This window comes from Canis lupus, chromosome 1, assembly GCF_003254725.2.
Source record: "Canis lupus dingo isolate Sandy chromosome 1, ASM325472v2, whole genome shotgun sequence".
NCBI classification, from domain to species: domain Eukaryota; kingdom Metazoa; phylum Chordata; class Mammalia; order Carnivora; family Canidae; genus Canis; species Canis lupus.
In genome coordinates, this window is record NC_064243.1 from 80301851 (window position 1) to 80373939 (window position 72089).

The window sequence follows — 72089 nt, forward strand, 5'->3', positions numbered from 1 at the left end:
CCTGCAGTAATATGTTTTTATTTTCTTTCTTTCTTTCTTTTTTCTTTCTTTTTTCTTTCTTTTTTTCTTTCTTTCTTTCTTTCTTTCTTTCTTTCTTTCTTTCTTTCTTTCTTTCTCTTTTTCTTCTTTTTATTTCTTTTTTTTCTTTCCAAACAGTTTTCATCATCATTTCCTGCTTGTTTTTCTCAAAGATTAAAAGTGTATCCTGACAGCAGACAGTTCTGTGTTTACTGCAGTAATGGGGCTATGCCAAAAGCATTTTATCAATTTGAATTTAATCCAGGACCAAGAAGCAGGGAGATACAGGGAATGAAGGTGAAGTAACAGGGCCCCTGGTGTGAACAGTGTTCCACTCATGAAGACTTAGAATAATTAGGGAAGTGATGTTTTCCCCCCTGAAGGCAACTGTTTGGCTAAACTGGAGCTTGCAAGAAGGGGTGGATATTCCTTCTGTTTATTTAGCTTCCCATTTTCCAATTCTTTAAGCCACCATTGACTTATACATGGTGTTTGGTTCCTTTTTGGTTTGAAAAGTTGGACACCATCTTAGCACTACTCTGAATTTTTTTCTCTCTGCCAAACCAAAAGAAACCAGGAAAAAAAAAAAAAAAGCAAAAACAAAACACAAAAACCCACAAACCTAGGGCTTGCCAAAGGGAAATGCCTCTGGAGTCAAAATAATGCTTTATTTTCTGACATTAGTTATAACCCAAATGTCAGCTGCCTCGATTTGCTTGAACTTTCAGGAGTCACCTTATTTTTTAAGGTTTTAGCAGGACTGACTTCAGTTTCCATTGTCTAGACTACGGGGAACCCACCATCCCCTGAAGGCCTCAGGAGTTTGGGGTGGAGGTGAGAGAAGGCTGGCATTAATCCTTCTCTGCTCTTGGTTTCCCCTTCTGCTCAGTGTTATATACTACCCCCTTCTAGATGCAGCCAACTCCTCCTGCTGGCCCTCTGCAGTGCTAGGCTGCCCAGCAAACACTGGTCCCCAGTCTCTTGTGGACACAAGTTGTAAGCAGCAACCCTTTTCTACAAATGAAGAAACAGAAGAAGGAAAGAAGAATGACTTGTCCAATGGGGCCATTTATTCAAACATGTATCAGCCACTTGTTATGCTCTAGTTATCACTCCACTAGATTTAGGGTCTTATGTAAGTAACATGAAAGTAGTATAGGCTCCATACCCAAGAATGTACCAAATACTAAGGAATGAGGATCCCTGGGTGGCTCAGTGGTATAGCACCTGCCTTCAACCCAGGGCATGATCCTGGAGTCCCGGGATCAAGTTCCACATCAGGCTTCCTGCAAGGAGCCTGCCTCTCTCTCTGCCTCTGTCTCTGCTTCTCTCTCTCTGTGTCTCTCATGAATAAATAAATAAAATCTTTTTTAAAAAAATACTAAGGAATGGATTGCTCATTAAATTCATACTGCAAAGACTTTGCAAAGGCAAAGACTACTCCTAGCCTTTTTTATTTTTTAGGGTTAAATCACCATAGATTTTTTTTTTTAATTTTTGTGCTTAAATTCAATTTGCCAACATAGAACATCCAGTGCTCATCCCATCAAATGCCCTCCTTGTATTCCCAGCCTTCTAAAGAAATTCTCCAAGCCTTAGATTTAGGGTTCCTGATAACCTGAATTCCCCCTTACAGCTCAGATCTCAGATTGAAGACAATACAGCAAAGGTCCTTGGAGGACAAAAGAGCCTGTCCTAAGAACAGGCAAAGGAGGATGGTATGTAAGGCATTCCTTCCACCAACAGAAGCAAAACTGTCTGTGACCAAAGTGCAGGGAGAAAGAGCTGTCCAGATTAAATAAAGAAGTTGTTGCTTCCCTGGCTGGAGGATTTTTGTTCTCCCGGGGAGCTTTTAGCCACACATGGAAGGGCCTAGCACTGCCGGCCATGGTGGCTGCCTCCCCGAGATGGTGCACTCCAGATTAACATCAGGACAAAAATTCCACATTTCAGCACCCAAAAGAAATAAGAAACTCCTATCTGACTGCTTATGAGCACATGTACACTTTTCAAGGCTCCAAGTTCTCTCCTGATAAAGAGCAAAGAGCAGATGCTCTTAGGACGACCTAGCCGGGCTTCTGCTTACACTCAAAGCCCATTACATCTGAGATGAGTCACCTGCTTTCAGTGAAGAGCAAAATAAAGTAAACGAAAGCACAAGCCAGTAACAAAATAGCCACACACTATTTCTAAAACAAATACTTTCTATGACAAATACACATTAAATCATCTAACCTATACAAAAAGCCTGAGAGAAAGAAAAACCATGTGCTATTTCAAAGATTACTACAAGGAAGGATTAAGACCCAAGATGTGATTTCACAACTGAAAAACTCTCATTTGGAGTGAGAACCCCTTACTGCATCGAATATTTGGAATGACACTGAAAAACAGAATATGGGTAAGGGCAGAAAATATAGAAAAGCCGATAGAAGCATCACAAGAATAGTATCTTGGATGAAGTTCGCAGTCCTCTGAATCAGACCAACAAAGTTCCAATCCTAGTTCCATCACTAGCTCTGTGGGACTGTGGACTAGTTACCTAAGCTCTGTAAGCCTCAGTTCTCCCATCTTTAAGATGAGTAACATCTACTTCTAGATTTTGCAAGATTTTAAATAAGCTAATATGGCAAGCGCCCAGCTTAGAACAGATTTTTCTTTTGAAGCCCTAAGACCCTGTCCCAGACAACACAACTTTACAGATGTTCAACATATGATTTAAAGACAGGTTTACCTTTCCTCTGATATTTGTTCTAGTATAGTCACAAGTTAATCCTGTTTTTATTGACATTTTGAGTTTTCTAATCTGCGACTGCATTTTTCATAACCCTTAAGAATAATTTTCAAGTCACTCTCCAATATTTATTATTTTATTTCCTCCCCTGCCCACATTTTTCCAAGGGGTGTATTTGGTCAGATTTTACTTTTCAACATCATCGAGGTAATGGGTTCAAGGAGGGCCTTTCATTCCCTGCCCCAGAGGGGGATGTTGCTCTTACAGATGATCTCTGAGCAGGACTCTGAAGCAGGTTCAGCCTTATGGCTCCAGGAAGGACTTCTGGGCAGCACTCTGTCATAGCCTATGCAGGAATAACCCAGCCAGTGTGCTAACAACAATTGTGGCTACCTGGTCTATTTATCCCCCTCCCATTTCACTGAACAAAGGAGAATTTGGTTCCTGTTCCTTTTGGTTTGGGACTTTTTGGTGTCATGTGCGGTAAAGGTCTATGTAGCAGCTTGTTCAATGCCCCTTCACTGCCTTTCTCTCTCATCCACATCACTCATAAAGCCAGACTCTGCACTCCTCCTTCCTCCCATCCTTCTTTGCTTTTTCCCCTCCCTTCTTTCTTTTTTTCCTTCTGTCTTTCGAATAGAAAGAGAGTAGCTATTAGGTCTAAGAATCAAGACATACTAGAGTCATCACAGGTAACCACTTTGCATGTAAAGTGGGTTTGTACCAGTAGATGAAAATCCCAGTTCCCACATTCAATTCAACAGACAATTATTAAATGCTTATTGTGTGCCAGGCCCCATGCTATGCGCTGGGAATACAAAGATAATTTGAGACATGGTCCCTGTCCCCATGGAGTTGTACAGATAAGTGGAAAAGTCAATAATGTAGCAAACTATAGCACTCTGTTACAATAATATAATATTATAATACCATAATAGTACTCCATGATGCAGGATATAATAGGGCTATGTTTTTGATGGAGTAGGGGTTAATTTTTGGTGGAAAGTCATCCGGGAAAGCTATCTTTCACTCAGGATTTTATTATCTCATGAAGAAAATTTGTGGAAACTTCCTAAGCCTCCTCCAGATATTTTCTCAACCTACTCTAATAATCCTCCATGGTATCACCAGAATTTTCTTTGTCAACACAATTTAAGCCATGCCCTTCTTGAAATCATTTAAGGGCACCCCTCAGGACCAACCCCCAACACCTTGGCCAGCTGGCTTTCATGATGCATGCTCCTCCATCCCACACTTCAGAGTCCCATCTCCATTGTCCACAACTATTGCTAAACTACCACCATGCTCCCTCACATTTCCATAGTTTTGTTGTACATGTTAATTACTCCTGCTAGAAGATTCTACATCTTATATCGCCTCCATCTCCCATCCTTCCTCTACCCAATGAAAGAAATCCTACCTATTTTTTGAAATTCACTTCAGCCCCTCTGTGAACCCTCTCCATCACCCTTCCCACCTCCCACCCCCACTTATTCCCCCACCCAAGGCATTAGGTCCCTCTGACATACAGTGCTGGTTGGCTAGAGAAACACCCATTCCCAACCACTACTATTATATCAACCAGGAGACACACAGGAAATAGACGGTATACTCAGATCAGGTAACTTGAAAAGGGACTATTACAAAGGAGTGGCAGTAAAGAGAACCTAATGAATACTGCAGTACATACTTGGGGAGGGATTTAGGGGAGGGCCTGCCAATAGTAGGGCATCTCTAAGCCTAAAAGGATAAGAAGAGCTGGCTGTTGCCAACCAAGTAGAGGACAGCCCGACAGAAGCTCCAAAATGCAGCCAGCCTGCTGCAGCCACACAAGATCAAAGTCAAGGGAAAAGTCATCCCAACCAAGATCCCATTCCTCCCTTCCTCTTTCCTGTGCTGTCTATTCACTAAGCTATTGATGGCTGATCTGTTGGGCTCCTAGTGAAACAGCAAGGCTTGGAAGACAGGTCAAGAAAAGCTAAGTTCTCATTTTCTCTGTTCCCCTTGCAGCTGATAGGAGGTAAGGAGTGACATATGACACAAGTTGTGCCTAAAAGAAGTCAGTAGACTCTCCCTCAGGGCTGAGTGAAGGGGTTTCCATGATGAACAAGGTAACCATCACTGGCATCTCTTCTCCTCCACCCCAAAGAACTATGGCTTCCATCTTAAAATACTGAGGGTACCATAGAGATAGATACTAGCCCTTATGTCATTGGGGTGTTAAGCCCATACAGCAGCTGCCTACTTTCAGACTTCTTATATGAGAAATATAAAACCCTAAGCCACTGTCAACACTAGTTTCTGTCCTTAGTAAAAGAAAATATTCCTGATATGGCTTCCTTGTGTCCACTCCTATCATAGCATGTCCTATTGGAACTCTGAGTAGGTATCTGCCTGCTTCCCTTAGAATATGAGTTTGTGGGGTCAGGGCTGACCCCTGGCTGACACCTGCCTGCTGCTTGTGAAGTGAGTCAATGAATCAACATGCCAATCACTGCGGGAATACAAGTAGGACTAGGTACCATCCTAGTGCTTCTTCCAAGCTCTGTTTCTTTCCTTTGCCTTATTTTACCATAAGGAGTTCCCACAATGCCTTGCTCCCTGTGTTTTCACATCTTCCCTCTGCCCTTCTATGTCCATCATATATCAGGCAATCTTGAATTGCACAAATTGTTTGCCTTCTGTTTAATACCCATTTTTAAAAATGATTCCCACTCTAAGAGAGATGGGCTGATTAATGTACTCAAAATACCCTGCACTACATAACCAATTCCTTTATCCTTGTTCTATTCATAATGTATAGCCCTTCTTTCTTCAAATGTGCATAAAGGAGCCGTTCCCCACCAGCATTATTTGTAACTGCAGAGCTTGAGGTGGTACTAGATGTCAAAAATGAAAAATTGCTAAATTCAAAATTGCTTCTCCCTTTGTTTTAAAGGTGACCTGCAAGTAGCTTTTATTTTTTTTTTAATGAACTAATTGTAGCATTATATGCTGAATGCCCCAAATGCAGACAGTGAGAGAAGAACACTCAGCACATACCTGCTACAAAATACCTGGTATTGTTTCAGAGTCTCCGCAAGACCAGACTGCTGACACCCACATTCCCCACAGCTCTACCAAGGAGACTGATTCAGATGAAGCTCTGCTTTTGAACCAGGACAATGGAGGCATATAGGACAATGGTGAACTGGGTTAGGAACTAGGAGGCAGTCTAGCTACTTGCTGAATGACCATGGCCAAGCTGTCTTCTCAGCCAGCAGCTCAACTTCCCCCCTCTGCCAAAAGGGAACCAACACTTTCCTTCTCTCCCCCCTGAAGAAGATCTGATGGTTATGACTTTGTGTTTATCATGTGCCTTCCACAAAAAGAGGCTGTCAGAGCTGCAAATTATTTTCTAGACTCATCGAACCCATACACTATTCTGTTTGATTGGAAAAAAAATCTGAATACACAGTGAACCTGTTCAGATTTCCCACTGCTGCAGTCTCCTCCCTTGGGGACCCAACAAAACCCAGGACCAGGCTAAAATGAGGAAGATCTCCATTCTTGTTCTACAATGAGATGTAAAGACACTCCTTTGGAGTGCCTCAGACACTTGAGGGATCAATGACATTGGTCAGACCATCTATGATTCTATCCAGGAATGAAATTATACCGAAGAAGGTGAGGGACTTCACTATGTGATGTGGTACGAGGGAAATCATGGAGATGTCCCCCTCTTGACTCAAGACAGTACCCTGCAATCAACCTGAAATTCCACCATTAATATGAATCTATTCTTATTATTTATTCTGTCTCCAGTTACCTGTCACCTGTTAAAATGTGCATAACCCTTCCAAGGTAGCACATTAAATTATTCATTATCTACTATTATACCTTAGGGAGAATGAGTTGTTCAGATTACATTCCAATGAGACAACTACTTCAGCAGGGAAATTTTGCTACAGAGGTGAAAGAAGCATGGAAACCAGGGTGAGTTGCATTGCAAAAGGAGGGCACCCAGTGTGATGGATTCCCAGCACCAATCCATTTATGGGTGCCTTTGTTCATTGAATATTTAGTGCTTACACCGCCAGAGACTATGCTAAGACCAGGTGATATACTATGAAGTGAGTTTCTAATCACAGAGAAGACAACACTCAAAACCAACCTGGCCCACTTCAAAGCCAGCATCCCTTAATTATACCTCTCTGGGAGGAGGAAATCCCCATTTCCTATGTCTTGGGGATTGCAAGCCACTCAGGCTGGCCTCCTAAGAAACAGGCAACACTCTGACCAACTGAATGCAACTCCTCTCTTCTCACATCTCCCAATCTACTTGTTGCCATGAGACTGTAAAAGACTCCAAGCATCCCTTTCATCAAGCAGTGTTTGTGTTCTTTGCCTGCTGGTCTGGAAGCAGTATGGACCTGGCAAAGACACTAAAGAGAATGTGTTGCTGAACAGGGAAAAGTATGAGGGCTAAATCATTATCTGGGCCATGGAGTGAGTTTATCAGCCCTCCCCACAGGCAAAAGAACAAATAATCAGGGGTACCATGCAAAATGGTCCTGTGGAGACCCCACCTTCATCCTCTGAAATCTCTGAGACCTTGAGACAGACCCCCTAGGAACTGAATCCCATCCTGTGCCCTCCACAATCTGTCTCCTGTAGCTTGCTATACCCAGGGCTCTTTCAGACTCTATTTTGTTCAAGTGTTAAACCTCCCACCCAGAAAGGTTAGTGTTGGGGGTGAGAGAGGGGGATATTGTTTATTTTGTTTTTGTTTTCCTCAGAGTAACAGCAATAAAAGCCCAGGTCTAGCCCTCTTGAGAAACCATTTGGGTCTTGTCATGCATACACAGGAAACCAGCCACCTTCAGAGGTGAGACCATCAGGAAGTTAGGCCTCTGGATTTGAAAATGCCAAGCAGCTATCATTATGTCAAATGGAAATAGCACGCTGAACTCTATGCCTTGGGAGCTTAAGACAAATTAAGTTACTGCTGAGGTCCTACCTGGTCATAATCCACCCGCAAAATGAACTACAAGTGCAAGCCATCCACGATCAGGTAATTCCCATCCCAAACCTAATGAGAAAATAACTCAGAAGCCACCAATGGCTTTTGCCCAAAGAGATGAATGATGTGGAGAACCCTTGGCTGCAAGAAGAACAGAAGAAATTAATTGCTGAAGCCTTCACAGCATGATGAAAGCCAAGAATTATCCCCTGGATCCGCACTTATAATTTACAACAGCTGCCTACTTCAGACAGGCCAAAGTGACTCTCAGCAGAGCACAGAGCGCAGCTGATCTCAGCGATGAACCTGGAGCTGGGTCAACACTCAGCCACAGCTAGGATGCTCCTCGCTGGGCAATCAGCCGCACCCAGCCTGCAGCCTGACCAGAGTCCTCGCTCGCCAGGGCAGGCACGTACCCTGCAACAATACATTGCCCTGCTTACTATACTATTGTCATAATAACTCTTTTAAAATTCTACTGGGAGATGGCTGAAGCACAGTCTGTCTATTGATATTTTCCAGCCACTAGAAACTGAATTGCCACCAGTGCATCATGGGAAGAGCATTTTATGCCCTTTTGTGAACTCTCCGCTGGATGGCAATGGGAGGGACAGAGCATCAGGAGATTCCCTCGGGGTCAATGCCTACAAGTCAAGGCATTTAAAAAAGAATTCAGGCACAAAAGTAAACCTACAGTAAGTGGGATATGGGCCATGAGGAGAAAGAAGAACCAAAAAAGACTGAGAACTGATATGCTAAAGATGTATTAAAAATAAATAGTTGTTGTAAGGGACCCCTGGATGTCTGTGTTGAGCTTCTGCCTTTGGCTCAGGTGGTGATCTCAGGGTCCTGGGATTGAGTCCCACATCGGGCTCCCCGCAGGGAGCCTGCTTCTCCCACTGCCTGTGTCTCTGCCTCTCTCTCTCTCTCTCTCTCTGTGTGTGTCTCTCATGAATAAATAAATGAATAAATCTTTAAAATAAATAGCTGTTGTAAGGGAGAGGAGAAACTTATGCAAGCAAAGACTTAGAAAGGCATGATTTCTTTTAAAAACAAGTAGAGCCTTTATGTAAAGGAAATCATAAACTCTTGTGACACAGATTTGACAACCTTTTTTGCTTGCTTGTACTTAAAACTAACATTTCTATGTGGAGGACAGAGTTTAAAAACTATCCCTAAAGTCAACTTGTCTACCAAACCATTTCTATTCACCTAATTTATAATCTCAAATGCTGAAAATCCTATTTGGGAAAGGATGAAAATTTAGTGAGAGCAAGATTTAACTCATAGAAATGTGTGCGCTGAATGGCAAAACATTTTTAATTATTTTAAAGACTTGCAGCCAGTCTTCATAGTAACAGTTCAGAAGAACTGAGCTACAGATTTGGTTGTAGGATCTTGGCAGAGAGCAATTGAAGATGTTGTTACAGAAAGACCCAATTCTTGAGTGGAGCACCCTTGAGGAGGTTAATCTATCACGATGATTTAATGTCTACCTGAAAGTCTGAAGTTAATCACATTATTTTTCTTAAAGGGGCAGCCACTCTTAAAGTTGATGCTCCTGAAATAGGAAAGGTTCTAAGTTTTATCAGTTACTTACACGTTTCTGTGAATTTCTTTATTAAGTTCTTTTCCAGAAAAAAAGCAGCAGTAACAGGAAAAAGTCTGTGTGGTCAGTGGATTCATGACATTGTGGATAAGCAGGTAGGTGTCAGGGTGAAAGGGGTTGCCCTTGTCATTTCATGGGTTGCTAACTTGACCTTGTCTTTCAGGAAGTGGAAAAGAAGGATTTTTCTATAAATTTGAGGGAGATAATATCACCTTCCCACTCAATACTGGAGCCCCTGCCAGTTTTATCAACAATGGTAAGTCCAGCCTCTCCCTCTCCTGTGATTTGGTGCAGGGTCCTCTGTCCTTCCTCGGGTTATCATACTAACAAAGACTGAGACATTTTAGCATTTATGTCGCACTTTAGTGGTCATTTAATTCATCAAAACCAAGGGGGTAGGGGATAGGATGACCAGCTTTCCCAGCTCCAGTGGCCTTATATCCCAGATAACTTTCCAATTCACTCCTGTATTGATTACATTTTAGCCTCACAGATAGGGAGAGGGTTTTAACTGCGTGGAACAACAGGAGCTTAGGTGTGTGTGTGTGTGTGTGTGTGTGTGTGTGTGTGTCTAAACTGCCTGTATGATCCTGGTGAATAATTCAAAGATACATCAAACCTGACCCCATGGATAATTTATGGGCAGTTTCTGCTGTTGTCAATATTTATTCCTCCTACAGTTGTCTCCTTATCAAATGTACTAGTGATGAAATCACATCCCTCCTTAACCCCCTCAGCTCTATCTCTTTTCCCTTTCACCCAATAAAGAGTGCAACCCACACACCATAGGCCAACAACCTCCGCCACAGTAGTTGTTAGATATGGGGATGAGACAGGGCCCTAGAGACCATCTCCAGGGCCTGATGGACAAGTAAACTGGGGATTGAGCAGGACTCAACCCCAACAGTGACACCATGTGGCAGCCTGGAAAACAGCAATGAAAGGCTAGCAGTTTCCTGTCGGGGGAGGGTAGTATCAAATGAGGCCCTAACCAGACCACATGCCCCACTCTCAAGAGCCTTCCACTGAGCCAGCACCTGTGGCTCCTGCACCAAATCACAGGAGAGGGAGAGTGGGAATTCCCATTGTTGATAAAACAGACAGGGGCTCCAGCATTAATTGGGAAGGTGATTATTATCAACCTCAAATTTATAGAAAAATCCTTCTTTTCCATTTCCTGAAAGAGAAGATCAAATTAGCAACCCATGAAATGACAAACATTTCAAGTAGCAAAACCAAACCAAACCAAACCAAACCCAAAATAGCACCTTCTGCATCCTCTGTCAAGATATCCCTCCTGCCCAGGCTGCACCCTCCCTCCCCTCCTTTGAGGCACCTTTCCCAGCACCACCACCACCCTCACTACCCACCTTGTCCTGCCTTCCCTTCTCACACATCATCAGCTACTCCTGTTAGAATATTAACTGCTAATTAAGGTGTCAACTGATGGTAATGACTTTACAGAAACATATCTGGGAATATTAACGTTTGTAAAAATTACTTAGAAAGACACAGGCCTCCCTTCTGTGGACACCATCTCTCAGGGCACTGTCCTGGGAACAGCCCCACCCCTTCTTTCATTCATCCTCACAGAGGGTACAGTGAGTAAGGGCCTGGCGTTCTACCTCTGAACAATGCCATCCTTTGCAGTAAATGACTCTGGCCTCAGCATGCCTCATGTTGCATTGTGTCGAAGTCTGGCAAATGCAAATTGTTCAGGATCATGATTTTTCACTTAGCTGTCACAGTATCTCTGATGTATAAGCCTTGTAGGTGTATAAAATGAGTCTCCAGTCAGTGGGTCAGAATTGCCTGGGATAGCTCAGAGGCTTCCATGGAGGGGCTCCATGTCAGTGTCTAGAATCAAGATTCCCAACTCTCACTCTGTGATTTGCTAGAATTCTCAGAAGGGAGGCAACTACTCATAGCAGCAAAACCTCCACCTTCCTCTGAAAACTTTTGAGTCCCCCAGCTTAGGATAATGTGAAATTTCAAAGCAATTAGGAGCAGTTCCTCCACTTGAAAACATCCCAAAGTTTTTCCTTAATGTCCAGCACTTCACTAAAATGTTTACATGAGTCTCACTCCATCTACCTGAGGCTCCGAGGGATGGAATCTGACTTGTCTTTGCTCCTTGGTTAAGGATTCATTAAATGTTTGTTGAGTGACTATATAAATGACAAGTAACTGAAAAAAATGAATGCCTGTTGCTTCTGATACAAGCAGAAGAAAAAGAAAGGTGTTCATCAATTAATCTTCATGGGTACTTGGCTGGCTCAGTTGGTAGACCTTGCAACTCTTGATCTCAGGGTGTAAGTTTGAGGCACACATTGGGTGTAGAGATGACTTAAAAAGAAAATCTTTTTAAAAAATTAAAAAATAAACTTAATCTTCAAAATTCATGCATAGTATGGAAAATTTGCAGGATTCCCTGTAATAAGGGCTTGTGAGCTTGGTTAAGAGATTACAGTCATGAAGCACTGTGGTAAGAAAGATAATGGCAAAATTTGAGAATGAATTGTTATTATGTACATACTTACAGAGGCATAAATAACAAATTTCTATACACAGTATTTTAGGAGGCTATGGATTATATAATTGAGCATTGCACAAATCAATGTACTGAGTGTGCTTTGCCTGAAAGCTGAAGGGGAACTGGTCAGTCCTTTCACCCACAGATAAAGTACCCACAATGGGTTTGTTCCCAAATTAGATATAATGGCTTGAACTGTGTTCCAACAGAATTCATACTCTGAGATCCTTATCCCCAATACCTCAGAATATGACTTTTATGGAAATGGAAATAGGATCATTTCAGGTGTAATTGGTTAAAATGATGTGATACTGGTATGAGTGAGCCTCTCATCTAATAAGACTGATGTCCTTATAAAAAAGGAAAATTTGGACACAGACATATACACAGGGAGGATGCCATATGAAGTGGCAGATTGGAGAGTACAGGAGAAGCCAAGGAACACCAAAAATAATCAACAATTGCCAGAAGCTAGATGAAGAGTCTGGAAAGTTCTCTCAAAGCCCTGAACAGGAACCAACCTAGCTGACACTTTGATCTCAGACTTACAACCTTCAGAACTGTGAGAACATAAATTTCTGTTGTTTTAAGCCACCCAATTTACTGTAGTTTGTTATAGCAGCTCCAGAAAACTAATATGTTGTGCCCCCCTTGCCCTATGCTTCTCTTTTCTCAATTCCCTGACCCTCAATTAAATCCCCAGAGACACAAGCGTAGTTTCTCAAAGTGTCAGCCTGAGTACCTTAGTTAATAATGGCCATAACAGGGATGCCTGGGTGGCTCATTGGTTGAGCATCTGCCTTTGGCTTAGGTTGTGATCCCCAGGTCCCAGGATCCAGTTCCCTATCAGGCCCCCCCAGAGAGCCTGCTTCTCCCTCTGACTATGTCTCTGTCTCTCTGTATGTCTCTCATGAATAAATAAATTAAATCTTTAAAAAATAATAATAATGGCCATAACAAAATCTACCTCCAATCTTCTGAGTAGGGCAAAACATCCACCATGTTGTATTTCCCATGGGCTCCTTTAAGGATGCCCAAATATTCACCACATTCACCCTTGCTTCAAAGCTCTATCCTGTCAATGCCAAGTTTGATCAACTGGGCATCCTCAATACAAGCACCAGCACAGCATCTCTCTGTCTATAGAGGTAGTATCATTTTATCATTTTACCATTTTCCAACTTGGATAACCAAGAATCCTTCAGGAAAGCAGTTTATAATGCATCCAAATCTGCATGCCTCCTGAAGAACCAGAGAAGAGGGAAGCTTCCCTGTGGCAGAGGAGTACACCAACAGAGGATATCCACAGAGTGGAGACATGAGAAAACTAAGCAGTTAGGGTGGACCATTGCCCATATCTGAGCCTATACCACCATTCCAGCCACAGGTTCAATGGATCATGCAAATCTTCTTATCTAGGACCAAACATCCCAATGAAATGACCTAGCCTTCTATCAAACCTCCCCCTTCACAAATCCCCAATAAACAAGAAACTACCAGAGAAAGGTCCCTTCTACCACTTGCCAACTTACTTGCACAAGATTATCAGTCAGCCAGAAAAATCCATTCAACATTTTGAAGGATCTGTGTGTGCCAGCCATGGTTCTTTTTTTTTTTTTTTTTCCAGCCATGGTTCTAAGACTACAGCTATGAATGAAAAACTCTGCTCCTCATGGAACTTATTATTCTAATGAGGACACACTGAATAAGCAAGGTATATAAATTATAGAGTATACTAGTGGTGTGTGCTTAAAATGGGAGAGAGTAATGGGAACGTTTAGTAGAAGTTGTTTTGAAGTGTTCTGTTTGTTCATTGTACAATGGAGTGACTGGAGGAAGTCTTTACCGCAAAGGTGACATTGAAATAAAGGACTAGAAAATGTAAGCGGGGAGCCACAAAGATAATCTAGGGGAAGAACCCTTCAGGCAAAAGTCCTGGTAGATGTGAAAAGTCTAACACATTATGTCAATGCAAACTCATAGTGTTACTAGAGAAGGAGGTAAAAATCTATATCCAGTGAACTCCTTCAATCTAGAGAAAACAGAAAAAGAAAATAGTTTAACATTCACATCAAACATGTGACATTGTTCTTTTGCTCCATAACGTAGAATTATTCTTTTGCCTACCCTGGGTACACATTTAGCCCTCAAAAAACAACACAAGTATCCAAATTACATAAAAGAAACAAAATTTCTGAGTGAAACTGGCTATGGGGTTGTTTGTTACCAGGCAAAGCCCTGCCTAACAGATACTAATATAAGGCAACAAAGAGTGACAAGAAGTGTGTGTGTTATTGTAGAAGCATGTGAAGAAAAGAGAGTTTCTTTTCCAAGTTAAAAAAAAATTACCTTCAACTAGATATATGAAGAGGACTCATTCTGGAATATTCTTGAATATATAGAGCTGAAAGGCAGATTTCAAATTAATGCAAAAAATAATAATAATAAGGCCACATAACTGTCAAACCAGCTCAAATCCACTTGAAGAAAGTACTCCTTCCCAGAGATGCTGCAGAAGGGGCTGCCAACATCAAAGGAAAAGCTGAACTAAATGAATCTAGAGGAAATCTCTTCTTACTATATGACTCAAAATCCCACATTAGCCATCTTGGTTAGCGATTCCTCATATACTAATACTTCTTGGCTTTGAGAGTGGTGTGGCTAAAATCCACCAACATTCAGCCCATTGGGCCAGGGTTAGTGGGTCTTTCATTTCAGTAACTTATTTAAGTCATGGTTGTCAGCATCAGGTGCCATTTGATACTGAAAACAAAAAAAAAAAAAGTATCGTGGTTGTCTGATCTTAGGCGGTTAGGAGACTTTAGCCCTAATGATTTTTCAAAGACAAGTATTAGACTGTGAAGGTTTACAGGGTTCAGAAGGTGGCATAGGATCACCAAATATGTTCATTTTTAACAAGTACATTTATAACTTCAGTGGGACTCTTCCTGAAAATTTTCTGATAAACAAGATGGGGATTTCCTCAGAGTATATTAATACTATGAATAAGTCTTTCTCTCTGTCTTGAAAATTGCAAATCCCTTTCCTGAGAACTCTGCCCTCTCATTTGCTGTAGACGAGGTCATGAGTATGATGGTGTAAACAACAGCATTTGCTAGTTACTTGGCTGATTTACCAATGATTTTTATTGAGAACTTACCAATCAAATAATCATTCACTTATCTGTTTCCTGCACAAGCCATAGAAAAATTCACCTTTCCCTCAACAACATTTTCATACATTAGGTTTTCAAGCAAATACCAGCTCCTGTACGTGGCAGGCCCTCAATCAACGTAAAACAACAATATCTGTGCACACCTCTTAGGGAGCTCCAGGATATTAAAAGTTTTTCATTACTTTCCTCACATTCTCTCTCCAATTCAGCAAATCCTACCCTATGGGTCTATTTTTTCCCCCTTAAAATGTCTTTATGCCATATCCTTCCATTCTTTGACTGAAATTCATTTGTGTTTATTCCTCAAGCTCTTGCACTTATATATTTTATTACAACCGCCTCATATCCTTCCCCATTCCCAAACCTAATCCTTATCTTCTTTACCCTGAGGGCCCCTGCCAATATAACTTTAGGTGAAGCAAATGAAAATACTAGCTTTTGCCCCAGGCTTCAGGCTTCCTCCACCAAAATTAAAACATAAAAACATTACAAGGATATTAATATTATATTCCCGGCCCAGTAAACTTTCTATAACATTCCACCCTCTGCCAGTCAACGACATTTTATTGAGTGTCCACTCTGAAGAGTACGTTGGTGCCCTTCTGACACCTTCTGACAAAGGAAGACAGGGGGTTTTTTTCTTTCTTTCTCTCTCTCTCTCTCTTTTTTTTTTTTTTTTTTTTTTGGCTTTTCTTTATTACTAGTAAAAGTCCATCTTGTTCTCTGTTTCCTGATACTTGGGATTCCTCCACCCCAGGACCTGTCTCCCAACCTCTGAAGTAACACTTGGCATAAGTTTTTATCTCTCTCAAGCAACTGTCCTCCTGATTTCCCAGAGACCCCTTCACAGCATCAAAAACCAACTAATCCAGAATCAGCCATTCCCTATCTGCTCCTAGGAAAGGTCATAGAAGAGTTAGTGAACTAAAATTTGTGAGCCCAGTGTGCCAGGGATACTGGCATACTGTGGTGGATACTTCCCATTCCTTATATTATTTACTCCTTGGAGCTACTGTGCAAAGCAGAAGCCATTTCCATCTTACAGGGTGCATCTTTCTTTGTAAGTCAGGGTCAGAAAGGTTAAGTAACTTGCCTGAGAGCTAGAAAAGCCACAGAGGAGAGAGCACACTCCAGATTCAGCTGACTGTGGAAAAACTCCCACCAAAAAAAAGTTTGTTTTTTGCAATCGAGCCAAGGAAAATTGCACATCCCTTATGAAAATTCTGAGTGGGGATTAAAGAATTCTGACTACTGCTACAGACCCATGCATTTTCAGCATGTGTCCATTGCTGCCACTCTTAAATGATGGTAGCAGAGGTCATCAGGGTACAAAGAAAAGCATTCCAGATCAAAAATGGGGAAGAGCATGGAAAAGTCAAAATGGAATATGAATTTGCAAGGGCACAAGGAATAATGGTAGATGGGTGTCAGCAAAAGATTAAGATTTCCTGGGAATTTCTCCGGTAAGGACCAAGCCTACTACAAAAGTGGATGTTCAAGAAGGGCACTGGGAGCAGTGACAGTAGCCATGCCAATACTGTTCTTGAGGCAGGTCCAGGTCCTCTCCTTCTCATGAGAGGTGGCATTGTACATCCTAATGGTTAAAGTCATTAACCATAGTAAAAAAAAAAAAAAGACTTCATGAAAAGTAAGAGGGGTGAAATCTTTGATGTCTGTCATTTTTGTTATGAAACCAATCTCAGAGGTTCAGTATAACATCAACTAGCCATACCATCCAAAGCCCAGATGGCCCGAGTTGTAACCACATATAGCTACTTCATGACATAGGGAATTGGGCATCAAAACAGTTTGGATGACTGGAGAGATGTTCACACAGCAGCTCAAAAATGAGAGTCAAGTTGGCTCTCACTAATCACTACTTAAGCCCTCCACTCTGCATTTATGAAATGAGGTAGGGGATGCTGGCTCCAATGCAGACAGGGAGAGGCAAGTCATGTGAGTGACACTAGGAAATAGTAGGACCTGTGGAAAATGAATCTTAAATGCCTCCCCTAAAGGGAGGAGTGAGACACTACCCCTCCCCCCCATGAAGGCAATTGTGGACAAGTGAGAACGGTAGCCAGTATTGCCAGGTCTCTCCATCTTGCAAAATAACCTGGAAATATGTGGTTTATGTGTATTCTCTGGCTTTTTAAATTTGGCAAGTAATGCAACATAAATAGTCAAAATTGAGCCCAGAGCTGCTTTGTGTATACCACAAGTTTGGATCTTCTCCAAAATCCTCTTTCATTGTGAATTTTCTGTGTTCAGTTATTGGCCAGACTTTGTTCTCAATACAAGATGTTCCATTCATGAAACTAAGGTTAGGTACTTACAACCTCTATAAAGCCACAGCAGCTACTGAGGCCTGCAATATTCCCTCTTTCCTCCTCCTTGCATTTCATTAATCAATGTTCAGTTGTCCTTATCTGAGCACCTCAAGTACATCCATATGCTCTCTCCCCTCCTCTGATCTGAAAGTTGTATGATACAGCTGGTTGGGAGAAATTCCTGATCCCCAAAAGATTTGCTACACCTCTTTTGGACTACCACTTAAACCCCTGCAGCCACCAACCACAAATAGATCATTACAACCATCAGGGGCATTTACAAGGTACCCTCTATCAAGCTAGCTGCCATATATACGCTCAATCCAATTTCTTTTCTCAAGTGGGTGGTGTTGCATAGTGATCACTAGCATGCTACCTGGATCAGACTGTCTGAATCTGAATCCTACTTCCTCCACTTCCTAGCTGTAAGACTTTGAAAGAATCACTCAACTTCTCTGTGATCAATGTCCCCAATTGTAAAAAATGTGATTTTAATCATGTATCAAGGGTAGGTTGCAAAGACTAAATGAGCTATTATATGTAGAGCTTTCAAAATGGTGCCTGACATGTAACATGTGTTATATGGGTTTGCTAGTGTTATACTTCGAAAGGACTGAGCAGCATGACTAGCATGGGTATTGCCAATATGGGATACTGTTGAACAGAAACAGATTAGAAGACAGAACAAAGGCTTGGAGGAGCTGCCCCATGCAATCCTATCACCCTCCCTAAGTGGTCATTCCTCTCCACAAGGTCACAGGAAGAAAGAAATGTACAAAGGACTAAGTGAGGCAGCATTTTATTGCTGGCTTGGCTGCAGTTAGCAGGAAACTGAGGCTCTGGCCCTATTGTGAAAGTTGGGAAAACCAGGTGGGAGAATGAAAAGGGCCATTGTGGCCCAGCCTCCATAGCTCTGGATGGTCTAGAACCAAACCTTATGAAAGGCCTGCTGTGCCTCCTTTCTCCTAAAACCAAACCTTCAACTTCACATATTGCCCTGGCTGAGGAGAGATGGGGTCTAAAGGCCCATTCCCCTCTACACATCCACATACCCTTACTAGAAGTTCTGGAACAGATAAACAAGAGCTCTGTGGTTTCCACTGCCCAGGAGGAAAGAGATATAAACAATTATGTCAGGTCTCTTGTGGATTGGACAGCAATTTCTGGAAGGAGTGTGGGAGTAGGGAAGGGAGGGTATAGATGTGAGGACCTCTCATGTCCCCAGGCTTCCAGAGGAAAAGAAAGACTTCTAGGAAAGGGGAATGCAAAGGTGGCCCCTCTCCTAGAGCTGGGGACATTTCATGGGTTGGAAATGGTCATTGCTATCTTTTCTCCCTGGAACTGGTATGACTACCTGGACCCTGACCCACCTCAGAGATGAATAAAACAGGGAAAGAGGAGGAGGAAAGAGGAATCTTGAGCTCCTGCCAGCAGCTGACTGTGAACAATATATGTGAACGTTAAACATAGCAAGAGTGACCTTGACATCTCTGCAGACCTCAGGTTTCCTTAAGTGTAGAGTGGCGATTGTAGTGGTGGTCCCTTCATGCTCCAAATGTTCTAGAAACTATAGGCCATAAGCTCAGGCACCACGTCATACCATGACTCAAGTATAAAAACCATTTCACCATAACCTTGGTCCTTAGAGAAGCCACCACAAGCAGAGTCACTGAACTTCATCAGCTTAATTTTATTCCTTGCCCCATTCACAAAGTGCCTTCACTATACTCCACCTATGTTCCCTGAATAACTTCCACCCATACGTGGGAGTGCTCAGATGCAGAACTCTGAGTCAAGGGGAAAATCACTTTGAAAAACTAGTTCTCTGGCTGGTGAGGAATAGGGCATTACAATGGTCAAGGGTACATGGATTTCAGGCACTTCTGATTTGCTGAAAACAATGACCACTTGTTCTGTGATTCTTCAAGCTTGTTCTCAGCTCAGATTCCATCCGGACATTTCAGAGTTAGCAGAGCATGTAAAGGGAGGTGTTTTTCACCTGCTCAGACATTTTTCAGATGCTTTTTGTGATTGGATAACTCAAACATAGCTTTGTTTTAAACTTCCAACATGCTTGATCTTGATGGAAAAAAGCGATTGGCAGGAAAGGGAGATGTAACCCTCGTTTTGACTCTTACACAAAAGGATGTGGGGGGCTTGAGGGAGGGGTTTCTTTTACCAACATAAATGTGACCCCACATGAAAGAGGCTGCTTGGAGCAACACAAAGATAATACAACTTCACAAAGGACATATGGAGGATGGAATCAACAATCAAAATTCCATCAACAATCCTTATTTCCTACAAGAGCGTGGTTTTAGGTTATGCAAAATTTTTCTTTTCATTGAAGGAAAAAAATCAAGAGCCGGCTGTAATTTCTGACACACCATATTGCAATGCTGTTATTTAGAAAACTAAACATATGTATATATAATTTTTCAAACAAAGATGTTGTTGTTGTTGTGTTAAGTATAAGGCCCACAGCAGTTCTGTTTGTTATAAACATTGGGCCTAATCCAGGGTGGGGGAAAGATTACTTCTCCTGCCACAAGAATCTTTACTTCCATTAGCTCTGGAACATGGTTTTTCAAAATTATAGTTTCTCTCCCTTTGGACCTCAAGAAAACAGGAGGATGGAGAATAGGCTTTGGATATTTGCTTAAGTTACAACATTTTAAACAGCAGAGAAGGATTTGGAAATTGTCTTTAGAATCAACTAACTTTTCCCTTCCACATATTATAAGGTCTGAAAAGGAGAGCAAATTAATAAAATGAGGTGGGTGACAGAGGAAAAATTGAAGCTGCTATTATTTATTGCTGTTAATAATAATGTTCAGTGCATACTTGCCATAGGCAGGTGACTGGTCTAGACTCCTAATGTGTGTTAACTCATTTAATCCATACAACAAGCTTCTGAAGCCAATGCTATTATTATACTCATTGTATAGATAAGGAAACTTAACTTTCTTAGTAAGTGAAGTAGCTAGAATGCAATCTAGGCAATATTGCCCCACATTTTAACCACTACATTTTATTTATTTTTTTAACTAGTTAATATTTTTTGTATATATATTTTTGGAGTTCAATTTGCCAACATATAGTATAACACCAAGTGCTCATCCCATCAATAACTACATTTTAAAACTGTCCAGCCACTATGACAATGTCAAGACTTTCTTAGGTGAAATTATGCATCTCATTTAATCCCCAGAGCAGAGTGGATTTCCACACCCAAATTACAGTGAAGCCAAATATAGATCCAAGAGACTAGTAACTAGACAAAGGGCACACAGTAGGCAAGTAGCAGAACCAGAATCTGAACACAGGCCTGCCAGATTGCAAAGTTTATAGGAAGTTGTATGTCAAGTATCCTGTGCTGGGAACTAGGAATTTTTGTAAAATGTAAAACGTTGTCCTTGTATGGACAAAGACTATGTCTCCTCCTGTTTATATAGGAAGATAGATGGGGAGAGAGATGTTACAGTACAATGTGATCATTGCAGAGGGACCCTATTTTTTAACCACTGGATTCTAAGATCTTAGAGTTCATCTTAGTATCTTAACCACCTTTATAATTGTCCCAGTTAGTATATGTCCGAGGTTAGAACAGGTCCACCATGTTTGTTAGGTGAGCTTCTGAAATGAAGAAGCAATTCCAGAGAATCTATGAGCTTCTCTAGTGCATTTGGCACAAACAAGAGAACAGCACACAAATTTGAACTCTTCCAGCACTTTCTCCACAAAGTAAGCATAGCTTGAGTTTTTCAAAACAAACTCAGTAGCTTTGAGAGGTTAGAAGACTTACTTAAACACAAAGGTCTCTAAGACAGTTGGAAGTAGAAAGAAAAACTAGAAGGAGAAGAAATGGGGGTCCTACCAATTTGGCAACTGGGACCCCATATTTCATTAAGTTTCTAAATTTGGTCCTGGAAGTATATCCAGAATGAGGGTCCTCTGTCTGTGTGGATGAACGCTGGCTCTCTGACACCCAGGTATGAGTCAGATGGTGAAAAAGGAGCAAAAAACTTACACATCTGCCCAAATGATTGATGGTGGGGGGAAAAAAATCCCATTTTTCACAAATTATGGGCCTTTTTTTTTTACTGCTGGTAATGCACAGAAGATTAAAGTGAAGTCTATATTTCACAAATGGGAGGACCAAATGATTTAAAACCTTTGTTATAATGACCTACTTTGGAGTGAAGAATCAATTTCTTTTACAGCAAGAATCTGTTAATTTAGGGAAAGGGAGAGAGGAAGGAAGAAAGCACATGGACCGAGCATAAGAGAAAATGAAGAAAAGGTAGAGAGAGAAAATAGCTTAGGAAGTTGGGTAACATTTTTCTGGCTCTATTTTTAATATCAAGCCATTTAGAGGTCATTGTGCATAGTGGAAAGAAGATAAACTTTAGATTTTATTTTTAGTCCTCACTCTGCCCCTTAGGCAGTATATTAGTTTCCTACTGTTGCCATAACAAATTCACACCAATTTGGTGGCTTTCAACAACACAAATGTATTATCTTACAGTTCTGGGAGTCTGGAGTCTGACACATGTCTCACTGGAATAAAATCAAGGTGCCAGCAGGGCTGCATTCCCCTCTGGAGGCTTCAGGCAAGAATCCGTTTCCTTGCTTTTCCAACTCTGTGGGAAAAGACACCACTTTTCCACCCATATTTCTTGACTCAATGCCCCCACTCATCAACAAAGCCAACAATGGCCAGCTGAGTTGTTCTCACATCAGGTCACTAGGACACTGACTCTTCTTTTGCTTCCCTGGTCCACTTTTAAAGAGCTGTGTGATTCCAGTGGGCCCAGTCAGATGATCCAGGATAATCTCTCTTCCCTTAGATCAGCTGATTAGTAACCTTAATTCCATCTGCAACTTTAATTCCCTTTTGTCACATCCACGGATTCACGGGCTCTGCGGGTTAGGACATAGACATCTTAGGGGGCCACTATTTTGCCAAACACAGTGCTGTGAGACCATGCCAATTTACTTGAATGAAAGCCCTCAGTTTCCCCCATCAAATGGTGAACAAACTTGCCTCACAGGGTGTCTGTAAAAATTAAATAATAGTGCACCCGTAACTCCTCAGTAAGATGACGGTAAAGAGCACGTGTCTTTATTAGCTCTTAATAAACTTCTGGCTAAGAAGGTAACAATGTCCATAAACCCTTCCCTAATGACCCAAGGAATCAGTTAACAGTACATGTTGACCATTCTATTATAAGCTTTCATACTTCCTTTTTCATTATATCAAGCTCTCTGGAATGCCTTTGGCAAGCTGCCTTCAGCATAAGTACATCCACATGCTCCCACAGCTGGGCACAGGCCTGGCAGGAATCTGCAAATTTGGTTTTCTACTTAAGCCAAGGGGCTTTTTCCACCTTGGCTTTCTACACAGAACCCTGCCTGGAATCAAGTGGAGCCAAAAAACAAACAAAAAAAAAAAACCAAAAACGAAAACAGAAAAGAAGTTGAAGTGGTGTCTTGAGTGATTTGACTTCTCTTGTCACAAGAAGCAACGGGAACCCCACAGCAGGAACCCCTTCATATTTCCAAAGGTCCCAAGCCCCTCAGTGACCTGCCTGGGTAAATGGCAGGGGCTCATATTGTAAAGGTGGGAAATTCTCATTTCAGAGGATAAAAACAAGAGTTGCCATGTAAAGGGAATCCTTCTTCTAGGATTAGAGTTAAAGGGCTCTCAGATACTGCCTCATTTTTATGAAAATATCGTGAGGGAGCTGCCCTTTGGTGAAGCTAAGTCCCAAGGCTGGAAATTCCGCCAGGAGTCCATCAATTACCTAGGTCCTTGATTTCACTCCTGCTGGGTCTGTCGGAAATTCAAGGGAGCTGGTCCAAGGAGCCAGCCAGGTGCAAGATCCGACTGAAGATGAAATGAGAGCATTTGCAGGCAGAGCCAAGCCACAGCTCCATGGGGATCAGGAAGTGAGGGGTTTCTCTATGGTTACCACAAAGCTGGTGACCTGTAACAAGCACTTGCAGCTTAAATCATGGTGCTCTCCTCAAGAAGGAGTACTAGGATCAGACACTTGCATTCACAAGCCACAGAGATCCAGGGATCCTAACTCCCACCACTTCTCCCGGACAGGGAAGGCCTGGTCTCAGCTCCAAACACAGAGCCTTTTATGTTGGGACAGCAGCATCCCCAACAAATTGTTTCACGTTTTGTTGGGAGAGAATGAAGTTCTCCACTTTGTCCCACAATGAAATGGAAGCAAAAGTGAAACTAAAAATTACATCTTCTGTGGCTTTTTCTCACTGCGCCAGGATGCTTTTTCAAATGGAGGAAGAGATAGAAGGAGAAAGAGAAGCAGCAGCAAAGTGTATACCAGACCAGAATATACTCAGGCTAGTATAATATATTTAGGACAATATAGGTGCTGCTAATAATATTTGATATCACTCAACTTTGACAGAGAAAAACAAAAATCTTTGCATGTTTCCATAATCTACAGATAAGTTTCTTCTCTTAGAGAAAACAAAGTTTCCAAAATTATCTGCACCCTGCCTCCGTCCTCTTGCACACTCTGGAACGTTCAGGGACTAGCACTACTCTGTGACAGCTGCATCCAGTATCTTGGGAACTGAGGACTTTCCAGAGTGGCAAGGGCAGTAATGGGTGAAGGCAGAGCCCTCAAGCCAAACACGCTCACAAACATATACCCCCTCAGGCAGCTGAGGAGGCTTCACCCAGAAGAGGGAGAGGCAAAGATTCAAGGGCAACGAGAGGGGTTGTTGGCCAACCATGTCTTCATCAAAGGACAAGTAGCCATCTCCCTCCAAAACGTGCGTGGAAGAATGGAACAAACAAAAAGCAATAAAGTGTCAAAAAGCGTAACTGTATGCAATTCCCAAGAGAGCTGATGGGGCTACACACACACACACACACACACACACACACACACACTGCTGTGAAATACAACCTAACACTGCCTTATGAATTTTCATACTCCTCTGTGATCCATCATAGCAAATATTACACCCCACACTCTCATCCATCATTAGGAACACTATAGGTAGGCAGGGGACACAGCACTGAGGGGTCTGGTCTCCCAGGCTCCAATCTGTGAGGTGTCTCCTCCACCCCCTTGCAAGCTATAAATTGGGAGCTCACTAAGGAACCGTGTGGCAGGGCAGCAGGCATTTAGTGGCACCTGCTCAGGCTGGGATTTGGGATGCTAAGGGGTTTCCCTCTTGGTCCAGGAATGCACTTGCACCACACACAGAAAGCTGGGAAGGCAGAGCATGCTCTGAACAGATGTCCCCTAAACAAAGTCTTGCTTTCCAATCTGTACGCTTCTCAAGTCTTAGAGGCCCTGAAGTATCCTAGTCACAGATATTCCTGTTGAGGTTCTACTTCTTCTATCAATGAAATGGGCAGCTTTTTGAAAGAAATTCTGAATTGAAACTCCAATGCTTTCATCAGAGCCTTCCCAGGCCTGTCAACCTCAGGGTGTAAGAGAAACAGTGGGAAAAAATAAACAGGAGAAGGATTAAAAAAGAAAGGACAAGAAGGCAAAAGAGACTGAAGAGCAGAGGCACCTCCATATATACATACCCTCTCAATGCATCTGTGCAACAACCCTAACAAGAGAGAATTATTTGCTCTCATTTTACAGAGGAAAAAAGTGAGACTCAGGTTATATGATTTGTCTACGTGGCAATACTATTATTTTACGCTTTATTTTCTCAGAAGGCCAATGGGCTATGGTTGTCCCTACATACTCAGGAGGAGTAAATAACCCATCCCTGCAGGTCTTGCTCAGAGGTGGATCCCACCACACCTTTCATCTTATGGAAGTAGAATCTGAATGTTGTCGAGAAGGAGAACAGATAGGAGAGTCATCAGCCCAACTGGGCAGTCTACAGGATCCAGAGGCTGAGGTCCAGTCCTTGGCTGAAAGCTTGTTGAGTCGAAGAAAGTCAAGGGGGGCACAGCTCCAGAATGCTAGGGAAGGCTGGGCATTTGTTGCTTAATGTGCGGTGCTTAACAAACTACAATGTGGTTGCTACCTCAAAGCCAGAGATTCAGAGAATTCTGGAGATAGTAGGGTCCCAGCTTGTCTCCCCACCAATCACATGACAAGGATGAGTGGGCATCCCATAGGCCCAGTACAGGCTGAAAAGGGAGCCTAATCTTAATAGTCAGGGTGGGACCCAAGAAGGCTTCCTGCCAGGACAAGACAACCCTAAAATTAAGAGCCTGGCGGGGAGGGGTGTTGGCCACCATAGGCAAGACTTGAAGAGGGATTTAACAAAACAGCATCAAAACACTGTGCACAGCAAAGGTCCCCATGGGGTGCCTCTGAAGGACTTTCTCATGACATGGAGCACAAGTTTTAAAATGGACTAGACTATAACTTTTTAAGTCCTTAAAATGAGCTATAATTGTCAAAGTAAATTCTGACAACCAAAAGGCACTGAAAAGATTTGGATTCCTGGGATGAGAAAGTGGGGTTCAATATAGCTTGATGGAAGGTGGTTGGGGAAAAATAGAAAACCAGTGTTTTCCAGCTTAGACCCTATGAAAGTTAGCACAGCCAATAGTTGGTTATATCGAATGCTTTCAAAGCCATATTTTGAACTTGGTTTTCTAACTCCAAAGGCAAAGATCTTTCTAGTACTATGGGGCTAGAAACCAAACATAGTCCTTAAACAGATGTTTTGGAATCGCTTTTTCCCTGAGGTGATCAACAGTAGCAGAAATCTGTTTCAGAAATTAAGTTCTGTTTAGGAATTTACCTAGGGATCTGTAGTGTGAATCAGCCCAGTGCCATATAATTTTGTCAACTATGTGTCAAAGCTGATGGATTGAGAACACAGGCCAACTCAGTGGACGACACAGAGAAGTAAGTACAGGTAAAGACTCCCACCTTGACCAAATGGTAATTAGGCTCCTCTGAGCCTTTAGACAAGGTCCCAACCTTGGGCTTCTTTTAGCCAGAACCTCCTTATCCTTGGCTTCTCCTCTTCATTATCTTCCATCTATTGACCCCCTCACTCTGGGTAGAAATCCTCAACTGTCTTTGCTGTATTCAGTCTCTACCCTCTATTGCTACCGTCTTGAATAAAATCTCTCTTGCCATCTTAACAAGCATCTAGTGAGTCATTTTTCATTAACAGCACTGACCCCAGTAACCTCCTGGCCTAGTGCAGAATGGCAAGTGACCTTCATGACATGTATCTGTGGTTTTGCCAAACCCGTTTCTTCCCCATTGTCACTAAGTACATTTTGAATTTTCTCATCCTTTTCAAATTATATTAAAGAGAAAACAAAGATTTGAGGGGAAAAAAAAAATATATATATATATATAACCCGAAGAGGGGCACCTGGCTGGCTTAGGTGGTAGACCCTGAGACTCTTGATCTCAGGATTGGAGGTTCAAGTCCCACATTGGGTGTAGATATTACTTAAAAATAAAATCTTTAAGGGGCACCTGGGTGGCTCAATTGGTTAAGCAACTGACTCCTGGTTTCAGCTCAGGTCATGATCTCAGGGTCATAGGATTGAGACCTACTCTCTGGGGAGTCTGCTTGACTCCTTCTCCCTCTGCCACTCCCACACCTTGCACACATGCACACACTTTCTCTCTCTCTCTAAATAAATCTTTAAAAAGTAAAATAAAATCTTTTAAAAAGGTAAAAAAAAAAAAAAAAAAAAAAAACATGAAGAAAATATCACAAAGAAACCAAGGGGAAAGGACCAGTTAGTATGCAGGACAAAGAAAGGACCTGCAGCGCAGGCTGGTAAGGAAGGGGAGAGAAACGAAGGAGGTTTCGCCAAGTCAGGCTTATGGACTAAATGTTATAGCTTTATAAATTCCCAGAAGTGCAAAAAAGATCTCAGTGTATATAATGCTTTAAAAAGTCACAGAAGGAAAAAGGAAATGAATTCAACTCACTTGCTTTTTGGGGCCGCCTTTAAAAAAAAGGAGAGAGGCAGATAAATGCTGCTAACAGAGCTCTTTGCAATGTTTCAAAATGAATAAATAAAACCTTCCCTGCCAACTTTTTTTTATTATTATGTCTGTCTCTGACTTTTTAAATGTTTTCCTTAAAAATGTTTTCATGCTTCCTTTTCCCTGAACGTTTTACAGTTCGCCTTCTTAAATTTCACTGGAGACCTGCAAATCAAGTTGTATCTTGCTGATTTGATAGCTGCTTTTACACAGCCCAGCGGAAGGCAATGCCTTGGCATCACTCTTGCTGGGAAGAGAGTTTATTAGCAGGCCCTCCCCGGCTGGGCTGGCAGGAGGACGTGCGAGGAAGGCCAGACCAGGCGCGGCCTGGCCCAGGGGCCAGCCGGCAGGTGTCTGGATCGGGCGCATCAGGCCACTGGCGGTGCCCTTCGGTCTCATAGCGACAACAAAGGAAATCACCTCTCTCTCTGCAAACATCATTAGAGGGCCTCGCCTCCCTCCCTGGTTGGGGGAGGGGCGAAGGAAGAGGGCAGAGGCAAGAGAAGAAAAATCCTTGTTTTGCAATCCCAGTAATTAGTCCTAGAGGATTTCTCCAACTGCTACTGCTGCCAGGAAGGCTTGGGAACGTGGAGTGGCCAGGCCTGCTACACTGGCCACCGCAGAGCCAGCTCCCTACTTGAAATTCAAATGAGAGCAGCTCTGACCTTTCCTGTCACATATTTTATCTCAGAGACAGTTTACAAGGCCTCTCTTCCATGCAGGTCATGTTTTAGTTTAAACAGAAATAGTCTCGTAGGTGGTAGATGCGAGTTAATGATTACACTGAAATCATTCTAATTAGGCTTTGTTGTTACACGCTGCCCTTTGGGGCCTGCCGCTGTTGTCACATAAAGTATTTTGTAGAAAAATAATTGGTCCGAGATCCCTTCCTTCCTCTCTCGCACATACTCATCTCCTCTCTCTACCACTCCCCTCCCCCCCTTTTTTAATAACTATTGATCCTTAAGCACTTGATCAGGAAAATCATTCATCTTGAGTCCCCACGAAGTTTCTGGAAGGTATCAGGGTTGACAGGTATCCGCAGCCAGAAGAGAGGGGCCTATGGTCCATCTCTTGTTGGTTCAGGCTTGCATCAACCATCAGAGGAAAGTGAGGATGAGATTTCCATTAGGGCTCTTCCCAAGCACTGTTACAATTTCATTTTGTTTGGTAGGGGAGCCTAGGGATGGGGGTGGGGGTAGGGATGTGCTCACTTATTCAGGGAGCCTTGTCATCCTCCATGTGCAGGGAGCACTGAGGCAGGGGTGGGCGGCACCACGTTCTGTTTGGTTTATTCATCATTTACATACATCTGCATACACCCACCAAGCTTGGTGCAGTCTCAAGCAATTTTCAATCTTGTTACAGCTAGGATTTTTTTTCCCCTTCCTCTCAACTTTTGTTTTTTCTCAATTACCTGGAATAATTGACCCAAGTGCTTTATGGAAAAATGACTTGGCAACGTAAAGGGATATGCTGCTCTGAACACTGCAGTAAGAGTTTACAGGATGGGTAGTCACCAGAGGGCCTTGGGGGCCACAGCTAATAGGTCTGTTCTGGATAATGGGCAACATTGATGATGAGTTAGATGGTCCCTCAGAGAGAAAAAAATCACACTTTTCCTGAACCTCTGACAGTTAACAGGTTGGCCCAAGAGTTCAGAGGAGCAGGTGGCTTCAGATGAAGGACAAAAGATACAAGATGTGTAGGGTATGCTCACTGAATATCCCAAGTAGGCTAAAGGGAGCTTCATATCCTTGCCCATAAATTGATTGGCTATACCTTTGAAGGTGGCTTCCAATCTTAAAAATATTGTAAAAATTCTTCTGAGGCCAACCTCTCCCAGCCACTATAAATCTATACCCTGTATATCAGAAAACTCAGAAAAACTAAAATGAAGCTTTTGCAGCAAGAAGTCACTTGAGGCAGTTGGGCAAAAAATTTTACTTATTCTAATAAAAAAAAAGTGTAAAGAATAAATTATAAAAGGATCACTACTGTATATCTTAAAATTCAGTATCTCTAGGATATGCTGTCTGGTCTGGTCCAATAATCCTTGCTATTCAAAGCATGGCTCATGGACCAGCAGCCCTGACTTTACCCTAGAGGGTGTCAGAGAGGGAGAATCTCAGGCCCGACCTCAGTCAGATCTGGTGAAAAGAATTTACACATTAGCAAAATCCCAAGTGATTCAAGGGCATGTGAAGTGTGAAGAATGCTTTACTGCATTCCTATCTTCATCAGAATCACAGAAACTTATTCCCCATATCAGGGATCCCTGACCTTAGGAAAGAGTTTGCTTTCTCTGAAATCCACCTCCTCTCTTACTACCAGCGAGAGAGACACCAATTTAAGAAGGAAAAAAAAGGAATAATGAAAAATTCTCTTCATTGAGATATATGTTGTAGTATTGGCTTTCCTTTCCCTTTTGGCTTAGGGGGTGGTATTCAGAGAGGCTTGAATCCCTTTCAAAGAAAGCCATCAAATTAAAACACTGAGTTAGGAAACTTGTGGTCTCTTTATCCTCTCTTAACAGCGAATTTTAGTTGCCAGTACACAGAAATCCTTACTTATATGAATAAACATTCCACCTGTGAAGCTAAGAATTCAATTAATGTTCAGTGCGGATATAAAAGGATGAGTATCCCACTGATTTGATTTGCTTGCACTCTGTTAGGATCCGGTCTTAGATATTCATTTTCTCTGATGTGTTTTAGATAAAAAATTTCTTCAAACAGCATATATATAATATATATATTTATTTATATGTGTTTATGTATGTGCATGTGTCTATAGGTAGACAAATACACTTTCTCTTTCTTCTAAGCAATTAGGCCAGTTTAATTCAAGACCCCTATGAACCCTAGATCTTCATGCCTGCCAAGGTCTCCAACTGCACTGTGTTGGTAACACCTTTGTCACTGCCTAAACAAGGCATCAATAATTAAATTCCCATTTGTAAAAAGAGGAAATTATTCATGCCATCAGCACTCCCCATCAATAACAGGAGGAAACCTAACTATCTCATTACCCCATCACACTGTGTGCAAACAGAACTGCCCGTTGTTGACAATAAATATTTGATAAGTGAGGAAACAGGAAGGATAAACCAAGGATGCAGAGTTGCTGCTTGAGCATTGCCAGGGACCCACCCTGAGGTTAGGGTTTACCCTCATGGATGCTCTCTGGCCTGGCTTACAAGTCGCTGCCAACTGACCAAGCTGACTGGCATGCAAGCCATCTGCCTGCTTCTGAGTCACACAACCTTCCTTTATTCATATCTAAAAATAGAATATAATAAACCTTGGTTCCCTTTTTTCCCCCTCCTTTATCAACAAATTTGTAGAGAAGTTTCTCAATTAACTTTTTTAAAGCCATTATACTTGAAATATCTCCTAAAGCTCAACGTTCTGACTGATGAGGTCAAGGCAGTGATCAGCACTAAGTGATCCTGGCTCAGTCTTCCACAGACCTGCTGGGAAGAGGCTTCTTTCTTCTATTCCTCTATTTTCTTGACTCTAAATAGAGACATTTGCAAGAGCCAAAGGCAGGCTCTCAACCACTGAGCCGCCCAGGTGCTCCTTTTCTTTCTACTCTTCAGAAGTTTCTTTTCAAGGAAAGTCTTCCCACCACCCCCATAAAACAAAATACAGAAAATCACAGGTGACCAGAAAGGACAGAGGTGATGTCATTTTCTGTTTGATACTATTTGTCCAAGGTCAGCAGCAAAGTCACTAAGTCTGGCCTCTAGGTTTTTGCATTTGGTGAATAGCAATAATGCTGAGTATTTTCTTTTATGGAATTATTCTGTTTCTCCCCACCATTTATTCAGCAGCCTTCCTGGCCCTTCTAGAATTTCTAGGAGCAGACCTACATAGACAGAATCCTCCACATTGACTTGTTTTCTGACTTTCTGTTGGGCTGGGCCAATGGAAGACTCTAACAAGAGATCAGATGGCAGGTGAGAGATACTGGGACAGTTCTGCACCTCTCCCTCCCTGTTTCCGCAACCCTTCTATGGCACAAAACACATCTTCCCACAACAGCAGCTCCTGCTGGACAGCTCCTTTACTCACCATTCTGGGGGCTTCCTCCCCACCCCCGCCCCCGCTCCCAACCCTGGCTCCCTTAACTCCAAGCATAGTAACACCTCCCCACAGCTGCAAGGCTCTGGCATCTTTTATCCTCCCCACACTTCTGTAAAGAGGACTTTCAATAAAGCTTTCTCCTTGAGCCATCTGAATTCAGTTCCATTTCATGCCAAAAATCTAAGTGATACTCAAGGTAAATATTAAGACTAACCAATTTAAAGTAATTTTAATCTAACTATATTAGTTTGGGAGGGCTGCCATAACAAAGTACCACATACTGGTGGTTTATTTTCTCACAGTTCTGGAGGCTAGAAGTCTGAGATCACAGTGCAGGCAGGGTTGGGTTTTTTTCTGAGGCCTTTCTCCTTAGCTTATAGATGGTGGTCTCTTCTCCCTGTATCTTTACATTATAGTGAATGAAACATTTCTAGCATATTCTTCAAGAGAAGTCTCCCAATCACAAGCCCAAACCACTACTAGTGTCATGCTCTCAAGAAGGTATGTGGCAGGGATGCCTGGGTGGCTCAGTGGTTGAGCATCTGCCTTGGGTTCAGGTCATGATCCCAGGGTCATGGGATTGAGTCCCACACTGGGCTTCCCGCAGGAAGCCTGCTTCTCCCTCTGCCTATGTCTCTGCCTCTCCCTGTGTGTCTCTCATGAATAAATAAATAAAATCTTTTTTAAAAAATAAAAAGATGGTATATAGCACCAGACATGCATGCCAACAATCAGTCACAATGTGTGCTGGCTTTACCCACTTCAGCCAAAGGAAACTGTATCCAGAAAGGGGGCACACATTGGTGGAAGAGCCTATTTGGGAGGCAGAAAAGGAAGTCCCCTACCGATGTGGCAGTGATGATCACTTAGTGATTGTCTCAGAGGCTCCACTTCTGCATTTATAAAATAGTAATATCAACTATCTCATGAGATTACTGAAAGAATCAAAGAGGATACATGTAAAATCCTTTGTAAACTTAAAATATCATCCTATACAAGTTAACAAAATTGTCTGGCATTCAATTGTATTATTTTCTGTTTTGCAGAGTATTAGGGTTCAAAGACAATCAATCCTTTGAAAGTTGGAAATCTTGTCATGCACTAATGTGATTTCTTCTACAGCTCCTAGCTGGACACACTGAGGGTTTTCAATACTTATCAGTTGATTGAAAGTTTCTGGAATGCAGCGTTTTTCAAGCTGCTTTTAATTACAAAGCAAAACATTGAACAAAGGCACCCAGCTCTGGTAGATGAAACTGGAAATATCTATTAGCTTGGCCATTAAGTTGAGCTTATGAGAATTTCCCAGCATTTTTGCCAATATCTCTTCATAATTATAGCACATCAACACATGTAAAATGTATTCAGAAAAACATTTATCAGTATTCCTTCCAGGGGCCATTGGATATGGTATATAATTTTTGGCTGATAATGGGAGAGAGCATCTTCAGTTTCCTGGTAATTGGATGGGACCTTTAATGTAATTGAAATTGGTACATGGTAACAGCTCCATCCTCAGATCAACACATCATGGGGTCATGCTTCCTCTGAAATTTTATTTTATGGTGGGCTGAGCTTTGCATCACTTTTACATTATATCAAGTGACATTGATTGCTGGAATCCTAATTCTTCTTCAAATATATGAATGCTGAAAAGTTTTATGAGAAATACTAAGGAAATCTACCTGGAGGTAGGAAGTATCAGATGATATGTGGAGATTATAAATTGGGATTTTTTTTTTACTCTGAAAGATACTTCTTTGAATCTTGGGAGCTTCTCCTGATAGTTTCCTGCAAATTCTTTCATTTCAACTGACTATGGCTTTACCCAGAGCATCGTAATAGATGGTTTTTCTTTAGATAGTGCTGGTAGGTGTTCTCCATTTTCAGATAGACTATGAAGAAAAGGATGATTTTGGTTGAAGTGGAATTGTGATGTATGTTTCATGATTGACATAGCTGCTTTCCTTTTCAAAACCACTTCCCATGTTATAACATTCCTATGACATTATTATATATGCACAAAGAGAGAGAGAAACAGGATCATGGGGGATGAAATAACCTCCAAAGTCCCCCGACTTCAGATGCTATAGATACATATTACCAGGAATGAGGAATTAGGAAAATCTAAGAGAGAGAAAGGGGTGGGAAAAGGAATAGCAGATGTTCTGATAGGAAGCAACAAGAAAATTATTTCTCCTATTCTGGGATAGGAGAGTATAGGGATGGATAGGAGAGTGGAACCAAGTGGATATGAGCTCTGATGACAGACCACCTGGTTTTAATGCTGATTCCACCACTTACTAGGTGTGTAACTTGGACACATTTTTTGACCTCTCTTGTGTCTTGGTTGTCTCTTTTGTAAAAGCAGGAATATACGAACACCTGCTTCATAAAGCTGTTCTGTGGATTCAAAGAGCTAATTAATGGAAAAGACATGGGACTGAGCCTGACAAAAAATGAGGTCTGAATAAATACTAGTATTATTGTTATAAAAATTTTCAGTCTTCCTTAAGTCAGAATTTTGCCATTGGTCAAGATTTTTCTAAGTATGTCAACATGAGATTTAAATGTAAGAGTCCTACATGCTAGTCCCCTGTAAGGTAAGAAGGATGGACTTGTCTAGCCCCTCATTGCTTTCACACTCAGCACACCCATGATGCCAACAGATCCACCAAGTCCTTTGATGACACAGACATTACAACAGGAAGGAACCTGAAGAATAGATAGTTTTGTCTCTTTCGCATCTTTTGTGATGAAGAGACAAAGATCATACTCTGGTTGGATTTCTTGTATAGGTCTGTGTGCCAGACATGAGACTAGAATGAGGAATCCTACCACCAAGCCCTCCATAAAGGGCAGAGCCTTCCTCATCACATAACAAGCTCTTGCGAAAACAGGCCCACTTCTTTCTTTCATGACTCCTGAGCCCAGAATTCTAAAAATCAACCTACTTGTGGATAGATAGAAAAGTCATCTAGCAAAAAGAAGAAGAAAGAGGGAGAGGAGGAGGAGGGGACAAGACAAGACAAAAAAAGACAAGAAAGAAAAGAAAAGTCATCTAGCAGACCAAAACATAAGTTCCTTCAGGGTCAGAACCACATATAAACTTTTTCCTATTTCTTAAAAAAAAAAAAAAAACTAGCACTTTGCTTCACACACAATAGGTCTTGAAAAAAATGGTTTAAAATGTCACTGTAGTTTGTTTCATGATGATATATCTACTATTACTCCTTCTTCACCTTTAGCCTGACTTGATATATGGGCATATGGGAAAGATAATGAAAAAAATAATAGTTCATAATAAGAATTTCAGATCCCTTTTTATTTCAGCACTCCTATCATATTCCTTATTTGGTGTATAAATTAATAGGCAAAACATACATATATTGGGGTTGCTGCATCAACACACTGTGATTTTCCTAAGAAGTCTCCACCAACAGGCATCACTGGCTGCCCATCTTGGAGTAGAGGTCCTCTGGCACACATTTAACTGCTCTGTCAAATCAAAAGGCATTTTTGGCTTCAAATTAAATGCAAACTTTGGATGGCTGCCACAGCCTATTTATCAATGTAACAAACAATATTTACCAATTGCTTCATTTCCCTAAATTGTTTTCCATCCTCAGGACATGTTGTTTGCATCTTAATTTAGCATTAATTTCTCCGTGCTGGAACCTTCTCCCATGTGTTTTACCTTATTCCTGCTTCTGACAAAAGTAAACACGGACTTGGACAGCTCTGGTAACTTGCTAATACAATGGATTAGTGCATTCTGCCTTAAGCACAGTCTTTCTTTCCACTCTTTAGGGACCGTGCAGCTATCATGTAATTTTGATCCTTAATATTTTAGCAATCATGCATGGGACCTCTTTACACATTTGAGGCTGAAATCTCTCTCTGAAAACACGTTGGAACATGTCCCAGTCAAGGACATAAACACAGTTGCCTCAGAGATAAAGGATGCTGAAAAGAATCAGGATGCCTCTGTGGAAGAATGAGTGAGAGAATCAACTGGGAATTCAGTCCTAAATCTGGGATATGGATAATCTTCTGCTAAGCAGTGCTTGATTTCCTATTTCCATATCTACTGCTACCGGAACATCTAGGATCAAAACCCAAGAAAGCATTTGAAACAAGAAGAGATGGCAAAGAGACCTTATAATCAAACTAACTTCCCTCTCATGCAAACAATAAAAATTTTTTATGCCTTATGATTAAACAAGAACCTACTCCAAATTTCGGTTGGTTAGTTTGGTTGGTTCCAAATTAAGATTTGCAAGTGAGGGATCCCTGGGTGGCACAGCGGTTTAGCACCTGCCTTTGGCCCAGGGCACGATCCTGGAGACCCGGGATTGAGTCCCGCGTCGGGCTCCCGGTGCATGGAGCCTGCTTCTCCCTCTGCCTGTGTCTCTGCCTCTCTCTCTCTCTCTCTCTGTGACTATCATAAATAAATAAAAATTAAAAAAAAAAAGATTTGCAAGTGAGATCAGGTAAGCCATATTAAGGAGACAGTAAGTAGGTGAATCTGGCTTGGATGGGAGAGGGGGCATGGACTCTGGCTGTTCCTTCCCTAATCCCACCTGCATGGTAATGCCAGACACCTCCTCCCACCCCTGATTTCACCCTGCTCATCAACTCAGTGAGCTCGCCATGCTCTACTTCACCAGTCCATGCATGCTTCTTAATGCCAGCATGCATCAGATTCCTCCACAGAGCCTGCTCAAAATCCCTATCCTCAGAAGGTTGGGAGTATTGAGTGCCCAAGCATCTTTTATCCTTTTTTGAGATTTATTTATTTTAAAGAGAGAGAGAGAGGGTATGTACACATGAGTAGGGGGAAGGGCAGGGGGAGAGGAAGCAGGGGTCTTAAGCAGACTCTGTGCTGAGTGCAGAGCCCCATGAGGGCTCCATGTCATGACCTGAGCTGAAACAAAGAGTCGGACACTTAACCAACTGCACTACCCAGGTGCCCCATCTCTGTTTTTTATAAACTTCAAATGCGAGTCTAGCACCAATGTCATTCATCTCACATATATACAAACTAGGACAACAGACTGTAAATGACTTGCCCCAGGCCACACAACCAATGCTCATTAGTAGAGAGCTGGCCTGGACTCTGGTGCCCAGTCTCCTTTTGATATTCTGATTGCTGCCAGGAGCCACCACCTCTAACAGCAACAACAGTCATGCCTCTGCCTGACTGTTGAGGTCCTTAACACAGTACCTTACAACCAAAGGCTCTCTGGGTCATGTTCTCTTGCTCTCCCTGTGCACCTTCTACTCTAATTACTCAACCCTATCTGCTTTTTGCCCCTCAATGTCACCTTCACATGGATTATCCACCTTTCTCCTACCCTACCAGTCACTCCATCCATTCTTCAACCTTCTGCTCAATCCTACTTCTTCCTTCTAGGTCTGTTCCACTCTCTCTAATCACACTTCAGTGTTTGTTGCAAACCAGAGCCATCCACTACACCTTCTTACATAGTGTCTATGATGGTTAATTTTCTGTGTCAACTTCACTGAGCCATAGGATACCCAGATAGCTGGTTAAACATTATTTCTAGCTGTATCATGAGGATGTTTCCTGAACACATTACATTTGAATTGGTGAACTGAGCAAGCAGATGGTTCCCCCCAATGTGGGAGAATCAAATGGTTGAAGGACTAAATAGAAAGAAAAGGTGAGGGAAGGGTGAATTCACTCTCTGTCTGTTTGAGCAGTAACACTGATCTTCTCCTGACCCTGGTGGGCCTGATTCTCAGTCTATAGTACTGGCTTTCCTGGGCCTCTAGCTTGCAAAGGGAAGACTGAGGGACATCTTAGCCTCCATAATTGTGTAAGCCAATTCCTATAAAAAAAATCTTTCTCTAAATAGGTGTGTATGTGTGTGTGGAATATATCTACATAGAGAATATATGTATTCAACAGATATGTATTCTAGATATACAAAGATTATACATACCTATACATGCATACACAGTTGACCCTTGAACAACATGAGGATAAGGGAGGTCAACCCTCCATGCAGTCAGAAATCCATGTATAGAGGCACCTGGATGGTGCAGTCAGTTGAGCATTCAACTCGGTTTCTGCTCAGGTCATGATCTCAGGGTCTTTCTGCTTGGGCCTCTCTCTTCCTCCCCCTCTGCTCCTCCTCCTCCTGACTCTCTCTGAGATAAATAAATATTTTTTAAAAATCCATATATGGGGATCCCTGGGTGGCGCAGCGGTTTAGCGCCTGCCTTCGGCCCAGGGCGCAATCCTGGAGACCAGGGATCGAATCCCACGTCGGGCTCCCGGTGCATGGAGCCTGCCTCTCCCTCTGCCTATGTCTCTGCCTCTCTCTCTCTCTCTCTCTCTCTCTCTGTGTGTGTGTGTGTGTGACTATCATAAATAAATAAAAATTTAAAAAAAATAAAAATTAAAAAAATAAAAATAAAAATCCATATATAACCTATGACTCCCCCAAAACTTAACTACTAATAGCCTACTGTGGACTGGAAGCCTTATTGAGAACATAGTCAATTAACACATTATATATGTACTATACACTGTATTCTAACAATAAAACTAAAGAAAATGTTAGTAAGAAAGAGAAAATGCATTTACAGTACTATGCTGTATTTATTGAAAAAAATGCATATACAGTAAAGTTCAAGTGCACATTGTTCAACAGTCAACTATATATAAACTACTATATATATGCATATACATATATCCTATTTGCTCTCTTTCTCTACTGATCCCTAATAAAACATCTTTCAGTTGTTTCTTTTTATACTGTTTCTAGTGTTTCTTATATATTATTTCTTTTCATTTGTTCCCCAACTAGATTGTGAGTTCCCCAAAGTCAGAGCCATCCTTTGCTTTTTCTTTCTTTAGTACCTGTTACAGTACCTAATGCAATGTTAAAATATAGTAAGACATCAAATATTTGCTGCTTGATTGTTGTTATTCTGTTGTGTCATTGTCAGTTAATATATACTTATTCTATTTTTAAGATGTAACTAACCTCTTTAAATGAAGAGGGTTTTTTTATTAGTTTGAAAATCACAGGTGGTGAGGAATAGAGGCTAAAGTCCATAAGGTATTAGGCCTTGTGACATATTTTTTTTTACTCTGCACGTTTTTTAAACTGATGATTATTTCAAAATCAGAAAATTTCACGTAAAATCTTCCCTTGGAAAATCTTAAGAACTAGGAATTCTGTGCACGTTGCCAGAGGTCAGAAATTGCCTTGGGCTAAGTAAAACTAGCTACCTCCTTTAGACAGGGTTTGTGTGTCCAATTTTCACAGTAACCACCTTTTCTATGGTGCCCCACACACTTATTGATGCCCAGCAAGCATCAATAGTCATTTATCATCACACTTGACCACTGTTTTTACAACTAATAGAGAAATAGTTGCCGGGACTATCGGCAGAGATCAGAGAGATAACAAAAGAGAGAATCCAAAGTCCACTTGTTTCACATACACACAAAAACTTGAAGAATATATGTCTTTGTAAAAGAAATGAATGTGCCTATAGGTTTAACATGCAAGTGAAGCATGTCCATGTCTTTCTTCTGGCCTGCCCACTTCATTCACTTCTATTGTGTCTCATGAGTACTCACATTTGTGAATCCTGATATAGGCCCTAAGGGAAGTACTGGCCTAGCTACAGTCAGCTAAGTTATACTGCACTAAGAAATGCCTGATAACAACAAAAGTCATTTCTTATTCATCCTATGTGTTCATTAAGGATCAGCTGGAGGCTCTGCTCCAGGTTTCTTTGCTCTGACAGAGTAGCCACCATCTGGAATATTGCCAGTCACCATGAGAAGTAGAACAAGAGCTCTCAAGAGGCAATAAGTGCTCCAGCCTGAAAATGACACACATCACTTCTACTCACAACTCATTGGACACAATTAGTCACCTGACCCCCAAGGCAGGAGAAGTCTACCTTGAGTCTGAGGGGAAAGAGCTGAAGATAATGAACACCAATGAAGACCACCCCCAGTGAAGCCAGGAATACTCTCACCTTGAGAATGCCAAACCTGCCCTTGGAACACGGGGAGCAGCCAGTGGTGGGTACTTTTCTGATATGTTCCCCTGATCTTCAACTGGAAGATCCAGTAGAGCTTCTATCCAAAGGCTTTTGCACAGGGATGCCTGTGTAGTAGAGCTTCAATTCAAAGGCTTTTGCACAGGGACGCCTGGGTGGCTCAGTGGTTGAGCAACTGCCTTTGGCTCAGGGTGTGATCCTGGGGTCCTGGGATCGAGTCCCACCTCAGGCTCCCTGCAGGGAGCCTGCTTCTCCCTCTACCTGTGTCTCTGCCTCTCTCTCTGTGTCTCTCATGAATAAATAAAATATTTTTTTAAAAAAAGGCTTTGCACAGAGAGCCCCACTTTGTTGCTTTTATTTGAGGATCCCTAAAAAAGTATGAGATGACTGATGATTTTTCAAAATTGTGGCTAAATATGAGTCCCTGTACATCTTAGGCAGCAATATCACATCAGTAAGAACAATGATCTTGGGACGCCTGGATGCCTGAGCAGTTGAGCGTCTGCTTTTGGTTCAGGGTGTGATCCCAGGGTCCTGGGATCGAGTCTCGCATTGGACTCCCTACAAGGAGTCTGCTTCTCCCTCTGTCTGTGTCTCTGCCGTCTCTCGAATGAATAAATGAATGAATGAATGAATGAATGAATAAATAAATAAACAATTTTTTTTAAAAAAAAGAACAATGATATCCCTACCAGCTTAAGTCATCCTCTTATACCAGAAGCAATACAGACACTGATTAATAAGAAAGACAATACTTACCAGCCATAGGGGTAAGAACTTTTAACAAAAAGGATGTAATTTGATTAAGAGGGAAGCAAAATGAGAGGGTATGCATAAGCTCATTCTGCAAAAGCCATGTCTAATTCAACATTTTGTGTGGCACCTTGCATATTATTGCTTTAAACTTTTAACAACTTTAATAATATCCTTGAACCTAATTATTCTCTGACAGGAACATCATAAAAGCCACCTTTAAAAGTGATGCTAGAAAAACTACACTCACTACGTAGCGTTATTTCTGACAAGTATCTGTACACTCCCTGTAATGTATAAAAAGTCCTCATTTAATTTGTCTTTTCAATATCAGAATGAAAAAAATCTTAATCAAAGAATAAGAATATATCTTTGAAGCCAATAATAAGTCCGGACCATTCTGTGAATCTATGTGAACATCTCTGCATCCATCTACAGAAATTAGCAGACTTTCCAAAACACACTCAGCAAGACTTTAGCTTCTGTTTTCATAGTGTTGGAAACATCCACATACTCTTTTTTCTACATGCACTGACATGTCTCCCATACAATCTCCTTATGTGGGGCAGAAAATGCTTTAATCAGAATTCAATTTATCATAGAGAATAATGAATGCTTTTTAAAAGCACAGATAAAGATAGTTTCACAAAACAGCTAGGACTTTCATAAATTGCTACCTGCTGAAAGCACACAATGAGGGCCCTGTCATGAAATCACAGCGAGATAATAGTATTATTTAATAAAATTTGGTGACCAATTGAACACGTGTATTAAGAATTATGCAATAAAATGACTTTTTGTGTATTTCCTGCCAGCTGCATTGTCAGAAATTGAGACTGTATTCCCAGTGAGCCAAGCTAGAGGATTCACAGCCAACAGCAGGACACCTTGATGTATTAAAAAGTCTGATTTGTCTGGTGGGTCATTTTGGTGCCCCACACAGGCAAAACATCTGAAGATTCCCAAGTCTGACTTACAATTAACATTACCACCACAAAAGCGATGTAGAAAATTGCCTCCTATGGATTTTTTTTTTTTTCTCCTATGGATTCTTGTAAACTGGGAACCCTTATGTGTCTTCTAATAGGACCTAAGAAATAAAATTAGGAAAAAAATGTAGAGGGCTACAAAAACTTCCTAATATCATGAAGAGATTATTATTCAAAATCACACACACAAACAACAACACACAGATGAAAATCCCAGAACACGCGGAATATTCTGGAATCACTGAGATTTTTAAATGACTTGATATTCCATTCAGATGGTCCCAACTCTGTCATCAAATAGCCGCCCCTGGCTTCCCAGAAAGCTTTGCCTGTGATATCCCAAACAAGTGAAATGGTCCCCGAAGATTCCAGAGGCTGGTACAGAGAGGTTTTTAAGCTCAATGATTTGGAACCATCATGACATGTGGGGCCCCATGAGTAAGCCTAGCCAGAGAAGGTGGGGAAGAAAGGGAGACTGTGAGGCACTGGAGTGTCCCCTGGCACAAAAAGTTGATGCCCAATTAGATTTAGAAAAAGTGACAAAGAGTTGATGCCCAATTAGGTTTAGAAAAAGCTCTTCTCTGTAAACCTCAATTACCTGTGATGCCTTATGACATTCAGCATTTACAAAGTATAATTACACAATAGTGTCTGACATTTAACGTCTATGGATAATTTAAAAGACTTCTACTTCAAAAAGGCTGCTCATGAGCAACAGTAATCACTTCAATTAGCTTGGCACCATTACAATGTAACAAGACCATTTGACTGCCTATTAGAACCAGCCAAGCTCTTCAAGTGTGTTAATTTAGCAGTCATTGCTAATTTCTGGGCTTTGCTACATTTGCATAGGAAAACACATCCCTTTAAGCAAGAGAGGAAGTTTCATTCCTGAACTGGCTTCCTATTCTTAGAGCGGCTTTTTATATTTTCACATAAAAAAATCAGAAACATATTTGAAATGTGGGCATCTCTAAATAGTACTGGGTAAGATTAGACTCTTACCATATTTAAGATGCTACTTCTCCCAGTTTCATATCATTTGGGTATGTACATATACGCACATATGTATACACATGTAAGTATATATTACCACATATAGGATATATAGAATAGCAATGTGTAACATACACTGGATATTGTAATACCTAATATATTTAAAACATCAATATATTAAATATATGTATATATATTATACTCGAGTTATAGATGTATAGTCTCCTTTTTAGCTTATTATTTTTGTTATTGTTATTATTATTAATCCATAAATGAATTGGGCTTTTTAACATCATATTCTTTTTTTAAGATTGTATTTATTTATTCATGAGAGACACAGAGAGAGGGGCAGAGACACAGGCAGAGGGAGAAGCAAGCACCCTGCTGGGAGCCTGATGTGGGACTTGATCCCGGAATCATGACCTGAGCCGAAGGCAGATGCTCAACAACTGAGCCACCCAGGTGTCCCTTAACATCATATTCTTATACCTGGATATAATTTGCCTCTTACCACAAAGAATCTCTCTTTCACAGAAGAGGAAACTTACCCACTGGGTTGCAATATACAAAGACACACACACCACTAGAGATAACAATACAGGCTTTTGACTTAAGCTTCAGTAGAAATGTATTTAGGAGGTACTGAGTGGCTCAGTCAATTAAATGTCTGACTCTTGATTTTGGCTTAAGTCATGATCTCAGGGTTCTGAGATCATCAGGCTCTACTCTCAGTGGGGAGTCTGCTTGAGATTCTCTCTCCCTCTTCCTTTGCCCATCCCTGTCCTTGTACATGCATGCATACTCTCTCTCAAGTAAATAAATCTTTAAAAACAACAACAAAAGAAATGTATTTAACACATTCTATGGCTGAGCATTATTAGGTACCATTAACTTGTGAGTAGAAAAATCCCATAAAATAACTACTGAAATTACCTGGACTCCTGGTCTAGTGTTCTTTTGCCAGCATGCAATAAGTTTTTCCTAACTGGAGTCCTCCTGACTCAAATTTCCTTGGGCCTTGACCTTACCTATCAATCTTTACCTATTTATTTAGGAAGGTACATTACATTCCTAATAAATGATTTTTTTTATGTTGAAAAGCCTTTAAAGATTCCTCTTTTAATGAGATATGATTCACATACTATAAAATTCAAATTTACAAAGTATAAAATTCAGGGGTTCTTATCATGTTCACCAATTTATTCAACCCCAATGGCTATCTAATTTCAGAATATTTTTTATCCAGTAAGAAAAAAAACCTTACCAATTAGCAGTCAGTACTATTGTTCCCCCAACTCAAGCCCTGATATCATTAATTCCCTTTTATTTCTTTGGATTTGCCTATTCTGTACATTCACATAAAGAAAATCATAGAAAACGTGGCTGCCTTTTCTGTCTTGCTTCTTTCACTTGCTATGTTTTCAAGGTGCATCCAATGTTGTACCATATAAAAGGACTGAGTTCATTTTTATGACTGAATAATATTCCACAGTCTAGATACACCACATTTTATTTACCTAATCATCAGTTGATGGACATTTGGGTTGTATCTACTTTGGGGCTATTATAATATTATTAATATTTGTGTATGAGTTTTTGTGTGGGTATATGTTTTCATTTCTCTTGGGTATTGCCACAAAGTGGAACTGCTGGATCATATGGTCAATCCATTCTTAACCATTTAAGGAACTGCCAAACTGTTTGTCAAAGTGGCTGCCCCATTTAACAATCCCATCAGCAATGCCCAGAAGTCTCATACTCTCCACATCTTTTCCCACATTTGTTATTTTCCATTTTTTTATTACAGCATCTTAGTGGGTGTGAAGCAGTATCTTGTTGTGACACAGGATGTCTCTCCATTTATTGAGGTTTTCTTTAATTGCTTTCAATTGTGTTTTGTTTTTGCTTTTGGTTTTTTTTTTTTTTTTTTTTTTTTTTGTAGTTTTCAGTATATAATGGGAAGCTAGGCAATGGACAGCTCTGCCTTAGCCTTCATGTCCTGCTTACACAGAGCCTCAAGATGAATCAGTGGCAAGAGTTTAGGGCCTAGGTTATGACTGAACATGTGTGGAGGCCTCAGCTGCATACCGCTCATACCTGCATGTGGCCTTATAGATTACCAAGAACACGCCAGAAATTTTTGAAGCCCCAGTGGAAACCCCAATTCTCTGGTCTTTCCTTTTAATCATTTATTCTTTTTTTCTAACCCAACTGTTATCCCCCCACCTATCAGACAGCCTCAAAGCTAAACTATTGCCCCCAATTATTTCTGACAAATGACTTTGAAAAAAGACTTATTGCTGGATAGGTTCTGAGTCAAAACAAAAAGGCAGCCTTGCAAGTAGAGTGCTCCAGGGGACCACAAGATAAGCCAAATAACAATTCTCTAGTAATGAGGCTTTGAAGGAACTCCAACTCCCAACTGTCCTCTCTCGTACCTTCCAGGATACACATTCACACTATGATTGTGGGCAGAGCTCAAGAGAGAGGAATGGGGATATGGTAACCTAAAATGCCACAAGGTCACTGTTCTTACTGAGACTTTTGCCTCAGATTGTTCCTCAAATTGCTGCCAGAGTTTGGTTAATTCTAAGAGTTCTGAAAAGTTGATTCTGGCCATTTTTTCCCCAGTTTTCTCAGTGCTTTTTGTTTTTTATTATTTTTTAAGATTTTTTATTTATTTATTCATGAGAGACACATTCATGAGAGAGAGGCAGAGACATAGGCAGAGGGAGAACCAGACTCCCTGAGGGGAGCCTGATGTGGGATTCAATCCAGGACCCTGGGATCATACCGTGAGCTGAAGACAGAGGCTCATCTGCTGAGCTACCCAGGGGTCCCCTCAGTGCTGTTTTGGAAGAAAGAATTTTTGGAAATCTTTCCTCTATCATTTTCACTGAAGTCACTCCAAATATTCCCTTGTCTAACAAAAATCAGAATTCCTCAATTTGATTCAAACCTCTCCCCAAATTATATCCTACTGTCAAACTTACTTTCTCTTCCTCATTCTACTTCAATTAAATGAATGCTCCACTCCCACCACATTGGTCTCCTTCCTGTTTCCTGAATACATGAAGTTCATCCCTGCCTGAGCCCTTTTTTTTCCCCCAGACATTTCTTCTCACACAAACCATTCCCTTCCCCTCCCCTCTGTCCACCCAAAACCCCATTCACCCATCCATCCAATCCTGCTCACATCCTCCCCCTCGATGTCCCTCTGGACCCTAGCCCATATGGGCCTCCTCCTTGTCTCTCCTGATGGAACCTAAGACTCCATGGTCATTGTATCAACTCACTTTTTATTGTTGCATACCACTCTTTTATCATGAATCCTATCTTATCTAATAAGTAAGACTTTAAACTACTTGAGGATGAGTCCATCGTACATTTCACACTTAAATTATGACTATTCCACAGCAGATGGTCAATAAATTTTAAATGAATTGAATCAGACAGAGGTAGAGCAGGCTCCCTTAACATTGGTTCAGAGCTACCTCCTCATGTTCACTCTCCTATACCTGTACGTTCTTAAAGGCAGTTTTTCTTCTGGGCACACAATAAATGCACTGTCATTTCTTCTCTGCAACATAAGGGGAGACTTTGAATTTTGGGAGAATTACCCCAACTGGCTCTTTCCTATAATGAGCTTCAAGAAACAGAAGCATTAGACAGAACTTTTAAAAATATGTAAGAGTGAATCTCCCACAATTTTCACAGAAAGATATATGGGAAATGGACAAGCATATTTCTTTAGCTTGATCTTACCAACCTGGCATATGGTTTATTTAATCTTGATACTGTTTTTTTCTTAATTTCATTATGTGTGTCCAGGGATTATTTAATGTTACAGGAAATCCAAACCAATCTCTTATTCACCCATTCTAATAAGGAATGTGTGTGGATATATGCATGCGTGCATGTGTGCTTGTATATATTTAATGTTCTGCGGAGTACCTAGTATGTGCCAGTTAAATGAGACAATGAGTCATTATTATCAATCATCAACGAGAACAGATTATCATCACTGAGATTCCCTGAGTCTATCATATTTAAATCTCAAGTTTGATATGGAAAGGGGAACAATTACTATAAGCCAACAGTAGAGTAGGGTATGGCATAGTAACTCACAATAACAGATTACACATATTAAGTTCCTATAATCACATTATTATACTGCTACAGACTCAATGTTTGTGTCCTATTAATATTTACACATTGAGGAATCCCTGGGTGGCGCAGCGGTTTGGCGCCTGCCTTTGGCCCAGGGCGCGATCCTGGAGACCCGGGATCGAGTCCCACGTTGGGCTCCCGGTGCATGGAGCCTGCTTCTCCCTCTGCCTATGTCTCTGCCTCTCTCTCTCTCTGTCTGTGTGACTATCATAAATAAATAAAAATTTTAAAAAAAGAAATTATTTAATATTTACACATTGAGATCCTAATCCCAAATATGATAGCATTTGGAAGTAGGACCTATGGAAGGCAATTATGTCATGAGGGTAAAACCCACATGAATGAGACTTGTGCCCTTAGGAAAGAGACCACAGAGGGGTACCTGGCCAGCTCCATAGGTTGAGTGTCTGATTCTTGATTTCTCTCATGTTATGATCTCAGGCTCATGAGATCAAGCCCCACGCTCAGCACTGAGTCTGCTTGGGATTCTCTCTCCTTCTCCTTTTGCCTCTCCCTCCACTCATACAATCAATCAATCAGTCAATAAATAAATAAATAAAAAGGGAGGCCACAGAAAGATTCCTTGCCCCTTCTTCCATGTAAGGACACAGCAAAAATACAACCTTCAATAACCCTGGAAACATGTTGTCACTAGACACCAAATTTGCTGACATCTTCATCTTGGACTTCCAGCTGCCAGAGGTGTCAGAAATAACTTTCTTTTGCTTATAAGCCTTCTAACTATGGTATTTTTTTAGCAGACCAAATGGACTAGGACCTGCATGTGCATTATACAAATCATAATTAAATGTTGGCTGCCGGTATACCCCCCAAAATGGGCTATCATGGTGAGTAAAAGAAAAATGTAATGGACACTTAAGACCACATATTAACAGCCTTATGAAATAAAACAGTGCTCTATAATAAACTTATTCAAGTTGCTCTTCCTAAGAGGTAGCAAGACCACTTCTCTCAAGTTCCTTTTTATTAGTTTTTAAAAACATCCACATGCTTTTGAAAGCTATACTCAAGTGGCTCAGATAAAATGGGACGTCAGTGATCTTCAACCATCCTTCAAGACTGTAATTTCCTAGTTTGAGAGGTGATTCAGATAAACTTACTTTTACCCTGATATATCAGATATGTCATGGGAGTATGTTTTCTTATATTGAAGCACCAAAACTACTTCCATTGTGCCTTCTGGTAGCTTCTGCCATTATTATCTGGCTCCTCTGTCTCATGTGCAACCATTCACGCTGACTCAGTATACCACCTATACTGGCCTTCACATTCCTGCCACAAGGCCTATGCACTCAGTGTCTGCTCTGCCTTACAAGCTCCTCGTTTAAGTTCCTGCAAGGCATGCTGATTCTCCACCTTAGGCCTCCACTCCAGTGTCACTCCATCAGTAAGGTACCCCCTGACTATCTATTTAAAATAACATCCTCAACACTGCCTATACCACTTCTCTGACTTAATTTTTCCCTGGCAATCACCACTGACTAAAATACACTACATCTTAATTATTTGCCTGTTGATTATATGCTCCCCAGAACTAGAATGTAAGCTGTACAAGATTAGGGATGTGGGTCTCTCTTGTTCACTGCTTTATCTCCAATGTATACTGGAATTAATGAACTAATATATACACAAGATGATTGTAGATCTGGTTTAGGAAGGCATACCCCAGTGGTACTTAAGATTAACTCAAACACCTTTAAGAGCAAGGCAGGAAAACAAACATGAGAATAAAACAATAGGGAATGGTTATAAAGACATGACAGACAGCACATCCACTCTCCTACACCATTTGTAAAGCTATATTCAAGCCAGAACAGTATAGGACTATCATGATGTGCAGGACTGTCAGAAGAGATGTGGCCCTAGGACTAGGGGCAAGTTTCTTTTTAAGGCTATCCCAGGGACAAGAGCATAGCTTTTAGATGCCTTTTAACCAGACCTGGGAACAATCACTGAGTCTCAAAAGTCTATTCCATCTAAGATACTGGAATTTAAAAAGAAAAAAAAAAAAAACAGAAACAAAAAGCCTCCCACAAGTCAGGCACTAAAGAAAAGTAACTATCAATCTAGAAGTCTCAATTATCCTTCAAGAGTGAAAGTAAAACAAAATCATTTTCATTAAAAAAAATATGAGAATTTCCTTCTCACAGATGTTTTCCTGCCTGAGAAAAAAATGAAAGGATGTATGTGGGGAAGAAGAAAACAGGTCTTTAACATATGGATCAGGATGTGAGAAGCAATAGTTAGCAAAGAAATTGGTAAAGAAGTTAAAAACTAAGCAGGAAATGAGGGTAAAAATTAATATTGACTAATTAAAGCAGTTTTTCTTAAAGTGAAATTAAACTAATAGAAGTAATATGAAAGAATACAGGAAAGATATTGGAATTCAAGCGTTCAAAGATCCCATAATTTTCAAGGGAGAACAGAGATACTGATTGATTCTAGGCTTAAAACAAGTATGTGAGAACTTTTTCCACAGTAGAAATAACACATACGTAGCAAATGAATTAAATTTGATTAATAAAATATAAAGGGAAAAGGATTTTAAAACAGACAAAACTATTGTAAATAAAGAACACAAAATTACTAGACCCTTGAATAAATTCAAACATCAATAATTGCTATTAAAGTAAACAGAATCAGAATAAAATCATCAGTCTGAAGAAAGAGATGCTTAGATTAGATTTTTTTAAATTTTGCTGTCTTCAGTTTAAGTAATTACCTTGGGATGGGAGGGAGCAGACTAGAACTTTCTGAAGTGATGGAGATTTTCTATATTCATCAGAGTGGTGGCTACACAGATATATACATAAAAATCAGGGAGCTTTACACAAGATTTGCACATTTACCTGCATATAGATTTTTAAATAAACAATGCGACCATTTAATATATAGAAAGTTAAATATTGAGTACACTTAAGATTAATATTAATTTCAACTCATATGAGTTCTGTAAGCATTTTCAAGATAATACATTTTTTCTGACTCTCCTTTATTCAAATTTTCCAGCTCTCTGCAGCCAGGATTTAAAAGCATTTGGGCGAAATTGTGTGTGTCCCTCTAAAACAGTACAAAGAAGCACATAGAATTAGAAAAAGTGTCAGGGGAAAGCTCATTTTTGGTAGGGAGGCTCTCATGAGGAGGTAGTTTTAGAAAGAAGCCATGAAGGGTAGCTGAGATGTAAGCCAGCCTTCTGGGACAGGGAAAGTAAAGACATGGCCAAGTGGAGCATCCCTTGTGAGCGAGAGTGAAAGCAGGAATAATAGGGGAAGATTGGGACCAAAGTAGTTGGAAGTAGGCCAAGCAATGTGTTTAGGTAGAGGGCACTGCAAGAATAAAAGAGCAAAGGGAAACCTGTTAGAACAGCCAGGATAGAGAGTAGGAGGCAAGAAAGGGAACAGGGATTCCCAGAAGGTTTCTGAGCAAGGCAGAAATAGGGTCTGCAGCCAGATACAGTGGTTGGGGAGGGGGTGGGGAGACGACAATAGCAAATGGCCCACTGCTGACATTGAACCATCAGGGCCTGGGAGCATTGGCAAGAGTAGACAGACCATCAGATAAAGCCAACTTTCTCTACTCAATCCACTGCAGATGTGCAGAAAAGTTCTTGTAAACACACTCTCATGTGCACCTCTAAACATGCATGCAAACAGAGGAAATTCTCTGAGGCCTCAGAAAAAAATGAGCATGGGCAGTCAGTGAGACAAGCAAGCCCTGCAGCTCCTGGCAGCCCCGATGCCAGACACCAATCTCAGGTCAGAGCTTTATTTTCAAGAACCTCACCTCTAAGGGGCAAAAGGTGGTACCCAGGGCCTACCTTAGACAGGAAATTGAACTGGAGCCCCCTTATGAAGCTAGACTCCCAAAGAGTTACAACAACTAGAAAAAGAGATAACTAATCAAAAGCAGTCTGTCCCGAAAAGGCATACAACTGGGAATTTATGTCTGGGGGCTAGCTCTCACACTTTTTATGTGGTCAAAAGAATCTGGAACTGAGAACTTACACTAGATCCAAGGTGAGAGTGCCCCTAAATCTCTAGCAAAGGCATCTACCAAGCCAGCCTCAGCAAATCCCCTCCAGGTTACAATTAACCTGAACTCAAGTTCACAACAAGTTAACAATCAAGTTCACAAAACTCACAAAAGACAAACTCACCAAGGGCAAGAGTCAACAGAGATAACAATCAATAGAAGCAAGCCCAGAAAGACTTCAAACACTGGAATTTCAAGTATGAAATATACTGAATGTTCAATATATACAAATACTTTTTAAAGATTTTATTTATTTAATTATGAGAGAGACAGAGAGAAAGGCAGAGACATAGGCAAAGAGAGAAGCAGGCTCCTGCAGGGAGCCTGATACAGGACTCTATCCTGGGACCCCAGGATCATGACCTGAGCCAAAAACACTCAGCCACTGAGCCACCCAGGTGCCCCATCAATATATACAATGCTTAATACGTTCAAAGAAATAAAATAATTAAAGGACATGATATGGCATTCTGGAACAAACTAAGGAACAAGCAGCACAAACTACTACTAACTACTTCTGGACCCTCATCTAACCCTCATCAGCCCCTCATCTAACAGATAGATCTAATGGTTTTCTTGGCAACCTGACTCAACCGGAAGACAGATCCAAAGAAAAGAACATTAAGAGCTCCACAGCTAATAAGTCACCCACATTGCCCCTTGGGTGAATCTCAAAGTCAGTGAGTTCTCCTTTCCCCACATGTTCAGAGCATCTAATTCATTTTTCAGTCCCACACTATAAATCATGAGCAAGCCACCAAGGATTAACAGATACCAAGGGAAAACTTTAAAATGGAAGAAGAAATCAAAATAAACAAAATAGAGATGGGGAGTTTGTAGAAAAAATAAATGTAAAAGCTATCACTGATACCTTCAGAGAGGAAAGAGAAAGTATTGAATTCACGAGAGGAAACGATGCTCTAACAAGAACTTGAAAGAAGTCTCAGGAAAAGTTTGCATAACTTCATGTATTAGAGGACAAGAGTTCATTACTAATTACATTAGCCTTACATTACCATGTATTTTTCCTGGATTTTTAAATTTTGTGGATTCTTAAAACTCTAGATAAAGAGACTGATAGCCATTCCATAGATGTCAAGTGCAGGGAAGATCAGAAGGATAGAGTAAACATAGGTCCTGATTTGCCTGGACAGTCCTGGTATATTATATGGACACCCTACTGATAGGGCCGCCCAATGCTAATAAGGATGATTACCACAGAATCCACCCCAGAACTCCACCACTGTCCTTTCAATAAAGACATATCTCTTCCCCTTGGGGGTTCATGATTCTGTAACCATAAGATTTGGACTCTTTCATAGCGGTGCCCTTTATCAATTATTAACAATGAAAATCATAGTCTCAAATTATAAAAACCCCAGGACAGATTCACAAACTCAAAACATGTCTCAAAAAAGACTCACATTAACCTCTGAAGAACAAATATCACAGGCTGCCTTTATTCTACATACAGGTGGAAGCCATGTACTCTGAAAACTGGGACAATTTCGCTGTTCTGTCATTGCACGCTGCAAATCATGTGCCCATAATCAAGGCCAAGGCGTCCCAGACAACCGCCGTCCAAGAAGTGAGAGAATGTGTGTGAAGGGCCCACGCCTGTGACCAGCACGTGGACATCGCTCCTTACACAGGACGCCGATTCCACCAATGCTGGCATCTACGGCCAGGACAGAAGGTGCCACGGCACCGTGATGCCTGGCACGCACCTAAACATCCTCCTACCCTGGGTGGCGCAGCGGTTTGGCGCCTGCCTTTGGCCCAGGGCACGATCCTGGAGACCCGGGATCGAATCCCACATCGGGCTCCCAGGGCATGGAGCCTGCTTCTCCCTCTGCCTGTGTCTCTGCCTCTCTCTCTCTCTCTCTCTCTGTGTGTGACTATCATAAATAAATAAAAATTTTTAAAAAAATAAAAATAAAAATAAAAAAAAATAAACATCCTCCTGTGGGAAATTCCAAGCCTCCAAATACTCACAGAGTTCTGAGAGGAGGCCGGGCAGATCTCAGCACAATAGCCTTTCTCTCTCTCCGGCCAGAGGATGCCGGGCCTCCACACACAGCCTTTCACCCCAGTCTATGTAAGCCAAGTCTAAATTCAATTACTGTGAAATTAACTAAGCATTAAACAAAAAATCCCAACCTGGTAGTCGTCACTGCTAATTAACTGGTTCCCACTCCGGCTGCGGCCTGCCTTTCAACAGCGCACTGACAAGGAGAGCTGTCAGGCTCTGGCCCGCAGGGTGGGCTTGAGCTGCCGAGACTTGATGTGAACTGACAAGGCACAGCAAGCTAATATCAGAGCCCGCTTTAGGCAGCCCACGTAACACTGGGTGGGGGACTCACAGAATGAGCAAGGCAGTGGAGACAGATTGGCCTCGACACAGGAACACATACTGGTTGGGGTTGGGGTGCTCAAAATGCAGGATAATGACCCTGAAGGAGATGGGGGTACAGAAGTGGTTAGTCAGGGTGCAATTCAGCATTATGCCGGCATCACCCTGATAAACTCATGAGTAGTCAGTCAATATTGGTAGGATAGATAGATGGATAAATTTTTACAAAAAGAATATCCCTTCATTTCTATCTCTCTCTCTCTCTCTCTCTTTTTTTAAGAGCTTCTGAAATTCTATCTCCTTTCCTCCCAGAAACCAGTGTGCTTAAAGCTTATTGAGGAAGGGTCTTTCTTGCCCAACTCTGAACATACCAGCCCCAGGCCCCCCACTCCTCACCCCATGCAAAATGGAAGGGGCATATCCGCTGACTTGACTAGATATGTATGGGGTCTGTCTCTGTCAGAGATCACAGGGGAATGGTCTCATCTGCATAATTTACCTAATGCAGTGACCACAGGCCAAGAGGAAGAGGCCTGGTCCAGGCAATATTCTGTGGAGGGGTTTTGTTCACTCAGGCTGAAGGGAAGCTCATCATTTGGGTTCACCTTGTAACTATCTTGAATTACACAAGTGGGATTCTTTTAATGTGAGCTTCCTAAAGACGGCTCAAAGGATTTGTTAATAAGAATTATATTTAAAGAAGAAACTCTAAATAGTTTGTTTAATGGTTAAGAAACTATAGTGTACAGGCAAAACTAGCAGTTAGATACTGTATTAAGAGTAAGCCCTCGGGACACCTGGGTGGCTCAGCAGTTGAGCATCTGCCTTTGGCTCAGGGCATGATCCCGGGGTCCTGGGATCGAGTCCCATGTTGGGCTCCCTGCAGGGAGCCTGCTTCTCCCTATGCCTATGTCTCAGCCTCTCTCTTTGTCTCATGAATAAATAAAAATGTTAAAAAAAAAAAAAAAGCCCTCCACAAAACGGTTACTGCAAAAGCCCTCTTTTTGACACCATGCAGTGGTAATGGAATTTCCTCCTCAGGTTCTTGTCCCAAGAAAGAAAATTCCATATAGTTACTTCAGAATCTTGTCCTCACCCATCCTCCTTTGCTCAAATGAGCACAGTAATAACCATCCATTAACTACCCAAGAGTAATAATCTCTGTTGTTCTAGGGAACATCCCCAGGTTTGTGAGTTTTTGCTTCAGGGAGAATTAACTATTCAACTTTTTCATGTCCTTGTCTATGGGGAAAACACAAGTTGGATAAAAACTTTCTAACCAGGGTGGTGATGGTACAAAGCCACCATTATAAATTGGGACCCAAAAGTGGATGTGCTCACCTTACTGTATCCCTCTTCTTGCTTTCCTCCCCCCTAAGCCAAAGATCAAACACTCCATGAGTCACCAATGACTGAATGTATTGTGCTAGCTGGTGGCAACAATGGTGTCACTCTGTAATTAGTTTGTATGTCTGAGGTGATGTTCAGTGATAGCCAAGGAGTCTACAGAAGTACATCACAGGCCTCATTTGAAGGCTGAAGCCAGCCTAGTTTTCTGAAACTAGCTGAAGTAGCTGTAAGGAAATACCCATGACATGGGTTCCAGCTGCTTCTTCTTTTTTTTTTTTTTTTAAAGATTTATTTATTCATTCATGATAGACAGAGAGAGAGAGAGAGGCAGAGACACAGGCAGAGGGAGAAGCAGGCTCCATGCCGGGAGCCTGACGTGGGACTCGATCCCGGGACTCCAGGATCGCACCCTGGGCCAAAGGCAGGCGCCAAACCGCTGAGCCATCCAGGGATCCCCGGGTTCCAGCAGCTTCTACGTGAACTTCTATTGACTTTGCAAGTGAGGGGTCAGGCCTCAGACCAGGTATGAGAGGGATGTCCTAGAGTCAGCATTCTGAGAAATAGGAGGAAGTGAATGGCCCTCCAACTTCTCAAGCCTGAGCCTCTGCCTTCTTGAGGTTGAGCAGTGGTCCCAGCCATCAGGAGTCTCAGAGATCGACTTATAGCCTGTACTGGTTTCTTATGACCCACATTTTTTTAATTGAGTGCCTACGTGCAAATATCAAATTTCACTGCACTCCTACTTTCAATGACTACCCAGTATCTCTTGAAAATTGAGAGATCAATAACACTACTCCTATTATTCTCCCTGGCCACAGCAGCCAGCTTGTGAAGAGGGGATACGGACTCCCCATTTCACCACAGATGACACCCCATCCTACTGCCTCACTGGACTGGCTCCTCTGTCCACACTGCCTGCCAGTCTCCAAAGGCACTGCAGTTTTTTGCCCCTGGCTAGGAATTTCTCTGCATCAAAAACTTTCTGACCAGGGTGGTGATGGTACAAAGCCACCATTATAAATTGGGACCCAAAAGTGGATGTGCTCACCTTACTGTATCCCTCTTCTTGCTTTCCTCCCCCCTAAGCCAAAGATCAAACACTCCATGAGTCACCAATAACTGAATGTATTGTAAGAGCTAAGTTCAAAATAAAGGTTTTCAAAGATGAACAGAAATCGTAGGACTTCTCTTCTAAAAGCCTCACCACCATCCCCTTGTCATTGGTGAGGCCATTGTTTTTATCCCATAATACTCATACCTAGCTCAGAGATTACTCAAGAAAATTAGGTAACATTTGTATTCATAAACTACCCATGCAAGAGCCTAGTATATGATAGAAATAGATGCTTAATGATTATTAGTTTCCTTCTTCTTCCTAGGAAACTGGCCTGGGTCACTAATGCTCAAGGAGGTTGTTGTTTTGTTTTGTTTTAATTTGTTTTTTTTTTCAACTCTGCCTCTTTACCCACAAAGGAGAGTAATATGAATTAGTTTCTAAAAAACAGGGGCCAGGGGCACCTGGATAATCAGTCCGTTAATCACCCGACTCTTGATTGCAGCTCAGGCTGTGATCTCAGGGTCATGAGATTAAGCCCCACTCATCAGGCAGTCTGCTTGGGAGAAATTCTCTCTCTCTTCCTCTGCCCCTTCCCCTACTCATTCTCTTTCTCTCTCTCTCTCCCTCAAATAAATAAATCCATAAATAAATAAATAAATAAATAAATAAATAAATAAATACACACACACATACATACAGGGGCCAACTCCACTACATAACATTTATTCTAATGTGTCCTCCTTCCCTAGCCCTGAGCTCCTTCTCTGCTCCTACGCGGCTTCTTTTTCCTCTATTGCTTTTAGCATGGGACACTCTGTTCCACTCTGCAACTGTACAAGCCAGGGGTGGCAGATTCAAATGCTTTCAAGGCTCAAATAGACCGTGTAAATGTGTGAAATCACTGAGCTTAAGACAACAGCAAGACATCAGCCCTCTAGTCAACTGGAGTGGGCCACAGCCATAAACAGGTCATTAGGGAAAGAAATACTATTCTGAATGAACCAACCAGTCTATTGCTGGATTAGACCAGCTGGCCACCAGTTTGCGAAAAGTATTCCAAAACTGCAAAAGTAAAAATTTATGCTTCAATCCTAAATCTAAACCAGTTGATTTCCAAGCCTTTTTGTGCATCCTGATCAATTCCACCTAACATGAGCCCCATTATATGTACATGTAGTTGTTTATAAATTCTATTCATTTACCATTGCACTAATGAATTTTCAACATCCATCACAACAGATACAAGGAAACCAGATGGCACAGACACAGATGTACCACTTTTAATCCCTCTACAGGACTGAAAGATAGCCCAGCTGCTGGATAGAGCCTCCTCTGGTGAGGTCACATCCCCTGCCAGGGGCACCTTCATTCATGACTGACTGGTTACTTACAGGAGTATAAAGGGCCAGGGTCCTCACAACAACTCAGAATAACTGAGTCTTTCGCAACATCAGAGCTCCCTGTGGGTCCGTAGAGGTATTCGCTGTGACTGAACAACAACTCGCATCTTCTCCCTCTTGTCCTCCCCAAATCTTTCTTCCCTCACCTCCTCTACAGAGCTTAATCCTGAAAGCACGGCCTACTACATTCCCTGTAAGTCAAACTCCATCTCAAAGACTACTTTCTGGAACTAGATGGCACAAATAGGTGGTCTGATATTTCTTCTCCCAACACAGTGGGCTGTCCTACAAACCCCTTGGGTTCCTCTCATCCCATTTCGGAAAACAATGCTCAGAGCCAGTGTGGCCTGATAGAACATTCTGGAATGATGGAAATGTCCAATATGGCAGCTACTAGTCAGCCACACATGGCTACTGAGCATCTGAATGTGGTTAGTACAACTGAGAAAGTGAACTTAATTTTAATTAATTTAAACAGCTACTACATGCGATGAGGAGCAACCAGTGTAGGTATAAGCTATTTGTAATCCATGTGGGCAAAATATCCAGAGTTGCTATTCCTCTTTTCATTGGGAAAGCAAGTGTGCAGCGATAAAAAAATATATATATATGCAAGGAGCCATTTTATTTAATCATCATAGGTTGTTGTTGTTGTTGTTGTTTAAATCACTTCATCCTCTTGTCAGAGGAAATATTCTGTAGCATCTCCGCACCATTTCTTGGAGCTGTCATTGTGAGGTAGCCAGGGCAGGTGCTCAAGGAGCAGACACAAGGCCTGCCATCTGCTTCCATTTGACCAGTTCAGAATGATGTAAGTGAACATCTCCCAATCAGTCAGTTTTCTTCCCAGGAACACTAAGCCTCCACTTAAAACATCTGATGAAGAATCAGCAGTTTCTACCCTGGAAAAAATGCGACCGCTAACCCCCATCTAAGGTGCCCAGGAGACTGTCATCAGCAACAGTGTGATAATTGGATGCGCTGCTGAGGACATATTTGGAAATTGGGGGAGATCTCCACACCTCTAGAATCCAAATCAAATTGCCTGATGACTTTAATGAATAACATCCCTAAGTCAGGCGTGCCTGGAGAAAACAGTTCCATTTCTAGGGGAAACACTCCTTTGCTCTCGACACAGCCCCTCCCTCCAATCTGAAATAATTTCCTGGACTTTGATTATCAAAAGCAAATGGCAGATATGCCCAGGCCTAGGAGACAACAGATACCACTGTGCCCTGGGAGCCGGTGGAGTGGCTGGAGGTGTTAATGCATTATCTACTCCTCTAGAGAAAGGTTAAAGTTTGGGCTTGAATCACAAGTGAAAATGAGGTCGGTGGCCTGGATATCGCCCCTTGTGGACATTTATCCACAGTATAGAAGCTTTGCCCAGCCGGTGGTCTCAGCTCATCAAAGCAGAGAACAAGAGAAAAATGGGGAGTCAGACACCCCAGAGTGCTTTAGAAGTGGAACACTGGCTTGCTTTCTCTTAAAATGGCAATTAAGCCATGCATGAGTAAAAACACCTATTAGAGGGAGCCATCTAACCACAAGCTTTGCACTCTTTTCTCAAAAACATTGCTCCTGATGTGTCTGTGCCTCCTTGCAACATGGCCCTCAGCCCATAATGCTTGGTCTTCCTCTCTTGGGCCAACTTTGCCTTGGCTACCCAAAATTCAGCTCCTCTAATGTTTCACTCAACAAATGATTCTGTGTTCTTCCTATGCACCAGGCCATGCTTCGTCCAACAAACATTTCTCACATAAAGCTATGCAGAAGAGAGACATGGTCCCTGCCCTGGTGGAGATGATAACCTATCATCTCCCCTGTCCTGGGGAGACAGACACTAAATCAAAAGCACTGATGAGGAGGAGAAAAGAAGCAATGAGAGGGAGGTTCAGGGACCTAAGGGAATCCAGGGGATCAAGGAAGCTTATTTTAGGGAGAGATTTTTATGTAGCTACTCACTTGGCCCCATTCCCCCAATATGAAGTTCAGTCCACCTCAGTGTTGATCAGTATCCTATGCAAACCACCACGACATAAGATCTCCCAGTGCTGTGACTATCTAGCCCCTTTTAACTATCTGTTTATACATGTGGTTGTCATATGGCTGTCCACGAACATTCCATTGCTCCTTCCTTCCAGGGCACATTTTAAGATCGGACTTTCCACTCTCCTATAGGAATAGTCCTTTGACTTGCTGCAGCCAATAAAACATGAGCAAAAATGGCAGGTGTCACTATGGATAGAAGCTTTAAAATTCAGAATGCAACTGACTGGGGTCCTTTCCTCCAACACAGAGACTCTGCAAAGGTCACACAATGAGATTAAGTCCCCGAGCCCGAGAATCTGTTGGCTCACATCCTTGGACGTCTCCCCAGATAAACTCTGAAACTGGCCCTCCATACACGAAGAGCAAGGAGAGACAGGTAGGTGGCAATTTTAACAAGCAAAGGAATTTGCATATGCAGCTGATCACAGGTCTCTGCACTCATTCTCCAGAATCTTCAGAGTATAGAGAGTTCTCAGCTTTATTCATTCACGTACAATATCCAAGTGGTCTCAATACCACCTTACTCTCTCAAGGCTGTGTCCTTGAAATGGCTCAAAGTATGGGAATAGTAGGTGGAAGCTACATTGTAAGGGCAGGGAGAGGAGAAAGGAACCTCTGCTTGCTGGGGGTCCAGATCACAGATCAACCAGGGGTCATACCTTCTTGATTGCCTCCTCCACCAGACCCCCCTGCTGACTTTATTGGAAGTAAGGCGTGAACACAAAATAAACATTGGTTGTGTTAAATCACTGATATTTGGAGGGTTATTACTGTCCCATAAGTCAGCCTAGCTGACTATTACAGTATGTTAGTTCCCCCACTGGACCGTGAACTCCTTAAAAAAATTGCTTAGGGGTGGCTGGATGGCTCCATTGGTTAGACATCTGACTCGATGTGAGCCTAGGTCTTGATCCCAGGATTGTGAGTTCAAGCTGGGCATTGGGCTCCACACTGGGTACTAGCACATGTTATATGCTTAGTGAATGTTTATCAAATTAACACATAAAGGTACTTAGAATTATTTTAATCAACTTAATGGAAACACAATTCAGATGTTATTTTTTAAAATGATGAAATGATCATAAAACTGATCACTGCAGACCGCCACAATGGGAAATCATCATTGTAGAATCAATAGAAGTAACATCTCTGACTGAGACATAGGTCATGTAACACATGCCATGAATATACAATAATATTTATGGAAATAACCCAGTTATTTGCTTAAAATGTGGACATACGTTGAATACAAAAGAGTAAAGTGAAGAAAGTTTATAACATCCTGGATCCCATCCATTATTTTTGTAATTGCATCTTTATCGAACTGACACTAGGGGGAATTAGCTTCATATTCACAAACCAAAGAGAAAGGATCAGTAATTAGGGAAAAAGCATCAGCCCCCCCCCCCAAGGGTTTTAAATTTGGAATCTACTCAATTACTTCCCCTTGAAAAAGTATATCCATTTTTCAAAAGCAGTTTTCAAGCTCCTGAGTCATCCTATTTAAAATACTTTATCTTCAATTACTTCTTTCATTGTATCTTTCATGGAATACATTTCTAATTTCCTGCTTAATTCCCTGTCTATACCCATGGGTATTGGAAGCTACTTATTTTAGGGTTGGAACATAGGTGAAGTAATAAGGCAGTACTGTATTCCCCCAAATAATTAAGAAACCAATATTTTTCCTCATTGTACCTTGTATTACCCATTAATTTAGAAGGAGATCCTTTGTTGAGGGGATAAAAGCAGAACCTGCTGTAAGTTTAGAAAGATATATCATTTTCCAGATTCGCTCTATGAAAAGAAGTTATAGATAACATTACCCTTTAATACAGAATCAATTTACATATTATTGAGGGATACAAATCACTGTGAATTCTAATTAAAAGGTTATTATTTAAGCCAGTGTCAAAGGCTAATTTCTATAACCAACAGATCTAAACAGGTGTCTGTTCAAGACAACAGAAATATATTTTTTGCTTCCTTAACAGTTCTGTATGAGTGTTGGAGGCATTTTCAGACTACAGAATCACTCCACATGGTCTTTCCAAAGTTCCTTCTATCATCTCGTTGGCCTCTACTCTGATCCACATCCAGGCAATAGGAGGGGGAAAAGCATGGAGTAGCACACTTGGAGGATTTTAATGGGGCAAACCTGGAAAGAACATATAGCCCTTCCACTACTATCACTGCTGGAACTCAGTCCAATCATCTCATCTAATGCAAGGGAAGCTGTCTACGAAAAAGAAACAATGGAATTGGGGAATATCTAGCAATCTTTGCCACAACTCAGCTTTGGGTTGGTAAGCAAATACCAGTGAGATATGAGAAAACAGGTGTAAGAGACAGATACGAATTAATTTGTTGCTTAGTTGCTCATTTAAATTGGTATATTCCAGCTACATCATCAATGCCACATGATAATGGCATGTCTGAGCAAGTTGGGTCATTTACCATTTCCTTCCCTTGATACATCACTAGGAGGTGGGTAATATCATGCAATACATAGGGACTATCCAACTGCTAGTCAAGCAGTTCTTAGAGTGTGTTGTACACACATCTAGGGGTCCCTGAGACCCTTTCGGGGGGACTGAAGAAGTCATTAACATTTTTATAATACTAAAACATTATTTAACTTGTTTTATTATGTTGACATTTGCACTGATGGTACAAAATCAATGATAGTAAAACGGTTGCCATTTTAGCATAAATCAATATGTGTGCTCACATTAAAAGTGGGGGTGGGGAGAATGTGGGGCATATAGAGTAGGTTCGACTAATCCTTAATGAAATAGTAGAAATTATTTTTGCCAAGTCTCAACTCTTTTTTTAAAATTTAAATTCAATTAGCCCACATGTATACATCATGTTTCAGATGTAGAGTTCAATAACTCAGCAGTTGCAAATAACACCTAGTGCTCATCACACCACATGCCCATCACCCAGTTACCCCATCCCCACTCACCTCCTCTCCAGCAACCCTCAGTTTCTTTCCCATAGTTAAGAGTCTCTCCCTCTTAACTATGTCTCCCTCTTTGATTTCTTCATGTTCCGTTTTCACTCCCTTCTCCCTATAATCCCCTGTGCTGGTTCTTTTATTCCTCATATAAGTGAAACTATATGATAACTGCCTTTCTCTGATTGACTTATTTCACTCAGCCTAATGCCCTCTAGTTCCATCCACACTGAGGTAAATGGTAAGATTTCATCCTTTCTGATGGCTGAGTAATATTCCAGCGTGTGTGTGTGTGTGTGTGTATACACACATCTTTTTTTTTAGAGAGGGAGGCAGAGAGAACATAGGCAGAGGGAGAAGCAGGGCTTCTGCAGGGAGCCCAATGCAGGACTCGATCCCAACAACTGAATCACTCAGGTGCCCCCTATGTACATATCTTTTTTATCCACTCATCTGTTGATGGACATCTTGGCTCTTTCAATAGTTTGGCTATTATGGACATTGTTGCTATAAACACTAAGGTACAGATGCTCCTTCGGATCACTTCATTTGTATCTTTGGAGTACATACCTACTGGTGCAATTGTTGGGTTATAAGGTAGCTCTATTTTTAACTTTTTGAGGAACCTCCATACTGCTTTCCAGAGTGGCTGAACCAACTTGTATTCCCACCAAAAGTTTAAGAGGGTTCCCCTTTTCTGCATCCTCATCAACATTTGTTGTTTCCTGACTTGTTAATGTTAGCCATTCTGACTGGTGTGAGGTGGTATCTCTATTCTGGTTTTGATTTGTATTTCCTTGATGGTGAGTGATCTCAAGGATTTTTTCATGTGTCTTTTGGCCAACTAAATCTCAACTCTTGAGTACACATCTTTTTAATATTCTATGCAACAAAATGGGAAGTATATATCAAGTACTTCTGCTGCATGCCCAAGCATATGCTTGTCTCAGACAAAGGCACATGTGCTATTGTTTGATCAGCCACATTTTCAAGAAACAACATTTTTACTTGAAAGAATTGCTGACAGTCCAATGATGGTTATTTAAACTTGGCTACTGGCCAACATTTTATTGAAAATGAATGAAGGGAACCTGTCGCGTCAAGCGCAACAAATGACAGTATTTATTGCCAATGAAACAATTTGAGCTTTCAAGTGAAAATTAGAATTTTGAAAAACTTGTATATACCACTGTGAGCCTAATAGATTCCAATATTTAGAGATTTCTGATAAAAATCATAGTGATGATACTAATGAAGGTGATTTTTTAAAATTTTGTGTGATGAACTGTGTCAATATTTGGAAGATTTCATAACTCAGTAAACCAAATGAACAAATAGTCTAAAATCATGCATGGAAAATGATTTATTCTAAATGGAAGTCAGACTACTCAATTTTAATGTAACTGCATAAGAAAAGTTCATTAATATGATTTCAGATTCCACATAACTTTAAAGATTTTAAACCATTTTTCAAGTCTTGGTACAGTATCCAAAAATAATATCCATGATTAGCTGAAAATGCCATTAAAATATTTCCCCCTTTTCCAACTACATATCTGTGTGAGGTCTACTTTTCTTCATGCATTTCAACAAGAATAACATTTTGCAACAGATTGAATGCAGAAGCAGATATGAAAGATTTGCAAAAATGTAAAATGATGCCATTCTTCTCATCTATTACAGTGTTTGCAGTTACTTTTATAAGATTCAAGAACTGGAAATTCTGAAACAAAGCTGACTCCAAAGTTTTCACATCAGAAGTGGTGGACCATCTTAGTTCAAATCTTCAGGCCAAGAGCACATCACAACAGTCTTTCCCAAGTTGGCACTGAACCAACTGTCATGGGCCAGCATGCTCAGCTAGCTTGCAATCTACCTCTCAGGTCTTCACAGGTGTTATGAATACCTGCTAAAATTCAGATGTTATGTCCATGACATTCCCTTGATCTAGAAGCTTCCTATCCTCTATTAAAAGAAGCTCTCTTCAATTAGTTTGAAATGACCAGTTCTCTAGGACCCAAACTGGCTCACTGTAGTAATTGGTCTCTCATCTAAATAATCACAAACCATCTGCTTAAACTTTGCTTTCATAATCTGAGAACTCCATGAAACTCAATCCATGCTTTTCAACTAATTTGAAAAATTAACAGTATTTAATGTATTCAGTTAATCAGTCTGATTTCTTAAGCACCTTCTTAGTGTGTGGCACTTTGCTAAGCAATGGGGATGTAAAACGAACATGGGTTATAGCTACAGTGTTAGAGTTTATTTGCCTATGGTGCTCTCTCAGATCTGACAGTCTGGTGGGAAAAATAGGCAACAAGTCAGGAGATAACATAAAGTATACTGGCACAAGCTAATAGGTACAAGTTTGTTGTTCTGGAAGCACATTTTAAAAGCCCCCAGCAAATCTTATAGAAAGATAAAGTGGAAAGAGTCATCATGGAGGGCTTCCAGAAAGAAGAGAACTTTCAGCCAATACCCCAAAGATAAATGAGGGGGATCAGCCAAGCAAAGAGGGAAAGAGACAATATTTTAGGCAGAGACACAGCTGATAATGTGAAAATGTCTCTTGTCCCTCCAGTTAGGACCTACATCTTTCCCCCTATTCATGGCAAAAGTTCAAGAGATATTTCTGGTCATCATGTTCTTCAGCCCCCTCATGTGTATTTGACACTCCTTCTGTCTTAAAACCCGGACTTTCATTGGCTTCTGTAACATCGCAACACACTACTTGTCCTCTCATCACACTGGCTTTTTGTTTTTTGGTTTTTTTTTTTTTAAGACTTTATTCATTTACTCATGAGAGACACACACACAGAGAGGCAGAGACATAGGCAAAGGGAGAAGCAGGCTCCGTGCAGGGAACTTGATGTGGGACTCGATTCTGGGACCCCAGGATCATGCCCTGGGCTGAAGGCAGGTGCTAACTGTTCAGCCACTCAGGTGTCCCAGCTTTTTGTGTTTTATAATCTCACTCTCTCCTTTTTCATCTAATCTTGACTTTCCTGAAGGCTTGATCCTGTGCCCTCTAATCTTCATAACTTGTATTCTCTCCCAAATTAATTGCATCCAAGTCCACAGTTTTAGTTATGATTTATGCAAGGTGTTTCATCAGTGTATGTCTCCAGCTTAAACTTAAACCTCCCCTCTGAGCTCTAGAACAGTGCTCCTTCCTGCCCACATGACCTCTCTACGTGTCCAGCTGGGAGACTCCTCAGACTGCCCAACACCAAACTCGTGAACTCTCTGATCTTCTTCAACAATCTCCTCTCCAGAGATAGTTTTCACCACCACCCAGCTACCCAGCCCAACACCTGGGAGCTTCCTTTCATATGCCCTTCTTTTTCACCTTCCTGTCTAATCCACAACTAAGACCTATTGACTTCAACCTCCCAAATCTATCTCAAAACAACTCACTTGTCTCCATACCCTCCACAGCCACCCTAATCCCAACCAGGGCATCAGTTGCCTGGATGACTCTAACCACCCTCCAAATGCCTGATTCACATTCTTTCAGCTTCCCCCTTCCGATTCACTCTATAGACATAATGATCCTTTTGAGAGTTTATCCTCCTGCCCCTCCTGAAAATGCTTCAGTGATTCTCAACCCAGTTTTCGTACTAAGACAAACATTCCTTACCAAAGTCATGCATGATCAGAGTCAGCCCTGCCTCCCAGTCTCACCCCTGCCCACTCCCACCACACAGACTTCCTTCCAATTCATCATCACTATGGGGATTCTTTGCTGAATGGAGTTTGCAAACCTTGTTCCTCATGTTGAGAAAACCCTTCCTTCCCCCTCTTCCCCTAGCTAACACCTATTCATCATCATCACTGTACCAGCGAAGATCTTCATCTAGTAGGCAAGGTCACATGTGTTCACAGCACCATACTTCTCATCCCTATCATAATGTTATAGTGTATTTGATTATTTAATAATTATTTAATTAATTACCATCTCTCCTTATAAGGACCATGACTTTACTGTTTTTATTCTCCTTTATCTCCTCCAATGCCAAACCAGGGCTGGGTTCCATGAAGACATCTTTTGAATGAATTAAGGTAGAATGAGCAAAGGCTCAGAGGAAACAATGAGTGCATGCCTGGGGCTGGAAGACAAGGCCCTCCAGGGAAGGGGAAGGACTGCAGCGGGAGAGGGTGGGTAGAGCCAAACCTGGAGAGGGGCAAGGCAGAGAGCCATAATGAATGCTGAGATGCCAAGTCCCAGCAGCAGTCTTAACAAGAGAGTGGCTTGATGATATCTGCATCACTTTGTTGTCTGTGCAGGAAGACTACACAGGAAAAAGCAACTCTAGAGACAGAGAGAGGGCTTCAGCTCTTTCGTAGTCTGGGAGGTAATGACAAACTGGGAAATATAGACTAAGAGTGGTCTAGTCTTAGACCACAGGAAGAGTGGAGAAAATTAGATTGATGTGAAAAACAGAAAATGAGGAGGCCTCCACAAGACCATGATGTGTCTTCTCTTCCAAATGATACCACTGTCACTGACAATTTTCTGACAATTTTCAACGCCCTGGACTGTGTCTTTTCCGGCCCAAGACTTGAATTCAATGAAAGCAGTCAGCTTGATCATCTCATATTTCCTCTTGACCATGCGGGTCTTGTAGGTCATGATCCCTGATAGAGATCACAGAAGCAAAGTTCTGGTAGTTCTGCTAGCTCCCTGCCATGTGCTAACATTATGCCACCTACACGAATCACTGTTTTAATCATATCTGTTAAAAAGTCTTTTTAATTTTTTAATTGTCTATAGCATTCTTCAAATATCTTAACTCATTCTAATGGCATTCTTAAGGGCTCATGCCCTTACAAATAGACATTTTATTGCAAATATCAATTCTTTTCAATTCACCTCTGATTAAATTTCACCTTTCATCTAACATTTTTTTTCCCTCACACCCGAGCTCATCAGAGAGTACCCTTCAGTCTTGAAACACTGATTTAGCATCTGCTTTGTGCTAGACATTTTCTAGTCACTGCAGATAAGATGACAAATAAAACATGGCTTCTAACCTCAGTGAGTCATAGCCTAGAGAAAAAAACGAAAATAGGAGGAGGCACATTTAAACGTTGCCTAATACATTTACTAATGATCTGTAAACACATGTTTTAGAAGCCCCAAGAACTCTCCTGAGGTTGTGGGGAATGTTTCATGTAAGAGGGGATCATGTAAGGTTTTTAATCTGAATCTTTAAAAAAATGAGTTGGGACGCCTAGATGGCTCAATGGTTGAGCATCTGCCTTAAGTTCAGGGCATGATCCCGGGTCCTGGGATCAAGTCCTGCATTGGGCTCCTCACAGGGAATCTGCTTCTCCCTCAGCCTATGTCTCTGCCCTCTCTGTGTGTCTCTCATGAATAAGTAAATAAAATCTTTAAAAAAAAAAAAAAAAAGAGTCAATTTTGACACACAAAGAACATGTAAAAGGCAAAGAAGTGAGTGTAACTTATGGGATATTACAGTAACGTGACATCATTAGATTTGCTTTTTAGGAAAATAGCTCCAGCAATCACACTGGCTTCCTCAGCTACCTCTCATTTTGCATCTTCTTTGGTATCACTTAGGATTACACTATGAAATTTTTTCAGAATATCTCTCTGTGGTATCTCCCCTTTTAGAAAAGAACTAGTAGAAACAACAGGATATAATATATCCTACACTTGTTTCACTACACCAACCAGAGTGACTTCTGTGGGCTTTCACAGACGTGTCCTGAGCTAATCAATATAGGCATCGGGTTGAGTCAATTAATCTGATGACAGGTCTTCAACAAGACAACTCTTCATTTCTGAAAAGACTGCCCTTTGCTCATCAATTCCTAAAATTACTTCAAGAGAAATTATAGCAACTCAGAAGACCCAAATATACTGACATAAATCATACATCCCCGGGTGTCATATATACCATTAGGGGAAAACTGATCTTTTGTTTTCATTACTACTTAATTGCAAGCAAAGTCCCCTTTCTTTCTCCCCAGTCTTTTTGTCTCTCTAAAAGAACAAGAAAAGGGGCACCTGGGTGGCTCAGTGGTTAAGGGTCTGCCTTCGGCTCAGGTCATGATCCCTGAGTCCTGGGATTGAGTCCTGCATCAGGCTCCCCAGAGGGAGCCTGCTCCTCCCTCTGCCTATGTCTCTGCCTCTCCCTCTGTGTCTCTCATGAATAAATAAATCTTTAAAAAAAAAAGAAAAAGGAACAAGAAAAAGATGACCATCCATTCCTCATATAAGAAGTAGCCATGACCTCTGCCTTCAGGAGGAATGTAGAGCTTCCCACTCTGGCTAATGGAGTGTCTGTGTTTCGTTCTTGCATGGCATGTACTTCTAAGAGTCCCCACTCCAGATCCCTGGATATTTGTCGGCATTTCTCCTACATAGCCCCAACTTCTGATCCCCCATGCACAGCCACGTTGTTCTGTCTTCAACCACCGAGTGAACTCTTAGCTGTCCCCTCTCCAAGGAACATATTACCTGCCCCCACCCCACCCCCTGCCACCAGCATCAGGAACCAAGAATTTCTTAAAGAACACAGGGAGAAAACGCACCTTAGTAAGGCCAACAGCTCATCAGCAACCGTCTCCAGGGAAACCCACAAATATGCTCCTACCCAACCATTCTCATTAGCTACGATGGGGGGCGAGGGGGAAGGACTCTGGGGTCAATAGCAGTTTTCTGCCTCTGCCAGAAAAAGACAGGCTTTTTAAAGCTTCAAACGGTCCCTGCTAGAACTGTCAGTCCCGGATTACAGCTGGCAATGCCAGGAGCACCATGGAACCGACAGAAAACCACCAAGCTCGCACCCAGCCTGCTCCCTGGGAACAGCTCGCCGCCTGTCAGCCTGCGTCTTGGCCTGCGGAGCAGAGCAGCCGGGTGGCTGCAGCTCGCACGCCGCCTGACAGGCCCCTCTCCAGAGGCTCCGTATTATTACAGTCTGCCCTTCTGCCGGCGTGGAATTAACTTGTTCCGACTGTGTGACAGTTCTGACGACTACACAGTTTGAGGCAAGGAGCCGGGTCACATGCTGCTACATGCATGGGCTGTCACTAACTGTGCGGCTGAAACCAGACAAACCCTTGTCAGGGGAGATAAACTCCTCTGGAGACAGAGGTAAGTGACTCAACCCACCGCCTGCTGGTGAGGGTTTTGTTCAGTTCAAGGACAGCATCGGCTGACAAAAGGACTTGATGTTTCAGGGAGACACAATCAACACTGGCAAGAGGAGAGAGGCAGGGAGAGAGAAACACAGCTGACGACCCGAGGACGCTGGAGGAGACGGGCTGCCAGAAGGTGGCCAAAGACGACAGCGTCCTCGCTCTCGAAAAATCAGTGAACTCGTCAAATCATGCCTATTCCATGCTCCCAAGACCTCCAGCAAGAACGAAAGCCATCAACCTTGGTTTTACTGAGTGGGTCTCTACTGCGTGCTTGACCCTGTGCCAGGTATGATGAAAGCTACTGAAACGTAACACGGACTCCTAATTTAGAGACCTCATAATTTAGCTGTTGGAGAAGACCCATTTCATATAAATATAGAATATGGTAAACACAACACTCTTTCCCCAGACCTGTGTGCCCAGTGGGCATCTGAGGACCTGGAATCCACCCCCCAGAGGGCTGAACTACAGACAACACAGCAGGGAGAAGCCACAGGGAAGGTCCTCCCTAAGAACACCCTCCTTGGGTGGCCAAAGGTCAGGGTTCCAGCTATTCTTTCCTCTTCTTGTTTTTAAATATTTTATTTACTTATTTGACAGAGAGAGAGAGCATGAGCAGGGGCAGAGGGAGAAGGAGAAGCAGACACCCCTGCCAAGCAAGCAGCCCAACATGGAGCTCGATCCCAGGACCCTGACATCATGACCTGAGCAGAAGGCAGGTGCTTAACTGACTGAGCCAATCCAGGTGCCCTCTTTCCTCTCTTCTTGGCTGTGCCTGAAGCAAGGCCCTCCTGGTCCCCAGCTAAGAATCAGCAAGACTGCCTATCATTCTATGACAAGGGTGTACTCCTTAACCTACGCACCCGGACAATTTGGTTTATTCTTCTATCTCCTCCATCCCCTATCCAGCTCCAATGTAGACATGTGGTAGCAACAACCATCCCTAAAGAGACACATCTTGGAGCTGTAAACATTTATTTACAACTGGGACCTTTATTGGTCATGTGAACTTAGCTTATTTAATCAGAATTTCTGTTTCCTTAAGTGCAAGGATTGATGTAAAAAAGAAAAAGAGGAGTTGCATGGAAGTGCCCAGCATGGCATCTGATATTTGGTAGATATACATGCTGGTTTGTTTCAATCCTCTGATAGCAACACTGAATACCTAGGTAAGGGTAAATTTCTGTGTAACAGCTCTAAATCCTTAACTTAGGACTGTCGGTTCTCTTTATTTGTGGATTCCATATACACGAACTCACCTACTCACTAAAACGTATTGGTAACCCCCAAATCAATGCTGGTGGCACTTCTCTGGTCATTCACAGATATACAGAGAGTAAAGAAAAATTTGGATCATCCAACACACACATTCTCAGTTGAGGCAGAACAAAGTGACCCCCTGTGTCTTCTTTCAGCCTTCACACTGTAAACAAGTATCCTTTTCACCATCTATTTAGTGTAATCTCTTTCACATTTTTGAGGGGCTTTTTGGTAATTTCATGGTTTAAAATGGTCTCCAAGTAAAAGATAGTCTTTTCCATAAGTGGTGCTAAGAAAAATGGACAGCTACCTGCAAAAGAATGAAACTGGATTATGTTCTTACACCATACACAAGAATTAACTCAAGATGAATTAAGGACTTAAATGTAAGACCAGAAACCATAAAACTCCCAGAAGAAAACACAGGCAGTAAGCTACTCGACATTGATGTAATAATTTTTTGGATCTGTCTTCTTAGGTAAGAACAACAAAACCAAAAATAAACAAACAAGACTAAATCAAATTAAAAAGCTTTTGCATAATGAGGGAAATGATCAACAAAACAAAGACAACCTACTAAATGGGAGAAAATGTTTGCAAATGATATAACTGATAAGTTAACATCCAAAATATATAAAGAACTCTGTGCACAGCTCAGTATCAAACAAGCAACACAATTAAAAAATGGGAAGAGAACCCAAATAGACAATTCTCCAAAGATGTACAGATGGCCAACACATGAAAAAACACTCAGAATTACTAATCATCAGGGAAATGCATTGAAACCACAATGAGATATCCCCTCACATGTGTCAAAATGGCTATTATCAAAAAGACAACAACAAAAGTTGGCAAGGACATAGAGAAAAGGGAACCTTCATGCACTGTTGCTGAGAACACAAAATGATGCAGCCACAATGGAAACTCATATGGAGGGTCCTCAAAAAATTAAAAATAGAATTGTCATACAACCCAGCAATTCTATTTCTAGGTATTCACCCAAAGAGAAGAAAGATGCTAACTCAAAAAGACATATATTCCCCTATGCTCACTGCAACATTATTTACAATAGCAAAGATATGAAAGCAACCTGTGTCCATCCACAGATAACGAACATGTGGTTATATGTATACAGTATTACTCAGCCATTAAAAAAAGAATAAAACCTTGCTATTTGCAATAACGTGTATGATCTAGAGGGTATTGTGCTAAGTGAAGTAAGTCAGAGAAGGACATATACCATGTGATTTCACTTACTTGTGGCATCTAAAAAACAACAACAACAACAAACAGATGCAGATACAGAGGACAGTCTGGTGGTTGCTAGAGGGGGTGGGGGTGTGCAAAATAGGGGAAAGGGATCAACAGCCACAATCCTGCAGTTGTAAAATAAGTAAGACATAGGACTCCTGGGTGGCTCAGTGGTTGAGCATCTGCCTTTGGCTCAGGGTGTGATCCTGGGGTCCTGGGATCGAGTCCCACATTGGGCTCCCCACAGGCAGCCTGCTTCTCCCTCTGCCTGTCTCTGCCTCTCTCTCTGTGTCTCTCATGAATAAATAAAATCTTAAAAAAAATAAGACACAAGGATATAACATAATATATAATAACTTAATATGTAAAAACTTTGTATGGTGACAGATAGTAGCTAGATTTATGGTGGTGACACTAATACATATAAATATTTGATCACTATGTTATACAACTGAAATAGAATATTGTATGTCAACTACACTTCAATAAAAAATTAAGTAAATAAAATGACCTCAAGCACAGTGCTGAAGTGCTTTCTAGTATTCCTAAATGCAAGAAAACTGTGACATGCCTTATAGAGAAAACACATATATTAGATAGGCTTTGTTCAGGCATGAATTATTGTGCTGTTGGTCATGCGTTCAATCTTAACAAATAAACAATATATATTAAATAAGCTTTCTTTTTAAAAATATTGTATTTATTTATTTGACAGAGAGAGTGTACAAGCAGGGGGTAGTGGTAGA